General features: G+C 47.6%; 2 protein-coding genes and 1 long non-coding RNA gene across 4 annotated transcripts in view; 2 read left to right on the top strand and 1 right to left on the bottom strand.

The window, feature by feature from the left end:
* The first annotated feature begins 13,843 nt into the window (after window positions 1-13,843).
* LOC148430693 (ankyrin repeat domain-containing protein 13C-A) lies at window positions 13,844-31,654 on the top strand. Its single transcript, XM_088466550.1, has 10 exons — window positions 13,844-13,981; window positions 15,541-15,586; window positions 17,234-17,300; window positions 18,149-18,293; window positions 19,774-19,905; window positions 21,802-21,963; window positions 22,549-22,628; window positions 30,148-30,246; window positions 30,514-30,614; window positions 30,716-31,654. Exons 1-10 carry the CDS (start codon window positions 13,844-13,846, stop codon window positions 30,844-30,846), a joined length of 1,101 nt encoding a protein of 366 aa, XP_088322676.1. The 3' UTR covers window positions 30,847-31,654.
* Window positions 31,655-65,355: 33,701 nt separating this feature from the next.
* The window catches only part of SRSF11 (serine and arginine rich splicing factor 11), a 48,613-nt gene continuing 46,628 nt past the window's right edge, over window positions 65,356-67,340 (bottom strand). For both annotated transcript variants that reach the window (XM_088466546.1, XM_088466544.1), the window contains 2 exons: window positions 66,653-66,791; window positions 65,356-66,573 (listed from right to left, as the gene is read on the bottom strand). In XM_088466546.1, coding sequence (XP_088322672.1) covers window positions 66,367-66,573; window positions 66,653-66,791 — 346 coding nt within the window. In that variant the 3' untranslated portion in view covers window positions 65,356-66,366. The remainder of the gene's footprint in view (window positions 66,574-66,652; window positions 66,792-67,340) is intronic.
* Window positions 66,798-67,340, top strand: part of LOC148430692 (uncharacterized) — a 7,599-nt gene continuing 7,056 nt past the window's right edge. The window contains exon 1 of the long non-coding RNA XR_015877373.1: window positions 66,798-66,840. This is a non-coding gene — a long non-coding RNA (uncharacterized LOC148430692). The remainder of the gene's footprint in view (window positions 66,841-67,340) is intronic.

Below are 67,340 nucleotides of genomic sequence, written 5' to 3'. Positions count from 1 at the left end.
CCGTGCAGTAACCCCATTCCCCCTCAGTACCTGGCTGTGATGATAGTACAGTGACCGTGCAGTAACCCCATTCCCCCTCAGTACCTGGCTGTGATGATAGTACAGTGACCGTGCAGTAACCCCATTCCCCCTCAGTAACTGGCTGTGATGATAGTACAGTGACCGTGCAGTAACCCCATTCCCCCTCAGTAACTGGCTGTGATGATAGTACAGTGACCGTGCAGTATCCCCATTCCCCCTCAGTAACTGGCTGTGATGATAGTACAGTGACCTTGCAGTAACCCCATTCCCCCTCAGTACCTGGCTGTGATGATAGTACAGTGACCGTGCAGTAACCCCATTCCCCCTCAGTAACTGGCTGAGATGATAGTACAGTGACCGTGCAGTAACACCATTCCCCCTCAGTAACTGGCTGTGATGATAGTACAGTGACCGTGCAGTAACCCCATTCCCCCTCAGTACCTAGCTGTGATGATAGTACAGTGACCGTGCAGTAACCCCATTCCCCCTCAGTAACTGGCTGTGATGATAGTACAGTGACCGTGCAGTAACCCCATTCCCCCTCAGTACCTGGCTGTGATGATAGTACAGTGACCGTGCAGTATCCCCATTCCCCCTCAGTAACTGGCTGTGATGATAGTACAGTGACCGTGCAGTAACCCCATTCCCCCTCAGTAACTGGCTGTGATGATAGTACAGTGACCGTGCAGTAACCCCATTCCCCCTCAGTACCTGGCTGTGATGATAGTACAGTGACCGTGCAGTAACCCCATTCCCCCTCAGTACCTGGCTGTGATGATAGTACAGTGACCGTGCAGTAACCCCATTCCCCCTCAGTAACTGGCTGTGATGATAGTACAGTGACCGTGCAGTAACCCCATTCCCCCTCAGTACCTGGCTGTGATGATAGTACAGTGACCGTGCAGTAACCCCATTCCCCCTCAGTAACTGGCTGTGATGATAGTACAGTGACCGTGCAGTAACCCCATTCCCCCTCAGTAACTGGCTGTGATGATAGTACAGTGACCGTGCAGTAACCCCATTCCCCCTCAGTACCTGGCTGTGATGATAGTACAGTGACCGTGCAGTAACCCCATTCCCCCTCAGTAACTGGCTGTGATGATAGTGCAGTAACCCCATTCCCCCTCAGTACCTGGCTGTGATGATAGTACAGTGACCGTGCAGTAACCCCATTCCCCCTCAGTACCTGGCTGTGATGATAGTACAGTGACCGTGTAGTAACCCCATTCCCCCTCAGTAACTGGCTGTGATGATAGTACAGTAACCCCATTCCCCCTCAGTAACTGGCTGTGATGATAGTGCAGTAACCCCATTCCCCCTCAGTACCTGGCTGTGATGATAGTACAGTGACCGTGCAGTAACCCCATTCCCCCTCAGTAACTGGCTGTGATGATAGTGCTGTAACCCCATTCCCCCTCAGTACCTGGCTGTGATGATAGTATAGTGACCGTGCAGTAACCCCATTCCCCCTCAGTACCTGGCTGTGATGATAGTACAGTGACCATGCAGTAACCCCATTCCCCCTCAGTAACTGGCTGTGATGATAGTACAGTGACCATGCAATAACCCCATTCCCCCTCAGTACCTGGCTGTGATGATAGTACAGTGACCGTGCAGTAACCCCATTCCCCCTCAGTACCTGGCTGTGATGATAGTACAGTGACCGTGCAGTAACCCCATTCCCCCTCAGTAACTGGCTGTGATGATAGTGCAGTAACCCCATTCCCCCTCAGTAACTGGCTGTGATGATAGTACAGTAACCCCATTCCCCCTCAGTACCTGGCTGTGATGATAGTACAGTGACCGTGCAGTAACCCCATTCCCCCTCAGTAACTGGCTGTGATGATAGTGCTGTAACCCCATTCCCCCTCAGTACCTGGCTGTGATGATAGTACAGTGACCGTGCAGTAACCCCATTCCCCCTCAGTACCTGGCTGTGATGATAGTACAGTGACCGTGCAGTAACCCCATTCCCCCTCAGTACCTGGCTGTGATGATAGTACAGTGACCGTGCAGTAACCCCATTCCCCCTCAGTAACTGGCTGTGATGATAGTACAGTGACCGTGCAGTAACCCCATTCCCCCTCAGTAACTGGCTGTGATGATAGTACAGTGACCGTGCAGTAACCCCATTCCCCCTCAGTAACTGGCTGTGATGATAGTACAGTGACCGTGCAGTAACCCCATTCCCCCTCAGTAACTGGCTGTGATGATAGTACAGTGACCGTGCAGTAACCCCATTCCCCCTCAGTAACTGGCTGTGATGATAGTACAGTGACCGTGCAGTAACCCCATTCCCCCTCAGTACCTGGCTGTGATGATAGTACAGTGACCGTGCAGTAACCCCATTCCCCCTCAGTACCTGGCTGTGATGATAGTACAGTGACCGTGCAGTAACCCCATTCCCCCTCAGTACCTGGCTGTGATGATAGTACAGTGACCGTGCAGTAACCCCATTCCCCCTCAGTACCTGGCTGTGATGATAGTACAGTGACCGTGCAGTAACCCCATTCCCCCTCAGTACCTGGCTGTGATGATAGTACAGTGACCGTGCAGTAACCCCATTCCCCCTCAGTACCTGGCTGTGATGATAGTACAGTGACCGTGTAGTAACCCCATTCCCCCTCAGTAACTGGCTGTGATGATAGTACAGTAACCCCATTCCCCCTCAGTAACTGGCTGTGATGATAGTGCAGTAACCCCATTCCCCCTCAGTACCTGGCTGTGATGATAGTACAGTGACCGTGCAGTAACCCCATTCCCCCTCAGTAACTGGCTGTGATGATAGTGCAGTAACCCCATTCCCCCTCAGTACCTGGCTGTGATGATAGTACATTGACCGTGCAGTAACCCCATTCCCCCTCAGTAACTGGCTGTGTTGATAGTACAGTGACCGTGCAGTAACCCCATTCCCCCTCAGTACCTGGCTGTGATGATAGTACAGTGACCGTGCAGTAACCCCATTCCCCCTCAGTAACTGGCTGTGATGATAGTACAGTGACCGTGCAGTAACCGCAATCCCCCTCAGTAACTGGCTGTGATGATAGTACAGTGACCGTGCAGTAACCCCATTCCCCCTCAGTAACTGGCTGTGATGATAGTACAGTAACCCCATTCCCCCTCAGTAACTGGCTGTGATGATAGTACAGTGACCGTGCAGTAACCCCATTCCCCCTCAGTAACTGGCTGTGATGATAGTACAGTGACCGTGCAGTAACCCCATTCCCCCTCAGTACCTGGCTGTGATGATAGTACAGTGACCGTGCAGTAACCCCATTCCCCCTCAGTAACTGGCTGTGATGATAGTACAGTGACCTTGCAGTAACCCCATTCCCCCTCAGTAACTGGCTGTGATGATAGTACAGTGACCGTGCAGTAACCCCATTCCCCCTCAGTAACTGGCTGTGATGATAGTACAGTGACCTTGCATTAACCCCATTCCCCCTCAGTACCTGGCTGTGATGATAGTACAGTGACCGTGCAGTAACCCCATTCCCCCTCAGTAACTGGCTGTGATGATAGTACAGTGACCATGCAGTAACCCCATTCCCCCTCAGTAACTGGCTGTGATGATAGTACAGTGACCTTGCAGTAACCCCATTCCCCCTCAGTAACTGGCTGTGATGATAGTACAGTGACCGTGCAGTAACCCCATTCCCCCTCAGTAACTGGCTGTGATGATAGTACAGTGACCTTGCATTAACCCCATTCCCCCTCAGTACCTGGCTGTGATGATAGTACAGTGACCGTGCAGTAACCCCATTCCCCCTCAGTACCTGGCTGTGATGATAGTACAGTGACCTTGCAGTAACCCCATTCCCCCTCAGTAACTGGCTGTGATGATAGTACAGTGACCGTGCAGTAACCCCATTCCCCCTCAGTAACTGGCTGAGATGATAGTACAGTGACCGTGCAGTAACACCATTCCCCCTCAGTAACTGGCTGTGATGATAGTACAGTGACCGTGCAGTAACCCCATTCCCCCTCAGTACCTAGCTGTGATGATAGTACAGTGACCGTGCAGTAACCCCATTCCCCCTCAGTAACTGGCTGTGATGATAGTACAGTGACCGTGCAGTAACCCCATTCCCCCTCAGTACCTGGCTGTGATGATAGTACAGTGACCGTGCAGTATCCCCATTCCCCCTCAGTAACTGGCTGTGATGATAGTACAGTGACCGTGCAGTAACCCCATTCCCCCTCAGTAACTGGCTGTGATGATAGTACAGTGACCGTGCAGTAACCCCATTCCCCCTCAGTACCTGGCTGTGATGATAGTACAGTGACCGTGCAGTAACCCCATTCCCCCTCAGTACCTGGCTGTGATGATAGTACAGTGACCGTGCAGTAACCCCATTCCCCCTCAGTACCTGGCTGTGATGATAGTACAGTGACCGTGCAGTAACCCCATTCCCCCTCAGTAACTGGCTGTGATGATAGTACAGTGACCGTGCAGTAACCCCATTCCCCCTCAGTAACTGGCTGTGATGATAGTACAGTGACCGTGCAGTAACCCCATTCCCCCTCAGTACCTGGCTGTGATGATAGTACAGTGACCGTGCAGTAACCCCATTCCCCCTCAGTAACTGGCTGTGATGATAGTGCAGTAACCCCATTTCCCCTCAGTACCTGGCTGTGATGATAGTACAGTGACCGTGCAGTAACCCCATTCCCCCTCAGTACCTGGCTGTGATGATAGTACAGTGACCGTGTAGTAACCCCATTCCCCCTCAGTAACTGGCTGTGATGATAGTACAGTAACCCCATTCCCCCTCAGTAACTGGCTGTGATGATAGTGCAGTAACCCCATTCCCCCTCAGTACCTGGCTGTGATGATAGTACAGTGACCGTGCAGTAACCCCATTCCCCCTCAGTAACTGGCTGTGATGATAGTGCTGTAACCCCATTCCCCCTCAGTACCTGGCTGTGATGATAGTATAGTGACCGTGCAGTAACCCCATTCCCCCTCAGTACCTGGCTGTGATGATAGTACAGTGACCATGCAGTAACCCCATTCCCCCTCAGTAACTGGCTGTGATGATAGTACAGTGACCATGCAGTAACCCCATTCCCCCTCAGTACCTGGCTGTGATGATAGTACAGTGACCGTGCAGTAACCCCATTCCCCCTCAGTACCTGGCTGTGATGATAGTACAGTGACCGTGCAGTAACCCCATTCCCCCTCAGTAACTGGCTGTGATGATAGTGCAGTAACCCCATTCCCCCTCAGTAACTGGCTGTGATGATAGTACAGTAACCCCATTCCCCCTCAGTACCTGGCTGTGATGATAGTACAGTGACCGTGCAGTAACCCCATTCCCCCTCAGTAACTGGCTGTGATGATAGTGCTGTAACCCCATTCCCCCTCAGTACCTGGCTGTGATGATAGTACAGTGACCGTGCAGTAACCCCATTCCCCCTCAGTACCTGGCTGTGATGATAGTACAGTGACCGTGCAGTAACCCCATTCCCCCTCAGTACCTGGCTGTGATGATAGTACAGTGACCGTGCAGTAACCCCATTCCCCCTCAGTAACTGGCTGTGATGATAGTACAGTGACCGTGCAGTAACCCCATTCCCCCTCAGTAACTGGCTGTGATGATAGTACAGTGACCGTGCAGTAACCCCATTCCCCCTCAGTAACTGGCTGTGATGATAGTACAGTGACCGTGCAGTAACCCCATTCCCCCTCAGTAACTGGCTGTGATGATAGTACAGTGACCGTGCAGTAACCCCATTCCCCCTCAGTAACTGGCTGTGATGATAGTACAGTGACCGTGCAGTAACCCCATTCCCCCTCAGTACCTGGCTGTGATGATAGTACAGTGACCGTGCAGTAACCCCATTCCCCCTCAGTACCTGGCTGTGATGATAGTACAGTGACCGTGCAGTAACCCCATTCCCCCTCAGTAACTGGCTGTGATGATAGTACAGTGACCGTGCAGTAACCCCATTCCCCCTCAGTAACTGGCTGTGATGATAGTACAGTGACCGTGCAGTAACCCCATTCCCCCTCAGTAACTGGCTGAGATGATAGTACAGTGACCGTGCAGTAACCCCATTCCCCCTCAGTACCTTGCTGTGATGATAGTACAGTGACCGTGCAGTAACCCCATTCCCCCTCAGTACCTGGCTGTGATGATAGTACAGTGACCGTGCAGTAACCCCATTCCCCCTCAGTACCTGGCTGTGATGATAGTACAGTGGCCATGTAGTAACCGCAATCCCCCTCAGTAACTGGCTGTGATGATAGTACAGTGACCGTGCAGTAACCCCATTCCCCCTCAGTAACTGGCTGTGATGATAGTACAGTAACCCCATTCCCCCTCAGTAACTGGCTGTGATGATAGTACAGTGACCGTGCAGTAACCCCATTCCCCCTCAGTAACTGGCTGTGATGATAGTACAGTGACCGTGCAGTAACCCCATTCCCCCTCAGTACCTGGCTGTGATGATAGTACAGTGACCGTGCAGTAACCCCATTCCCCCTCAGTACCTGGCTGTGATGATAGTACAGTGACCGTGCAGTAACCCCATTCCCCCTCAGTACCTGGCTGTGATGATAGTACAGTGACCGTGTAGTAACCCCATTCCCCCTCAGTAACTTGCTGTGATGATAGTACAGTAACCCCATTCCCCCTCAGTAACTGGCTGTGATGATAGTACAGTGACCTTGCATTAACCCCATTCCCCCTCAGTACCTGGCTGTGATGATAGTACAGTAACCATGTAGTAACCCCATTCCCCCTCAGTAACTTGCTGTGATGATAGTACAGTAACCCCATTCCCCCTCAGTAACTGGCTGTGATGATAGTACAGTGACCTTGCATTAACCCCATTCCCCCTCAGTACCTGGCTGTGATGATAGTACAGTGACCGTGCAGTAACCCCATTCCCCCTCAGTACCTGGCTGTGATGATAGTACAGTGACCGTGCAGTAACCCCATTCCCCCTCAGTACCTGGCTGTGATGATAGTATAGTGACCGTGCAGTAACCCCATTCCCCCTCAGTAACTGGCTGTGATGATAGTACAGTGACCGTGCAGTAACCCCATTCCCCCTCAGTAACTGGCTGTGATGATAGTACAGTGACCTTGCAGTAACCCCATTCCCCCTCAGTAACTGGCTGTGATGATAGTACAGTGACCGTGCAGTAACCCCATTCCCCCTCAGTACCTGGCTGTGATGATAGTACAGTGACCGTGCAGTAACCCCATTCCCCCTCAGTACCTGGCTGTGATGATAGTACAGTGACCGTGCAGTAAACCCATTCCCCCTCAGTAACTGGCTGTGATGATAGTACAGTGACCGTGCAGTAACCCCATTCCCCCTCAGTAACTGGCTGTGATGATAGTACAGTGACCGTGCAGTAACCCCATTCCCCCTCAGTAACTGGCTGTGATGATAGTACAGTGACCGTGCAGTAACCCCATTCCCCCTCAGTAACTGGCTGTGATGATAGTACAGTGACCGTGCAGTAACCCCATTCCCCCTCAGTAACTGGCTGTGATGATAGTACAGTGACCGTGCAGTAACCCCATTCCCCCTCAGTAACTGGCTGTGATGATAGTACAGTGACCGTGCAGTAACCCCATTCCTCCTCAGTAACTGGCTGTGATGATAGTACAGTGACCGTGCAGTAACCCCATTCCCCCTCAGTAACTGGCTGTGATGATAGTACAGTGACCGTGCAGTAACCCCATTCCCCCTCAGTACCTGGCTTTGATGATAGTACAGTAACCCCATTCCCCCTCAGTAACTGGCTGTGATGATAGTACAGTAACCCCATTCCCCCTCAGTAATTGGCTGTGATGATAGTACAGTGACCATGCAGTAACCTCTGTAAATTCATGTAAGTGCCAGCATAAATAATCTTGTTATTCTCTACTAACACCTAGTATCTGGTGGTCGTTAATGTATTCAAATTTCATTTTAAACCCTCTGTAGTTCAGTAGTCATTTAAAATATTTATTTCTACTTCAGGGTCCATAGGGGGTCCACAGGGTTGACCTTGGGGTATAGGTTGGGAACCAAATCCGGGCACCACGCAGTTAAAGCTTTTAGCTCCCAGGATGCACTTGGGTCCACTCTCCCTATAACCCCGCCCCCCAGCCAGAGGCACCTCAGTTTAAGTTGGTGCCCGGCCGGAGTCGGGTCACCGTTACTGCAGGGGGGCTGCTTAGCAGCCCCTAAGCTTAAAAGAGTTTTATTTTATTATTTTTTTACTACTCTTCAGAGCGGCAGCATCAGACTGTCCAATGGACGTCTGAGCTGCCGCTCCTACACCCCGCCGGCGCTGCGACGCCAGTACAGATCTGGGGATCGCAGCGGGACCCCAGAGTCTGTACTAGCCGGGCTCTGGAGGAATCCCTGGGCTGCTGCCGGATCGACGGGGACAGGTAAGTCGCGTGGTCACCGCTTGCGGTGACCCGCGTGTACATGCAGCCTTATGCCTCCGGTCTCTGGGGACAGACCGGAGGCGCTAGCGGTGGCGGCGGGCTCCCCCTCCATGGAGGCATACCCCGCGTGTCCACAGCCCACCAGGGATTATAGCGGCAGCGGGAGCCGGCATCCCGGGGGGTTAATTGCTAGCCAGGGGAGGAAGCCTTCCCTGTCTAGCGGCTCCTCCCCTCAGCTCAGCGCGCCTTTCAATAATACAGTCTGGCGTCGCTGAGCTGCTTCCTCCGCGGGCCACGCTTCTTCTGAGGTCTCCAGCGGCCATTTTCTCTCTGTGGTGCTGCAGAACTCTTAGGATGTCAGTGAGCCCAGTCCCCCTGCGTACCTGGCCATTTTGGGTGAGTGTACACAGCGCTATAGCCTTCCCAGACACTGAATCTGGGCAGTTGAATGTAGCGACATTGTGCAGTAAATTATATGTCATGCTTATGTATGTATATATATTTTTCTGCATTGTATGTGACTTATGCTAGTGCTGACTGTCTGCTTTTTCTCTCACCTGTCAGTGTATATCTATCCCTTTTCTTTATCTGCCCTAATACAGGTGTACCTGGGGTGGTTCTGAGACCTCACATATATATATTTGTTAATATCTGTGAGGTTTGTCACATACTGTTGCGTGCTGCACGTTGCCATATTTTAGATGGAACTGTGAGTTGCGTACGCTGATAATGGGTTCCTGCAGCTAATCTTAGCGTCAGTCAGGACCGGTATGGCGCTGCTTAATATTTCCGTCAAGATAGTCAGATATATCTGACCAGGAGATTGCACACGATACTGCACCCATTATTGCTATCCTGCAAGTCATAGCCTGCAGGAATTAGTGCGGAGGATTTTAACTCAGAAAGGTTTACGTATGCGGCACCATCTGGTGCCGGGCCCCTTGCACGACCCCCTTAAAGGGCGTTGTTTCTCAGGATCCTCTCCTTTGAGGATCGCCGGGCGGGCCCCATTGTCGTCACTCGCTGGGAGTTACTTCACCATACTGCCCTTTTGAACTCGGGGTATCTCGCAATTTCTTGCAATTTACCCCTGTGTCACAGACTATCGCTCCCTGCCGGGGTTTTTCACAGTACATGAATTACCTCCGATACCACATCGGTCTGTCATTCCCCTTGCAGGGATTACCACAACGGCCACCCTGGTGGATGTCGTTTTATACGAAATACTAATTGGCGTGATATACGCCCTGTGGTTACTGACCAGTGGCTCTGCCGTGAACTGGATGGTATATTCGGCTCTTTCCCTCTCACATGGGGGGGAGCCGATCTCAAGTATTATTATCCCTGCTTTGGGGCTGGTAGCCAGGCTCATTCTGGATATAGAGAATGTCGATCCTGCACCAGTATCATACATCTCCCGTTTTCTGCCCAGCGGGTGGATCTCATAGCGGGAGTCTGGCTGTCCCCAGATACGAGGAGTCACAAAGGCCTCCTGTTTCCCATTCCCTGAGGGTCCTCACAAGTAATGGAAATCCCCTTCTGGGATGGATTTGTATGTTAATCATCGGGTTACGGGCATTAATACGCCTCCCATCCCGGCCTGGACGAATTTTACGGATCCGTAGGTGGTAACTTTGCCTGAAATCAATGTACTCAAGTTTTCAGGGCCTGTTGCCCGTCCTACCATGGCCATCGCATGGTGATGCTTTTGTGACGTTTTTCCCCTCCAACACGTCTGAGGTTCAAATATCTTTTTGCCGCTCACAAAATATGCAGTGGTCATATGTGGGATTACCTCATGGGATGCCGGTCTTCTAACTTTCAGGGTTTCGGCGGCGTCTGTATCCGCCGCAGTACCCTATGGCTGCGTTATGGGAAAGCAGAGGTGCACACTCCTTCCAGGGGGAAGTTCTTGTTTGGTCCTGACCTTGACAAGATCGTTGCATCATTGGCAGTATCACTAATGGGGAGATACCGTCTTTAGCTACTCCCACTACATTCGGACTAACTCTGTTAAGTCTTTTTGTCCTCAGGGTCAGCCTAAAGGCCTGTTTTTTCCTAGGCTGTCGGCCTCCACGGGGGCCACCGTATCCAGTACCGAGCAGTCCTGGACTTCCGGACGACCCTGTTTCTACACCTGAGGATATACCCTCAGCCTGACGGGACAGGTCTACATCTGGGGAATTTCCAGAGTGAGGTACTGATTCTCAACGGCCTCTCATTGCTCATGCAGCCTCCTCACAGGCATTGTTACACGGGCCCTTCTTCAGAACTGATCAGGGCCTTACAATCCCAGAAAGCTATACAGTCTTTGTGGTAAGCAGAGCTATTTCGGCCAACCTCACTATCTCAGTGAGGGACTGGTTGTTCTACTTTCTTTTTGGGGCGGTGACCGACTGGTCCTCCTTTGCCTATACTCTGTCTCAAATCCCTGAATCAGATTCCAACGGTGCCTTGACTCAGGTGGAATCGTCCATGCTCCATCATCCGATGTTTGGAACCTGGGGATTTTATGGTATATCCGAGTATTCAGGATACGTACCTACGGGTACATACAGAGCCCTCTCATCAGCATGGGTTCAGGTTTGCTGTGCCACAGCAACACTTGTAAGTTTCGGGCTCTGCCTTTTGGGGCTGTCCTCAACTCCACCGGGGTTTACCAGCTTTATGGATTTTCTGACAGTTCACCTGTTCAGTGTATCCGAATGCTCCTTTCTCTGGACGGTCTCCTACTTTTAGCAGGATCACCAAGGTACTTTACCGCCAGGTCAGGATAACCGGGGCTTCTTCTCGTCACAGAAAAGTCCTCCCTGCATCCCTCACAGGGTTTTCTTCATCTGGGAGCACTGCTGGATTCTCAGAATCTGAGAATTTTTCTGGCGTAAGACAAGATCTCCACTCTTCAACTTCGAGTGTGCGGATATCTACGCAGTCGACATATGTCATTACTCTTTGTGATGCGCGGTCTACCAGAGTGTCTACCTTTTGGTAGGGTGGAATGTGCTCAGTTCCATTCCAGGCCTTGCCATAATTGACTCCCCTCCAGATGGATCGAGTTTTTTCCATCGGATCGCTGTTCGAACCATGATACTTTCTACGGAGGCGAGTTGGTCTCTGTCCGGGTGGCTATGGCCATCTCGTCCAGGGTGTTCTTTGCTAAAGACAGTGTCTGGTCCGCATTCATTTCGGGGCAGTTGGACGTCTGTCGCTTCTGCCCTGCCACTTAACTTGTTGATACTTTAAGCTGTCTTGGACTTTCACTCTGGCCTAACCCATTTGTCACGGTTAACCTGAATAGGTTCAGTCCGACAGTGTCACAACAGTGGCTTCCATCTAGGCAACACTGGTAGTTGGGTGGCAATGTTAGGAATGTCACCCATTCTGACATAGTCCAAGGGTCTTCTCCTGGCCAACTCTGCGGTGTTTATTCCCGGAGCTCTCCATTGGGAAGCGGGCTTCCTCAGCCGTCACGGCGTGCATCCCGGGGACTAGTCTCTTCTCCAAGAGAGGTTTCAACTCCTGGTGAGCAGAGGGGGCCTCCCTGAGGGGATTGATCCCCATGGCCTTCTGACTCGATCACACATTACCGGTGTTACAGTCCAGCTCTAGGAGTACTGAAGCTACCTTCAGTGACTCTTTGTCAGTGAAGTGGTCCTTCCACTTTGTGTACCTGTGTCCTCCGGTCTCCCTTCTTCCTCGAGGTCTTCGGAAGTTTAATTCGAGACGGAGGGGCTTTCCTTCTGGGGGCTCCAGGTCGTCCCAGACATCACTGGTACTAAGATTTTCGGAGTCTCCTCCTCGATGCTCCGTTCCTACTGCTTCACTATCTGGACCTGTTGTCTCAGGGTCCTTGTTTTTCCCTGGATCTGGATCGCTTGTCTTTAACTGCGCCCCTACTGTGGTCCTCGGGCTTCCCTGGCTCTGTCTTCATTGAGATGTTTAGAGCAGATAGGCCAGACTTTGCTGGGATCTGCCACGGACTGTGGCATACATAATTCTTATGGTATCGTACCTGTCGATACGATCCTCCGGTGTCCAGGATTTCCAGATATTCTGGCATTCCTTCCAGCTGGCTTGGGTTTCACCCTTGGCCTGGCCTTCCTGACAGTGCGGATCTCTACACTGTCGGTATGGTTAAGATATGGAATTGCTCCGCTCTGATATCCAGTTCATCCTTTGGAGTGTTTTCTGGATTATGTCTCCACTTGTCCTCCCTAGGGACTCCTGGGGAGTTAGTAGTGGTTCTTTGTTCCCTCCGGGGACAGTCAATGGAACCGCTGGTTGTGATAGCCATTACATGGTCTATTGTTTAAGCTCTCTCTCTCTCTCTCAGGGTGTTTAAATCAACCAGGAGAGTGTCTGAATGGGGAGCGTTCTCATGTGGCTCCCTCTTCTGGAGGGCATCATGTCAGGGTGTGAGTTGCTCTCGCCCTGTGTTTCTTCTTAAAGTGGTTTTTAGGTTCCATATTATTCTGGAACTTATGGTATGGCCATTCAGTTCCCAGTCCTCTCGGCTGTTGTGGCCTCATGGACTGTGGTCCGGCCTCTTTGGCTTTATGTGATCCGTTCAAGTTCCTTATGGTAAGCGGACTCCTTATTGGTGGTCTGCGGTTTCTGGTTTTAACAGGAAACGATGGCCGGCCTATAATGAAATGTTGACTGGATGGCCTCGTATGTCTTCCTCAGGGGCCTACCCATGGGTGGGCATTTCTGTCGTTGAGGCTTGTTTTTTTCTCGGGCCGTGTAACCCTCGTGGGCGGCTCGTCGTGGCGCCTCGGCTGTTTTGCCTTACTAGGTGTCCACGTGGTCTTCTGTCCATACCTTTTTAAGGTTCTAGGCATTGGTTTCCTTTGCCTCTCAGGATGCTTCCTTTTTGGCGACGGATTCTCCTCTCAGCACAGGAGCGTCCCCACCCTTGGTTGAACTGCTTTGGGACATCCCCAAGGTCAACCCTGTGGACCCCCTATGGACCCTGAAGTAGAAAACAAGAGATATGGTAAGAACTTACCTTTGTTATCTCTGTTTCTACGAAGTCCATAGGGTCCACAGGGCGCCCGCCCTGACGCACCTGGCTTCATATGGGCTGTGTTACTGGTCACCGGCTTCCCGTCTCCTTTTCTGTGAGTATGGTTCTAGAGTGTTCCAGTTTTCTCTCTCTTTTTCTCTCCTCCTCCGGCCTTTGGCTACTTACAATCTGAGGTGCCTCTGGCTGGGGGGCGGGGTTATAGGGAGAGTGGACCCAAGTGCATCCTGGGAGCTAAAAGCTTTAACTGCGTGGTGCCCGGATTTGGTTCCCAACCTATACCCCAAGGTCAACCCTGTGGACCCTATGGACTTCGTAGAAACAGAGATAACAAAGGTAAGTTCTTACCATATCTCTTGTTATTTTAGTTCTATCTAGAAGATCATTACTGTAATTGTTGATGAATTACTATAAAGCTTATCTGGGTGCAGTATTAATCTGTTTTACTTCAGTTACAGCGTTGCTGAGAAAGCTGAAACAACAATCCAGGGAAAGTGTGGAGGAAAAGCGACCTCGTCTTCTAAACGCTTTAAAAGAGGTAACCAAGCGGGCGTACTGCTTGTCCCATATACCTTTTATATAATGCTTAGTACATAGCCAGGAATAATAGTTCTCCCATACTACCAGTAGAATGTCTATAGAGTCTTTATATTTAAGTCTACGCTACTGTAAACTTTAAGTGTAGCTTTAAATGTCTGTCTTCAATGTGTCCCTCAAAGTGCTTCAGTGACGTCAGTGGTTCCTAGTGACTATATAGTCTGAATCATATATATCCGTCCACCCCAAAATATTACTGTCCCCACTATGTGTGTGGATGATGCTTTTGAACCTAGCAAATAATGGTTTGCTTTAGGCCAGTGCATCACAAACGTTCACTGTGCCATTAGCCCCTCAGCTATTATTTACTGCACCCTTAGGCTAAGGAGGAGATTCAGCACGTTGGGAGGTTCTGTCTGAAGATTGCTCACTAACGCCAGTTAGCCAGCAACAAAACATTGTTTTTGCACACACCCTATAGAGGTGCTAGGAAAGCGAGATGGGTTTTCCTCTTGTAATAACCTGCTATGAGGGGTATTGAATTTGGAGCGAAAAGTCCGGACTTTTCGTTCCACATCGGAGGTATGGCAGGGGATAAAGTATCGGGCGCGTACCCGCTTAGCCCTGTATTCAATTCCAGAAGCTGCGTAATCGGGACCCGGCGGAAAGGTAAATATCGAAAAAATCAGGGAATTTTTGGGAAACGTCCCTGGCACCCCCCTAAAGATGTCCAGACATGGGGGATCACTATGAGTACCAATACCCCCCCCCCCCCCCCCCGTTTTTGCCTGCTGAAGGGAGTCAGGGCTTTTAAATAGCCGAGACAGGTGCATAAATGCGGCTTTAGAAGAAGAGGTAAAGAATAGCATTTAAAATATTTTTCTTGGGAGAAAATAACCAGTCCCATCAAATTGGGGTACTTGAAAATGGGTGCAAGCATTTTTTTAAGTCCCTAAAGTAATTTTTTAAAATTCTTAAAAAAATGCACCTGCCGCAGCCACCCGCAATGAAGAAAACACCTGCCGCATACTTGGGAACCCCCCCTGAATTAATATCGCTAGTTTAGAAGTTTGTTCCCCCATATTATTTTTTACACCAAAATGAAAGTACATTTTTTGGAGTGTCCTGAGGACTTTTTCTTTTTTTTTTTTTTTTTTTGACAGATTAATTTTAGAGGACTCTCTTAGGGTGCAGGCTATTTTTTTTATTTTATTTTTTTTAAGCCTGCACCCCTAAACCCCAATTCTGCAGTTTTTTTCACCATGTAAAACACAGTGAAAAGTTATCCCCGTTTTTTAACAGACTCTTCGCACCTACGAGAAGTCTTTGAAATTGAATACGGGGATAATTCAAACAGGCGATAAATTATCACCTAAAACCCGTTTTCGCCACAAATTGAATACGGCCCTATGTCTGCAGGCGGCACCTTGTGCCTTACTGAATCTCCCACCAAAAGTTTCCTGTTTAGATACCCAGCGAATACTTTTTTTGTGCCATGTAACATCCTCTCCATAAACATTTAATACGTTCCTTTCTTCATGTTGTGTGTTTGATTTACAGCTGGGAGATTTTTACCTGGAACTTCACTGGGATTTTCAAAGTTGGGGTAAGTGGTTGCTGGGTTAGGGGTCCTACGCGTCCTGATTTTTCAAGAGCAAAACTACTCCATCCCTGTTTTCCAAGTTTCGGTTTGTAATGAACCTAATCCGTAGAAGTGAGGATAGATTGTTGTCACTGTTGTATATTGGCATTTTAAGGAGGGTCAAAGGTCTGGTTACATGTGTTCCATATATCATTTTTTATTAGCCATTGGTTACATGGGTAAAGTGTGTGGTTAGTCCTATGTACAGCCCACCCCACAGAAACTAAGCTTATTACTCACTATTCCCAGCGAAAAGTCGTCTCCTACAATACTCAACCAAATGTGTTGTAAATAAGGAAAGTCCTGGTAAGAAATAGTGACTGAATGAATAGTAGGAATAAATTAATATGCAGAAATGTATGATTATTGAAATATAATTAAACGATGTATAAATCAGCTTGCCATAAACCACAATGGTTGCACAATGTGTAGCTACAACACAAATCTGGGCTGAGACCGTGAAAGTTTATTTATATGTAAGCTTCCCATATCATCCCTTTAATTCGGGACACACATGAATTACAGATGCTCCTCATTAAACAACCAAGTTCCGTTCCTACGACTGGGGGTCGTATTCAATTAGCGGCGAAAACTGACGTTTTTTTCACCATTGCGCAAAAAACTACCATTTTTCTGCAAAAAAAACCCGGCCAAATTTATTTTGGGGGGAAAACGGCAAACAGGCGAAAATGGTGAAATAAACTGGAGAGAACTTTTCTCATCCCAGACCAGGAGAAAAAAAAAATGCAAAATGTGGGGATTTCTTTCAGAACTGTTTGGACAACCACCCTAATGATAAATTACCGCAATAAAAAAAATTGCGTACTTTGGCGGACAACAGCCACGCAAGTTTTTGGCGCACGGTTGCAGCAGACGTTCGTTTAGTGTTTTTTAAAATAGTTTTTTTAACGACACGAAAATATACTTCCTCTCATTTTAACGTACCCTCAATTTGTGCGGAACAGCAATTTCTTGGGGAAAAAAATAGCTTTGTATCATTTTCAACGATTTTTTTTTTTTTTTCGCCCCAAGATTAGCGCGGTAGTTTTTCGCTGAAGTGCGCAACTTATGAAACTTAATCATTAGGGGGGATGTCCAAGCCAAAAATATTGATTTTGCTTTTTTTTTTCTCCTTGTCTGGGATGGAGAAAATTTTTCTTCAGTTTTTTTTTCCGCCTGTTTAGTGTTTTCAACTGTGTTTTTTTTTTTGACAAAAACGGACCCTGGTCATTAAATTAATTGTTGATAAGCGAGGAGCATCTGACAGGAAGGCGATGCCGGGGTCACTGGGCTGCCTGATCACTGCTGGCCACTGTGATCGGGACTGTTGAAGCCAAGGCTGCCGGGCAGCTGTGCCTGGTGAAGATGCCACCGGGGCTGCCTGATCACAGGTCGTATGAGTGGTCATAAGTCCGAGTGGTTGTTAAACAGGCAGGTGGTTAGGTGAGGGGCGCCTGCACACGGGTTCTATGGCTGGCTGACTTTAGTGTCCTGAATTAAAGGGACAATATGACAAGCCTACGCATATGAATATGAATGTTACAGCAACATACGATGGTGGTTCTGTTTGATCTTTGCTATCAGTCAGTGCTGTGTTCTCTCACCATTTAGTGCCTTTACTATCTCGTATCCTGCCTTCTGATGCATGCAAGATCTATAAACAAGGTATTAATATCAGGTGTGTGTCCATCTCTTCTACCTGGGATTTGCGGGTGTTTTTGGTAAATGAACAATCTTTTTATTCCTTTTAATGTCTGTCTTGCAATGTTTTTATGTTCTCGGTAGAAACCTCTGTACCCTGTATACGACGCAGCCACGTTGTGTACAGAACCCATATTCATGGCATTCCGGTGACCGCCATGACGCAATCCGTGCAGATAGGCGTGTTGTGGGCTGAGCCAATAGGCGATCTGTCCACTCACTAGGAAATTGTGGCAGATGCAATGCATGAATGGGGTGCTGCTGGGCATTCGTCATCTGATGCATTGTATTCTCTTGCATATTTATTTAACTCCCGCAATGACCGGCTGAATCGCCTGCTGTAGGGATGTCGCTGTCCTGTTAAATTTGTACTTTTAGTATCGGGTCAGTATGTAATATATTTACATGCGCTGTAACAATGTGTATATCTATCCTTCTATCTATATATCTGAAGCTCTACCTATAGTTCTCTCTGGCAGATTCAGTTCACGGCAATGCCTGACTGCAAATGTATCGGCCATTTACGGTAGTTCTAATGTCGCAATTTGCGATTGCAGCATATGCTATGTACCGATGTGCTACTTACTTCTCTCTTTCTCTCGTCACCATTTATTTTTATAGTGCAGCAAACACACAACTGGGTACTAACACTAATAAAACAGGAGTGTGGTATCTATATAGTAATCCGCTACAGTCTAACGGGAGCGTCTCTCACCAGCATTGGAATAACGCTTGTACACAGAGAGACACTTTATCTCGCCCGCTGTAGTGGGTGGCCTGTAGCATTGCTGATTATGCTCTATTTATTTTTATTTTTTGTTCCAGGCTTGACACAACTCTCATAGACTTCACAGACATGAAGTGCCAACGAGGGGACCTCAGCTTCATCTTTAATGGCGACGCTGCACCCTCTGAATCATTCGTAGTCTTAGACAATGAGCAGAAAGTTTACCAGAGAATACATCACGAGGTGAGTCCACGGCTGATTGCTAAGATACTCACGGGTTACATCAGCACGCATTAATCTGCTGTAGTATTAGTGCATGCCTGGCTGCAGGTGTAAATTGGGTGACTCGCTGTCAGTGCGGCTGTTCCCGTGTACAGGTGCGTGTGCCCCACTTCTCTGCCATGTCGCTAGCTTTGAGTGGTTTGAAAGGCCTGAGGTTCAGGTCAAAAAATGGCTGCCTCACCTCTGCAGATGACAGGTGTTTCGTATGATTTATTGACAGTGATCATGTGACCGTGAATGAGTTGACCACTTTAGATCACTCCCCTATGTTTGTACTATTGCTCTCATGGCATAGTGAAGTGGGGACAGCAGTATGAGGCTGAAAATTCCCGGTCCCTCTGCTTGCCTGCACCCACCCACAGTGTCTGCTGTGCTACTGATCGGTCAGCAAAGCAGGACCCCCACCAAGCGGCTGCAGAGAATAGCAGCCGCTGGGAAAAAAATAAATTAACCTCACCCCCTTACTGTACCTAGTGTCAAAATGAAAGTCGCAATGTTTCTGATGTTCCGATGGTGGTGTTCCGATGTTTGAAAAAAAAATTATGATTTTTTTTTTTTTTTTACAAATATTACAAAAAACTTTTTTTTATTTTAATAAAATCATTTTGGATAAGTTGAAATAGATTTTCCTTACCTAATTTCCTCATAAGAGAAAACATTTCTGAGCGTTTTTTTTTAGGAAAAAAATCATCAGTTAAGTGGTTAATTATATATATCTATATCTCTGTTTACATCACATCTCTTCTGTGCATGGCCTTAATTAAAACCCCTTACACACTGCCAGCAATAACTCGGCTCGTTTCACATGAACTCGCAGCAACACGGGAGGATATTGCTCAGTGTGAAAGTGCCCTGTTGAAATAACCCAGGTCGAACAACCTGGGCAACGAGTAGGGTTGCACACTGGTGCACTGTGAATAGGTAACCTGGGTCGATGGGCCCCGTTTACAGCATAGGAAGAGCCAGCGCTTGGAGATGATCTCGTGTCCAAGCGTCGGCTCATCACCTGACAGCTGTAATGTCATCAACCCGGTAGTAAGCTGAGTTGGGCCACCAGCCTGAAAGGGATCTCAGCCGTTTTGCACTCTGGATGGGACCTGTGTACAAAATCCCAGGTGTGACCCGGCAATGTGGTGTGAAAGGGGTTTAACAGGTGGAGATCTACGATTGATGAGTCAGGTTTAGAACTAAAAAGCCAGTAAGTGTTCTGAGCAGGGAGTGTTCTGTTTTGCTTTTAGGTAAGTTGATAAGATATTGGTTCATCCTGATTATCTAAAGAGAACTCCACATTATTGTCTGTAGTGTCACTGGCAGCTCTGCATGCACTGTACCCAAATCCCCTCCTGCCTCTTTCCACCCTGTGTAACGTGTGCACCGTATTAAACATGTATTACATGATGACTCCTCTTACAATGTAACATGATCTTTGTCTTCTTTCCAGGAATCTGAAATGGAGACGGAGGAGGAAGTGGATATATTAATGAGTAGTGATATATATTCAGCGACACTGTCTACCAAATCCATCACGTTCACACGTGCCCAGACTGGCTGGCTCTTCAGAGAGGATAAAACGGTATGATGCCTTTCTGTTCCTAATGGTTACAGGCCGCATGTACACTACATAAGGTGTTTCTGCAGCGCTGTCCTCTTTGTAGCATTTAATAAAACACTAATCAAAGGCGTTTGCATTGGCTATCGAATATAGAGTAATAGAATATAGCCCCATTTACGCTTCGAGGGAAACGGGACAGGTGGTTACTGATAGTGTTACACTACACTGTTTGTGATACACTATCTAGATAGTCTCGTTATTACATTACACCCTCTTCATACTTTCCCTTATGCTGTTCTCTCCTGCGTCTGCTCCAGTCCTGATTCCTAACTAGTGACATCCACAGCCCATTCCGGTAACCACACCTGAATGCTCTATCAGTACTGTAATCTGGACATGCATACTTGCTTTAGATAACCCACAATGCCCACACTTGCATACAGAGAGTTAATGTAAATATATACGTCTCAATCAATGAACCAACTCTTTGCTGTATGTTGTTATGTCTTGTGCTTTGTTTGGTTTTATCATTGAGTCAGATCTTACTCTGTTGCTGTGTTACAGTTGCTCGCACTTATGCCAGGCGCTCGCCCGAAAATGCCAGGTGGGTGGCATTAAGAAGTAGCTGGGTGATGGCCTTTCCAATAATGAAACCCTGACCTTCTATTGATTTAAACTCAAGATTATCATTTGATATAATATTTTCTTCTTAGAGGCACAGTTGTCTGCAGCCTTTTTTATAATCAAAGCCTGGAGGATCTGGTCCCCCAGTGAAATTAATTTAGTATGCTTTGATTCATGCCATTCCTTAAACAGGTTCTAATTCGTTTTAAAGTAGAAAATCCTTAGAGCAGCCCAGAAACCCCCCACTTACGTTTTAGAGACACATTTTTTAAGGGCGGCCCAGATATATTGCCCCACTTGCTATCAGGGCACAGATGGCCCCTCTTGCTGATTGGAAACAGATGGCAGCGCTGCCCCACCTGCTATCTGGACTGATAACCAGTCCAAATACTGCTACACAGAAGGCACCCACCAGTAACAAACAGTCGAAACAGAGTGTGGATGCAGGCAGTCCGTGCACCCTTCCTTTTACACTGGGGGAGGGATCCGCACTGCTCTCCGACTGATGCCGCCAAAACTGTGACGCAGGCAATAAATTGTGCTGTGCTGACGTTTCTATATATACGTTTCACAGTGCTGGGCGACGGGAATATTGACTGGCGGACCGCCCGAGAAATGAAGCGTGAAGAGAACACTTGTCTGTCTCTGGACTCTGTGGCTTGCACTTGTGTCTGTCTCTGGACTCTGAGGCTTGCACTTGTGTCGGTCTCTGTTGCGTGGACTTGTCTGTCTCTGGACTCTGTGGCTTGCTCTTGTGTCGGTCTCTGTTGCGTGGACTTGTCTGTCTCTGGACTCTGTGGCTTGCTCTTGTGTCGGTCTCTGTTGCGTGGACTTGTCTGTCTCTGGACTCTGACTTGCTCTTGTGTCGGTCTCTGTTGCGTGGACTTGTCTGTCTCTGGACTCTGTGGCTTGCACTTGTGTCGGTCTCTGTTGCGTGGACTTGTCTGTCTCTGGTTTGTGCACTTAAACAAGTTTGAGCCCACTGTTCCATACACAATGTTTCTGCTGCCTCCATTCCCCTTCAATCATGCTCTTGTCAAAGGCAGCAGCTTCCCCAAGAACCTACTCGCACAGGTGGACAGGTTGCTGCCCTGAAGTAATTGTCCTGCTGTGTACGTTCTGAGTGGATTGGCTACAGGTTGTTGGTACCCTTCCGTTTCAAAGCTTTGGGCACACAATGAAAAATGCTCTGAAAATGAGAGCAGAATTCTCTGGGCTCTGCCGTCAGCTGTTATTGATCTTCTGACTAACGCTGTCTGGAAATAGTGCTAGTGATATTCATTCTCTTCCCAGGAACGTGTCGGGAACTTCTTATCAGACTTCTATTCAGTAAACGGGCTAATACTGGAATCCCGCAAACGGAGAGAACATCTTAGCGAAGAGGACATCCTGCGGAATAAAGCCATCATGGAGAGTTTGAGTAAAGGAGGAAACTTGATGGAACAAAACTTTGAGGTATGTGGCTGTTCTCAGGTCTGTTAGTTCTGTCCCGTGTTAGTCACAGTTTACCCGATCTTTATAAATTCTGGTTCTTTTCCTTACATTTTTTCTTTCCTACCTTTTTTAATGTCTCCTCCCCCCCCCCCCCCCCCCCCCTACTTGTTTGTTCTATTTTTGCTCCTGTCCAGATCCTCTACATCCTCTTACGTCTGTCATAAATTCCCGAACTCCATACATTGCTCTCACTTCTTCCTTTCCCATCAGTCCTTTCCTATAATGTTCTGTTTATCCCTTTCACTCTCTTCCACCTTCGTTTTTTCCTTTCAGCTCTCACACCCTCTCCGTTACTGCTCCTCCAGCCGTTTTTTGTTTAACTCTTTCCCTGAATGGTTCTATTGATAGTTTTACGTTGACTTGGAATACAGTCTTTGCAGAACCGTGACCTATTTTGAAAACTAACAGCAATAGGCCATTTAGGCAGCTCCAGTGGCAAGAATGATTGCAATGATGTTCTTAAAGGGGCTAGAGCAGGCTTGGGTTTAATTGTGGGTAATACAAGCTACAGCTGTGCGAAATGTAAAACTTATGTTTTTATTCCAGCCTGTGCGGAGACAGTCGCTGACGCCGCCTTCTCCCAACACCATTACGTGGGAGGAGTACATGTCCGCGGAGAACGGAAAGTAAGTGTCCTACAACCCTGCCAGGGGGCTCAGATTTTTTTTGTAAGAGATGGAGGTTCTATGGCTAGTAACTAAGGGGGAGTGTGCATTTCATTGGGCAGCCTGCACGCACTGACCGTTTCAGTAAAATTCATATAAATTGTCCTGCACCCCAGGATCAATGACACCAAGTATATAGTCTATTTAGTACATACAATAAACTAGAACACTGACCCTGGCTGGGCAGTTTACCCTTTCACAGGGCTGGATTATGGACGGGCAGATCGCCCAGGGGCTCTCACAATGCGGGAACTGGCCACTTTTGAGAGGAAGACAGCTTTGTCTACGTCTTTTACAGTGAGGGGCCCGGCCGTGGCTGACGGTCGAAGCCCCGTCCCCTCGCTGTCATGGTGGCGCGGTTATATATGCATGCAAAATGCTGTTACTGTGTCAGCGACTGACACTATAACGTAGCATTTTGCATGCAGTTGCACACAGAATATAGGCATTCCGCATATCCTTTTAATCAGCAGAAGCTTGTGTCCTATTCCCATCCCTCCTCGACTCCTCACTGTCTGACCTTGACTTTGCCACCTACTTTATAGCTAAAATTAACTTTATACGTCAGGAAATTGCATACCACCAGACCCTCAGCGCTCCACCCCATCCATCTTACCAACTGACCTCTTTCTCCCTTAAATCTGGAGAGGAAGTCATGGCCGTCGTCTAGTCCTCTCCCCCTTTCACCTCCCCCCTTGACCATATCCGCTCCGACCTCCTCTGCTACCTCTCTCCTGCCTGTTCCCATCTTGCCCACCTCCTCAATCTCTACCTCTCATGAGGCTCTGTTCCATCTGCATTCAAGCATGCACATCTCTCCCCCATTCTTAAAAAAAACTTACCCCTAATCCTAACACACTCTGACCCATCTCTCGCTTCCCTTTTGCCTCGAAACTACTTGAGTGGATTGTCTTCCACCGCCTTACTGCCATTCTATCCACTCCCTGCTTGACCCATTTGAGTCTGGCTTCCGTTCTCTCCACTACACAGAAACTGCCCTCACTAAAGTCAGCAATGACCTCCTTACTGCCAAATCCAATGGCAACTACTCTATAATCATTGTCCTTAACCTCTCTGCTGCATTGACTCTGTGGACCACCCTCTCCTAGTGTAAATCCTTCACTTGCTTGGTCTAAGTGATCTTGCCCTCTCCTGGCTGTCCTACCTCTCTGACCGTTCCTTCTCTGTCTCCTCTCAGGACTCTGTCTACCCCCCCCCCCCCCCCCCCCACACACACACACACACACTATGCACTAACGGTAGGTGTTCCCCAAGATTCTGGTCTTGTAATTCTTCTCCCTCTATGCGTCCTCACTAGCTGAACTCATCAGCCTTTTTGGCTTCCAATATCATCTCTATGATGATGATACTCGGATCTATCTTTCCTCCCCTGACCCCTCTTCCAACGGTCTCTCTGTCTCTTCCTGGATGTCCCAGCGATTTCTTATACTTAATATGTCTAAGACCGAGCTGATCATCTTACCACCCTACCGCATAACCTCACTTCCCACAATTGCATAATCTATTTATTATTTTCTCCTTCAGGGTCCATAGGGCTCCACAGGGAGACATTGAGGTGTAGGTGGGACCTGGAGGACCGGACACCAACAGCAAAGCTTTTCAATCCCAGGCTGCTCGGGTCCTTCCCCCTATACGCCGCCCACAGCCTGAGGGCACTTCAGTTTCGTTGGTGTCCGGCAGGAGATGGACCACCATTATAACAGAGGGTTGCATTAAGCAGCCCAAGCTTTAATTTTATGATTTATTTTTTTACCAACCAGGCGAGCAGCACCAGACTGTCCTCCGGAAGTCTGTGCTGCCGCCACATCAATCCTTTGCAGCGCCATGACACCAAGCCTGTACTACGTACTCCTGGCGTGGGTCCGAGGGGGACTAGCTAGCAGGCTCCCCAGACTGCAGCCCAGAATCCAGGGGACACTGGGGGACCCGCGTCTTAGTGCAGTCTTGCCTCCGGTCTCAGGAGACAGACCGGAGGCGCTGATGTGGACACTGGCTTGCCCACTACTCCACTAGACCATCAGGGCATAACGATACTGGCACAGAAGCATATTATAAAGGCCAGGGGACCCGGTGGTTAACTTCAGCCAGGGGATAAGGCGCTCTCCCTGCAGCCCCTGCCCCCCAGCTCAGGGTGCCTTTCCACTGCGGTTTTGGTGTTACCTGAGCTGCTACTCCCTCACCCCCCCCATACCCTCTGAGACACGCAGCAGCCATTTTAGGCAAGCATGTCTCCAGGAAGTGCTGGGTCCAGTCTTCCTGTGTTACCTCTCCAACGGGCCAGGTTATACAGTGCTATATCCTATCAGCCACTGTGGACTGTGTAGTTGATTTTAGTGCCCATTACAAACATAATGTTTTTTCAGCATTTAAATGTGATTTGTGCTAGCGCTAATCTCTACTTTCTATACTGTCAGTTTATACCTGTCCCTTTTTTCTACTATACCTTGACATACGAAGATATTTGGGGGTTCATTGTACCTCACATCTGCTATATACGTGTGAGGACGATCACAAACAATATTCAATGGTTGCACACTACACTGTGCCATATATAGTGCTGTTGCACACTACATTGTGCCATATTACACACATACTGCAAGGTGTTCATTGCACTGTATCATACTGTGTATTCTATTATTCTTGTGGCTATGGCTGGCGGATGAAAGAATAACTGCGTTCCTGCCCTCTGCATGTATTACAAAGCCGTGGACATCATCCTTTCGCCCTCAAGGCAGAGCCAAGGGTCAGTCCTTTCAATGGCAACAGACATCAGCCAAAGCCTCCAAGCCTAGGGCCAAACATGCCTGGGCTACTAGACGTCCACCTGCCAAGTCTGTGGACAAGCCTGCAGCCTGACGGGGCGGTCCTCTCCCGGTGGGCTCCCAGGTTGGGTGGGAGGCCGACTTCTTCAATTCGCCCAAGTTTGGCATCAAACTACGTCAGATGCCGGAATAAGAGAAGTGGTCTTCCATGGATACACCCTCTCCCTCCTGAGGTGACCCCCCCCACCCCCCCAACAGTTCTTTTGCACAGGACCTCCATAGGACTCAACCAAGGCCCTACTGCGCCAAAAAGCCATTCAGTCCTTACTGAATTCAGAAGTAATAATTCCGGTCCCCTCCTCACAACAGGGCAAGGGCTGCAATTCTACCTTTAGTTCAGAAGCCCAATGTGTCTCATCGGCCTGTCAACCTTAGGTCTCTGAACAAATTTTTCAAGGTGCCCAAGTTTCATATGGAAACCCTCGGTTCTATTATCCTAGCTATGGAGCCTGGAGATTTTATGGTATCCCTAGACATTGAGGACGCTTACCTACATGTACCTATAGCGCCTTCTCATCAACAATATCTTCGGTTTGCTACACTGCAGCAACATTACCAATTGCAAGCTCTGCCGTTTGGCCTCTCAGTGGCCACTTGGGTCTTTACCAAGATCATGGCAGTTATGGCGGCCTCTCCATTATAAACTGTTCAGACTTATCCCGTACTTGGACAATCTCTTGCTGTTGGCAAGCTGCCCAGAGACTTTTCACAGCCACCTGCAGGTAACCATTGTCTTTCTACAAATACGGTTGGCTGATCATTTGGATCTAGGCCTCTGCCTAGCATCTCTGAAAGTGCAGGTCTCTGCTTTGTCTATCTGGTTTCAGCTCAGAATTGCTCCTATACCGGATGTTCACACCTTCATGCAGGGTGTTCTACTAATACAACCTCCCTTTGTCCCTCCTGTGGCTCCATGGGATTTGTCAGTGGTGCTCCAAGCACTTCAGGAACCTCCATTCGAACCCCTGGAATCAGTGGATGTCAAATGGCTCACTGCGAAGACTGTTTCTTCTGCCTATAGTGTATCTGATTTAGGGGCGATTTCATGGCGCCCTCCCCTTTTGATATTTCATCAGGACAGGGCTGTTCTTCGAATACGCCCAGGCTTCCTTCCCAAGGTGGTTTCTCGCTTCCACCTGAATTATGAAATTGTGGTTTCGGCTTTTAATTCACCAGACCTCTCAGCAGGTGAGGCCTCTTTGGATGTGATCTGTGCTCTAAAGATCTAAGTGGACCATACTGCTTCTTTCAGGAAATTGGACTCCCTCTTTGTCCTATATGGATTCCACAAGAAGGGATGGCCCAGCTAACAAACACTCTGGCCAAATGGATTTTCATGACTATCTCACAGGCTTACATACAGATGGGATTTCATGTGCCCACTACAGTCTCTGCTCATTCTACTCGCTCTGTGGGTCCCTTGTGGGCAGCCTGGCGTGGCACCTCAGCTGGACAGCTATCCAAGGGGGCCACCTGGTCTTCTGTCCACACCTTTGTTAGGTTTTCTGCCTTTGATACATTTGCCTCTCAGGATGCTTCCTTTGGGCATAGGGTTCTAACCGCTCAGGAGCGTTCCCGTCCTAGAACAACTGCTTTGGGACATCGCCAATGTCTCTCTGTGGAGCCCTATGGACCCTGAAGAAGAAAAGGAAAGTTATGATAAAACTTACCTTGTTTAACTCTTTCTTCGAAGTCCATAGGTTCCACAGGGCACCCGCCCTGACGCTCCTAGCTTCTATGGGTTTTCTTCTCCTGGTCACTTGTTTCCTTCTCTGTGTGAGAGTGTGATTCCTCAGTGTACCAGTCTTCCTTCTCTCCTATACTGCTCCTGCCTTGGCTTGTTAACAAAACTGAAGTGCCCCCAGGCTGTGGGCGGGGTATAAAGGGAAGGACCGGAGCATCCAGGAATTGAAATGCTTTGCTGTTGGTGTCTGGTTCTCCAGGTCCCACCTACACCCCAATGTCTCCCTGTGGACCCTAGGGATTTCGAAGAAAGCGTTAAAGGTAAGTTTTACCATAACTCTCCTTATCTCCTCTAGCCTCCGAGTGCACTGTCTTGGAGTGATCCTGGATTCCTCCCTCTCCTTCAAACCACACATTCAGTATCTCTTGCAGTCCTGCTGTTTCCATCTCAAAAATATTCCCATCATCAGACCCTTTCTTATCCTGGATGCTACGATGACCCTCATCCACTAACTGTTCATCTCTATATTGACTACTGTAACCTCCTCCTATCTGGTCTCCAACTCCCGCCTCTCTCCACTGCAATCTGTCCTCAATGAAGCTGCTCGGCTCATCTTTCACTCCAAACGTGCTATATTTGCCTCTCCTCTCCTACAAGCCCTACGCTGACTCCCACTCCTTTTCAGAACCCAATTCAATATTCTCGCCCAATCCTCTCCCATTTACATCTGACTTGATCTCCCTTCACACACTTGCCCGCCCACTTCTCTCTGTCAGACTCTCCACCTCTCTACAAACCTTCAAACAGGCTATCAAGACTTGCTACTTCATCAAAGCCTTCCAACTCTCATCCTAATATACTGCTCCATGATCATTCATCATTGACTACCCCATCTGCGTCACCCCTGTCTGTCTGCCCCTCCTTTTAGAATGTAAGCTCTCAAGAGCAGGGCCCTCTTCCATTATGCTTCTCCTTCCCTTCCTTACACTGTCACTTACTCCTAACTCCCAACTGCAGCTAACACTTGGTTGCTGATTATTTAAGTATTATGATTGATAATGCAGTAAATTGTATAAACCTTGTCCTGCATTGTTTGGTACTGTTAATAACTTTTTGTGAGATCTTTTGCTAATGTACTTTGTAAGTAGCTGCTGAACTTTTTTGGTGCCATGTAAATCAAGGATGATAAGTAGTATGGATGTGTTGCTGTTGAGTCTAAACCAGGGGTAGCCAACCTGGTCCTCGAGAGCTACCAGCAGTGCATGTTTTACAGGTCTCCTCGCTGAATCACAAGTGAAATAATTAGCGCCACCTGTGGATCTTTTCAAATGTGTCCGTGAGTAATAACTACACCTGTGCACCTGCTGGGTGACCTGGAAAACGTTAACTGTTGGTAGCTCTTGAGGACTGAGGTTGGCTACTCCTGCTGTAAACATAGGTAGTTGAAACAACACTGGAAGCAAACTATACTGGAATGTATAGTTCTGAAGCAGGAGCATCTATGAAAACACAACTGATACTCAGGCCCTGTAGAAATGCGCTGAGCAGGTTTTTATGGTGGATGACTGATGGGAAAGTCCCTGCATGAGTCTTCAGTGCTGGAGGTTATTGATAACACCTGAGGTGTTATGTCATCTCTAGCCTGAGGCTGAGCCCAGCTGGGTTTTGTTAAAGACTAACTGAGAAGTACAGCAATTAATAACCTGCTGAGTGTTGGAGGAAGCCCTGTGATGTCTAAGACTGCTGGTACTAACACCCCAAGTTCATGCACTATGGTATATGGGGTAGCAGCTAAACACAACACCCTCCCAGGTTGCTTCAGAGACTGCCAGATGTGAGGATAACTGGGTCAGCTTTCCCATGCAAGGCTTTACTTATGGATCGATTAACCACTCGCCTTGTGTGGTTGCACCATTTGTGAACACGGCAGGTTGTGCTTTACCCTGACATGGTTTGTGTTGAGGACCACGTTGCTGCCTTGCACGGCTGAATGTTATCATAGCACTTTTTTTCTAATTCTATGCCCTGAGAAACGAGAAAGTGAAGATGTCTAGTAAGTAAGGACTATTACCATCTGAAATGATATGAAAGTACCCTTGCGTGTATTGCCTGCCTCTAAAAGACGTACCTATTAGCCTTGGAGGACGTCTACTTCTGTTATTGTTTCTAAGGTAACCTCAGTTTAGGCCTTTGACAGTCATCCTTCCCAGCTGATGAGGCAGGCCTCTTTCTAGACTCCGAGACCAGACCTGAGGACAGTGAGGTGCTTGTCCTCTGTTGTACCAGCACTGTAAAAGGGGACCTGCTGACCTTTTTCCCACTGTGTAATTCCATCTTCCAATTTAGCTTTGCATCAGTGATCAGAAAACTACTTTGTGGTGAGGGGACTTTGGTTTTTAGGATTCCTTTGTGGAATTTGACGTTTCCAGAGGAAGGTGGCTCACAGCAACGTGGGCATGAATGCATGTATGGCAAAGTGGGTGCAGCCATGATGTAGAGAGGGTCTCACATGAGAGCTTACAGTCTAGAGGCTAATGCTGGTAGTTTTATATACACATCGTCCAGGTCACAGTATGTGACTCCAGGGGAGTAAGGGATGGTGGGTATAGATAAAATGGACTCCTTGCCTTCTTTTTTAGGCTCTTCACATGTTTTTTCTGTTGAAGTGTACAGTATCTTAGAGAAGCTCCCGCAGATATTAGGACAGGCCGCTTGTGAGGCTCTGGAATTTTTTTTTTTTTCTTTGCACCCAACTACTATCTTGTGTACTACAATGCAACACGTTAGAAAAATATGTTCGCTTTGGGCCTATTAACTTTAAAAGGTACTTCCTAGCGAGACCAGCACAGGCCGTGTAATTCGCCTCTGTTGCCACCTTGTGTCTATATTCTGATTATTTATTTTTTTTGGCACAAGTTGTGGTTTACTGAATTTCTTCATGTCTTTGTTGCAGGGCTCCTCATCTTGGAAGGGAACTTGTCTGCAAAGAGAACAAGAAAACCTTTAAAGCAACAATTGCTGTGAGCCAGGATTTCCCTCTGGGAATTGAGTCGTAAGTGTCCCACTGCATTCACATGTTGGAAAGGTGCCTGTAGCACCGAAGACCTCCCACCCCCTTCCCCAACATGACTCTACAGTCCTGTCTCCCAGAGATGGGGGTTTGAGGCCTGGCTGTTGTAGGAGGACTCGAGTGACTGCAGGTCTGTTGTGATTTTTGCGGTCATTGACCTCCTCCACAATGGTCTGTACCAACTGAGCGTGTATATTCAGCATAACGTCCCTTTAAATCCATATAATAATCCGTCCATTTGCCTTACAGACTGCTGAATGTTCTAGAGGTAATAGCACCTTTCAAGCACTTTAACAAACTCCGAGAATTTGTACAGATGAAGCTTCCCCCGGGGTTTCCTGTAAAACTGGGTACGTCATGTGCAAGATGTGATTCTAGAATCGCTTTTTTTATTTTATTTTTTTTCCCGACTTCTATCCCAACTCCCTCTGCTGTTTTCTTGTGCCCTTAGACATCCCGGTTTTCCCAACAATCACAGCCACTGTAACATTTCAAGAGTTCCGTTACGGAGAATTTGAGGAGTCGATTTTTACGATACCGGATGACTACAAAGAGGACCCAAGTCGTTTTCCTGACTTATAACATGGAAAATCATCTGTGCTCCGTGGTCTGTAGTTGATGTAAGTGGGCCGCATGGGATAGTGGTCCAAGGTCCTTTAAAAGGCAAAAGCATAACTGGTTCTCTGTGGTTCCCCTCTGCAAGTGTAAAGCATGGGGGTGCGGCATAATCTGAGATCCAGGATTGCTGCAAGCTGCATGGTCTGATAAGTCAGCGACCCTATTGGACAAAGTCCTCCCTCACCCTCTGCCCCACCTCCAGGTCTTATGTCTGTTCGGTTTCTCCATTCCTCAGAGCTGACGTTGGGCTCTTCATTGGTGGTAAAGAGCCTTCACACGAAAATACTGTATAAATTCTACCTTACATTTTAGGGTGAATTTTTTTAAATTATCTTTTTGGGTTTTATTTTATTTTTTTTTTCCATCATAAATTATGCACATTGTAATATTTTGTATAGATTCCTGTTTGCTGGATATAAATAGAAGGAATATTCATCTTCATTGGAATTAAACCAATGTCTATTCAATAAATCGCAGAGACCACACGGCCCGGAATGTGCAGACCACAGAATCGCTCTGCATTTTCGCGCAAATTTAATGCGGTGGGCGCGGTTTTTAATGAAATTTATTGTTTTCAGGCTATTTTTTATGTTTTCTATAAAGTAAATGTCTCTTCACAGTAATGTTTTCTTTCTGTTGTATAAGTATCTGTTTTATTTGCAGTTGTTGAATTTCCATGTGTTCAGTGTCTACAAGCTCATTGAATTTTGATAATCAGACACTGGCCTTACCTGGTGCCGGAAGTTATCGGTATAAAATTATTTTTATTTTATTTCTTCGCTGCTTTTCTTTATATTCCGGGAAATATAGTTGTCCGAAATTGAACATTCTTCCTTCTTGTACGACACTGCAGCCGTTGAGTGGAAAATCGTTTTCGCAGTGAAGAAAGATAGCCGTACAGACTATAAGGGGCTTTTTAAAAGTCTGCATAAAGGGATGAAATTTTTATACTCGGCATGGAGTCTGTACCGGACAACAGCGCACCCTCTCTTCTTTTTTTAATACTGCAATATTAGTCCGCACAACCGCTTATCAAGGTCCATTCTAAGATTTTGTACATGCCTAGAGTACAGGGAAAAGGCACTTTTAGAAGAAGAATGGACTACATTTTACTATACGACATTTACTAAACGGTAAACAAATGAGGCCGATCTTTAGTAGACATGTAACGTATCAGCCATGCAATGCACTCTGGGTAATCTGAAGCAGATATTCAGGCTAACGGTCAGGTCTTCCAAATCGCTGCTTCTTACTGAAAGGGAATTAAGTGTCCTCCTCCTCCTATTGAAGAACATACGTTTCCAATCTTCATTATTTAATAGATCTTTTAATGGAAGTTATACACTTCACTCATTTTTTAACTTTTTTTTTTTTTTTAGGTTAACTGGTAAACAAATAATCATTTCTTGCTGGACTCACACCTAGTTCTGGTTTAATTAAACAAAGATCAATCTGTTCTCGCTCGTTTTCGTGTGTTTTTATTCTGAAAACTAAGTTAATTGCGTCTTACAATACTGCTAATAAACTGAACACAAGGTATAGATTATAATACACCACTATCATCCTGTCCGGGAAGACTTAAAATAATTTCAAAGTGACCAAGTTTTTGTTTTTGGGGGGGGGGGGGGGTGTAACACGCACACCAATATTTAGGAGTGTACAGCCTGTGACTTATTGTAATGTGAGTCATGAGCCACAGAAATGATCATATAGCCCAAGGCCGCACAGTGCGCTTCAGGTATGTTACCAGCTCCTAATGACTTAATGTAATCAGTGTTTGAGTATATCATTAGCAGGTGCCCATGAACTTTTAAAAAAAAAAAAAAAAAAACCTGTGCACTCTTCAGTCCTCTACACATTCTGCAAAGCTATGTTATGAATTTTTCTACTTCAGGGTCCATAGGGGGTCCACAGGGTTGACCTTGGGGGGGGTATAGCTGGATCTGGATCCACGGGCACCACGCAGTTAAAGCTTTCACTGCTCCCAGGATGCACTTGGGTCCGTCCTCCTCTATACCCCGCCCCCGAGCCACAGGCACCTCAGTTTTAGTTGGTGCCCGGCCGGAGTCGGGTCACCCTGTTGCAGTGGGGCTGCAGGAGCTAAGCTTTATTTTAAAAGAGACATTTTTTATTTATTTATTTTTTTTACACTATCAGAGCGACAGCATCAGACTGTCCTATAGGACGTCCACGCTGCCGCTCCTTCTCCCCGTTGGCGCCGCGACGCCAGTACAGATCTGGGGATCGTGGCGGGACCCCAGAGTCTGTACTAGCCGGGCTCTGGGGACTCCCTGTGACTGCTGCCGGATCGCCGGGGATCAGGTAAGCCGCGGGTCGCTGCGTGCGGCGGCCCGCGGATACTTAAACATGCAGTCAGAAGCCTCCGGTCTCTGGGGACAGACCGGAGGCGCTAGCAGCGGCGGCGGGCTCCCCCTCTATAGAGGAATACCCCGCTTGTCCGCTAGACCACCAGGGTGACAGGCTGGCCTTCCCTGTCTAGCGGCTCCTCCCCTCAGCTCAGCGCGCCTTTCAACACGCAGTCTGGCGTCGCTGAGCTGCTCTTATCTCTCGGCCATTCCTCTGAGGTCTCCGGCGGCCATCTTTACTGGCACATCGCAGACTCCCAGGCGGTATCAAGTGGACCGGTCCCCCTGTGTACCTCTCCCCTGCTAAAGGACAGTGTCCACAGCGCTATAGCCCTCCCAGACACTGAATCTTGGCGGTTGATTGTAGCGAAAGGTGCAGTGAGTATTAACTTCTCTGCTTTGTATGTGAATATTGCTAGTGCTGCTGTCTGTGACTTATTTCTACTTACTGTCAGCTTATACCTATCCCTTTCCTTCTCCTACGGCCCGCAGGTGTGTGGGGGAAGGGCGTTTTTCTGATATCCTCACTTATATAAATCACGTATTTGTGGGGTCAGTCACATACTGTTGTGTACTACACAGTACCATATCTGGGCTGTTTGTGTTGCATACTGGTGAGTGCGCGGGTGTTAACACCGTAATTCCTCTGGTGATACGTATTTTTTTGTGTATTTACGGTATCATGTCTGATGAGGAGACTGAGCACTCCGTGGCTCCTGTGTTTTTTTCCTGCAGACGCTGTGCTGCTGGAATTGATGGGGAGGATTTATCTCAGGATGGTCTGTGCGGGCGGTGCCAGCTGGTACCGGGCCCCTCTAAACCCCCTGTTTCACAGGACCCTCCTTGGGCAATGTTTTCACAGGTGCTGGCGTCCACTGCGGACCGGTTATCGGACCCTTCTAGGGCGTTGCCCCAGCCCACCATCCCCCGTTCCCCGGGTATTCCGCAAATATTGCAGTCTCCCCCCCGGGGCCCAGACTGTGGGTCCTTATTCGGGACTGCCTGTGTATGTCCAGTCTCCTCCTGTGACGAAGCAGTCTGTGGTGCCTTTTCAGAGTTTTCCCTCAGACTGCTCCTCCACCTTGGGTGGATGTTATCTCCAGCTCTGTACAGTCTGGCGGCCTCATCCTCGGCGTTTTAGTCGATGTTGCAGAGTGATGTGCCACCAAGGGCATCCAAACGTCCTGTCGTGAGTTCACTGGCTGCGCAGTTGTCGGACTCGGAAGTGTCCTCAGATGACGGAGAGGTCCATGAGGACTCTGACTGATGCCATGGGGCAGGAGGTGGAGGCTAAGTCCTCCATTAATGTTCCAGCATTAGTTAGGGCGGTGCGGGCTATCCTCCATATAGAGGATGAAGCGCCGGCTCCTAGGTCGAAGTTTCCTAATTTTAGAAAAGCCAAGGTAACTTCGAATGTGTTTCCCTTGTCTGATCAATTAACTGGTCATATGGCGGCGGCCTGTCAATTACCCAGTAAGAGGTTCCTTCCTCAGAAGAGGTTGGCGTCAAATTATCCTTTTCCTGAAGCTCATTGCAGGAAATGGGAGACTCCGCCGGCGGTGGATTCCCACGTCACCCGCTTGATCAAAAGAGCAACGCTGCCATTGCCGTCTATCTCCTCTTTAAAGGATCCCACGGACAGGAAGGTGGAGACTTGTTTGAAGTCCATTTACTCTCTTTCTGGGGCGGTGGCTCGCCCGTCCATGGCTATCTCCTGGGTGGCTAAAGCCATTGAGAACTGGGCCAATGCCTTGGGGGATACCTTTACTGACGATGCTCCGGATATCCAGAGAGCGTTAGTGGGACAGATGAGGGATGCGGCTTCCTATGTTGGGGAAGCGTCTTTGGATGCCTGCCTGCTAACTTCTAGGGTTTCGGCTGCAGCTGTGTCTGCTCGGTGGTCCCTGTGGCTGAGATCCTGGAGGGCTGATGCAGACTCAAAAAAGGGTCTGGAGGCCTTGCCTTTTAATGGAGAATTGCTATTTGGTCCAGATTTGGACAAAATAGTTGATACCTTGGCTAAGTCCAAGTCGGCTTTCCTTCCTTCGGCCTCTGCGCCGGCTAAAGTGAGAAGCTCTGCTTTTCTGTCCTTTCGGGTTCAGGGTAAGGCCAAGGGTCAGTCCTTCCCGAGACATTCAGCGACCAAGGCCGTGCCCAAGAAGCAGGCATGGAGTGCTCAGCGCCCTTCTTCCAAGCAGGAGGATAAACCTGCTGCCTGATGGGACGGGCCTCTCTCTGGGGGACCCCAGAGTGGGAGGCCGACTTCTCCAATTCGCCCAGTGTTGGCACAATACCACCACGGATGCCTGGGTTCGAGAAGTAGTCTCTCAGGGGTACGCCCTGTCTTTTCGGTTCAGGCCGCCCCACCTGTTCTTCTGCACGAGTCCTTCTCTGGACAAGACCAAAGCTGTCCAGATTCAGGTAGCTATAGAATCCTTGCTACAAGCAGGGGTCATTGTTCCCGTTCCGTAGTCTCTGCGCGGGACGGGGTACTATTCTACTCTGTTTCTGGTGCAGAAACCCAATGGTTCTCATCGCCCTATCCTGAATTTGAAGTCTCTGAACAGATACCTCAGAGTTCTCAGGTTCAGGATGGAAACGTTACGTTCCATCATTCTGGCGATGGAACCCAGGGATTACATGGTCTCCCTCGATATCCAGGACGCCTATCTCCATGTGCCCATAGCACCGGCACATCAGCGGTATCTGAGGTTTGCTATCCTGAACCATCACTACCAGTTTCGGGCGTTGGCTTTCAGCCTTTCCACGGCTCCGAGGGTGTTCACCAAGGTGATGGCAGTTATGGCTGCCCACCTTCGGGGTCAGGGTATATGGCTGCTGCTGTACCTGGATGATCTTCTGCTGGCAAGCTCCCCGGAGGTGCTTCTTCGACATCTCCACCTGACCATTGCTCGTCTTCAAGCACACGGGTGGTTGATAAATTGGAAGACGTCATCTCTGATCCCATCCCAACGGATGGTCCATCTGGGAGCACTTCTGGATTCTTGTCAACAAAGGATTTTCTTGACTCCGGAAAAGGTGTCTTCCCTTCAACTGAGGATACACAGTTTGCCTGAGCAGTGGCAGGGTGTCTGTCCATTCGGCGATGAGAGTCCTGGGGTCCATGGTGTCGGCATTTGACATGGTGGAGTTTGCCCAGTTCCACTCTGAAAGAAGCTGCCCCTGCAGGGGCCTGGAATGGAACGGGTTATCTCACCGGATCCGTTCTCAGATGCTAGTCTTGTCCCCGGATGTGCGCCGGTCTCTGTCGTGGTGGCTTCAGTCTGCTCATCTCATCCAGGGTCGCCCCTTTTGGATCCCGGACTGGGTTCTGCTCACGACAGATGCCAGTCTCCGGGGTTGGGGGGCAGTGACCGGCTCGTTGTCTCTTCAGGGCCGTTGGTCGGCGGAGGAAGCCGTCCTTCCCATAAACGTTCTAGAGCTGCGGGCAGTGTACCGTGCTCTACTGTAGTCAGGCACCGTTCTTCACGGAAGAGCAGTTCAGGTGCAATCGGACAATGCTATCACAGTGGCGTACATAAATCAGCAGGGAGGGACTCGCAGTCGAGCTGCGATGTCGGAGGTGTCTCAGATCCTGACTTGGGCGAAGTGCAACCTTCCGGCAATCTCGGCAGTCTTCATCCCGGGAGTCCTCAATTGGGAGGCGGACTTCCTCAGCCGTCACGAAGTGCATCCCAGGGAATGGTCGCTTCACCCAGAGGTGTTTCAACTTCTCGTGGACAAATGGGGACTGCCGGAGTTGGACCTGATGGCCTCCCGTCACAACTGCAAGTTGCCCGTGTACGGCTCAAGGACAAGAGATGCAGGCGCAAGCCTAGTGGACGCGCTGTCTGTGAAACGGTCGTTTCACCTAGCGTACCTGTTCCCTCCGATCTCCCTGCTACCTCGGGTACTCAGAAAAATCAAACAGGACGGGGGCACGTTTCTGCTGGTGGCTCCAGCATGGCCCAGACGTCCTTGGTACTCCGATCTCAGGAGCTTGTCCATCGATGTGCCGTACCTTCTACCTCAGCGTCGGGACCTGCTGTCTCAGGTGCCCTGCCTTTACCCGGATCTGGGTCGGCTGTCTTTGACGGCGTGGCTCTTGAGACAGCCATCTTAAGGTCCCGGGGTTTTTCTAACTCTGTCATCAGTACCGTGCTGAGGGCGCGTAAACCTTCCTCTGCACGGATTTACCACAGAGTGTGGCACACTTACTTTCAGTGGTGTGAGTCCAGAAACTTTGATCCTTAGGTGTTCAGGGTTTCTAGGATTTTGGCATTTCTGCAGTCAGGTCTTGACCTGGGCTTACGTCTTGCTTCCCTGAAGGTTCATGTATCGGCTCTGTATGGTTTCAACATCGGATCGCTACACTGCCTGATGTTCACACCTTTTTGCAGGGTGTTCTTAGAATTCAACCTCCCTTTGTACCTCCAGTGGCTCCATGGGACTTGGTGGTTCTTCGGGTCCTGCAGGGACCTCCCTTTCAGCCTCTTGAGTCCGTTGACCTCAAGTGGTTAACACTGAAAACTGACCCTCCTGGCCGAAACAATTGCCAGGAGAAAATCAGAGTTGGGGGCACTTTCCTGTAGTCCCCCCTTCCTAATTTTTCACCAGGACAGGGCTGTGCTTTGTACTTGTCCTGAGTTTTTGCCTAAAGTAGTCTCTAAGTTCCACATCAATCAGGAACTGGTGGTGCCAGCTTTTCAGTCCCCTGATCTTACAGCTAGTGAGGCTTCGTTGGACATTGTCCGTGCTCTTAGAGTTTATGTTGATCGGATGGCTTCTGTAAGAAAGTCCGATTCTTTGTTTGTCCTCTTTGGTTTTCATAAGAGGGGTTGGCCTGCCAACAAACAAACGGCCCATTGGCTTTGTTCTGTTATTAGGGAGGCTTATATACAGGAACGTTTACCTGTTCCAGCCTCTGTTAAGGCTCATTCCACTCGTTCTGTGGGTCCCTCTTGGGCTGGTAGACGTGGTGCCTCTGCTGTTCAGCTGTGTAAGGCGGCCACTTGGTCTTCAATTCAGACGTTTTTGAGGTTTTATGCGTTTGATACCTTTGCCTCTCAGGATGCATCCTTTGGCCGCCGGGTACTCCTTTCAGCACAGGAGTGTCCCCGCCCTTAGTTGAACTGCTTTGGGACATACCCAAGGTCAACCCTGTGGACCCTGAAGTAGAAAACAAGAGATATCGTAAGAACTTACCTTTTGTTATCTCTGTTTCTACGAAGTCCACAGGGCGCCCGCCCTGACGCACCTGGCTTCTAAAGGGCTGTGCTACTGGTCACCGGTTTTCCGTCTCCCTTTTCTGTGAGTATGGTTTCTTGTGTGTTCCAGTCTTCCTTCTCTCTGTTTAGTCTCCTCCGGCCTTGGCTGCTTACCAACTGAGGTGCCTGTGGCTCGGGGGCGGCGTATAGAGGAGGACGGACCCAAGTGCATCCTGGGAGCAGTGAAAGCTTTAACTGCGAGGTGCCCGTGGATCCAGATCAAGCTATACTCCCAACCCAAGGTCCTGCAGTTCAAAAAGTCCATTTAATCTTTATTGCGCTCAGGAGTCATTATTCTGGTCCCCTCACAGTGAGGGAAGGTCTATTATTCTATCCTAGTTCAGAAGCCAAATGGGTCTCATTGGCCTATCCTCAACCTCAAGTCTCTGAACAAGTTTATCTGGGTGCCCAGGTTTTGTATGGAAACCCTCTGCTCTATTATCCTGGCTATGGAACCTGGGGACTTTATGGTGTCTCTAGACATTCAGGAAGCTTACCTACATCTACCTATAGCGCCTTCTTATCAACAATATTCCGGTTTGCTATACTAAAGAAACATTACCAATTTTAGGCTCTGGCTTTTGACCTTTCAACTGCTCCTCGGGTCTTTACCAAGATCATGTCAATTATGGCAGTCTATTTTCATCATCAAGGGATCAGACTGCTCCCATACATAGTTCTCTAGCTGTTGGCCAGCTCCCCAGAAGTTCGTCACTGCCATCTACAGGTAACCATTGCCTTTCTACAAACGCAGGGTTAGCTCATCAACTGGAAAAAAGTCTTCCTTGACACCTTCTCAAAGAATGGTACATCTGGGAGCTCTCCTAGACTCAAGTTCAGAGACCCTTCCGAACAGCAGACAAAATCTCAGTATTACAGCACTGGGTGCGCAGACTACTACACAGTCACCGAGTGTCAATTAATGCTGCAATGCATGGTGGCATTCGCTCAGTTTCACTCCAGGCTCCTACAACACCTGATCCTCTCCAGGTGGAACGGGCTTCCCCATCTGCTCAGATCCCAGATCATGGGCCCCTCCCTGGTAGTTCGCCTGGCCCTAGCCTGTTGGCTACAGACATCCCTCTTAGACCAGGGACGCCCCTTTTGGATCCTGGCATGGGCACTTCACCATGGATGCAAGCCTCCGAGGGTGGGGCGCAGTGACTGGCCAGTACTCCTCCCAAGGCCACTGGATCCAAGCCGAGGCAGTCTTACCAATCAACGTCCTAGAACTCCGAACAGAGCTCTAACGCTGGCTCAGGATTATCTTCAGGGCAGGCTAGTACAAGCAGTCTGCCTACGCCACGGCAGTGGCCTACCTCAATCACCAAGAAGGCACTCGAAGTTGGACAGCAATGGCAGAAGTGTCCCGCATTCTCAAATGGGACGAACGCCATCTCCGCAGTGTTCATACCAGGAATTCTCAATTGGGAAGCTGATTTCCTCAGCTGCCACTATGTGCATGCAGGCGAGGGTTAGAAGTCTTTCAGCTTCTGGTGTACAGATGGGGGCTACCGGATGTGGATCTCATAGCCTCAAGACACAACCATAAACTTCCAGTGTACGGAGCCAGGACAAGGAACCCCAACACGTCCTTCGTGGACGCATTATCTGTGAGGTGGACTGTCCATTTGGTGTACCTCTTCCTTCCACTATCCATTCTTCCTCGGGCTCAGCAGAAATTCAAACAGTAAGGGGGCACGGTCCTGTTGATAGCTCCGGTTTGGCCCAGAAGCCATTGGTACTCCAATCTTCAAAGTCTCTCCATAGATGTTACTCTTCAACTTCCTCTTTGACCAGACCTATTGTCTCAGGGTCCCTGTCTACATCCGGACCTGGCCGTCTGTCTTTAACGGCTGCATACCTCCTAAGGGCTAATTTTCTAGCTCTGGTCCAGACCATGCTCAGAGCACTAAAACTGGCCTCTATCAGAATTTAGCGCCGAATATGGCATACAGTACATAATTTCAGTGGTGTGCTCCTAGTAACTATGTCCCTCCAGTTTTTAAGGTTTCTAGAATACTTGCCTTTGTTCAGGCTGGATTGGATCTTGGAGTCCGCCTAACATCTCTGAAAGTGCAGGTCTCTGCTCTGTCCATGTGGTTCCAGCCCAGAATTGCTCCTCTACCAGATGTTCCACCTTCCTACAAGGTGTTCTACATAAACAACCTCCCTTTGTCCCTCCTGTGGCTCCATGGGATTTGTCATTGGTTCTCCATGCACTTCAGGAACCTACATTTGAATCAGTGGATGTCAGGTGGCTCACTGCGAGGACTGTTTCTTGTGGCTATAGCATCTGCTCATAGGATATCTAATTTTAGGGGTGCTTTCATGTTGCCCCCCATCTTTTTAATCTTTCATCAGGACAGGGCTGTTCTTCGAATGCGCCTGGGCTTCCTTCCCAAGGTGGTTTCTTGTTTCCACCTTAGTCTGGAACCACCAGTTCCTCGTTATCAATTACCACACCTCTCGGCAAGGGAGGCTTCTTTGGATGTGGTCCATGCTCGGAACTAATACGATCCACATCGATCTTCAATCAGGAATCCAACTCCTTCAGTTTATATGGATTCCATAAGAAGGGATTGCCAGCTAACAGTGATGCGTAGCCCATCTGGCCAGAGTTTATCTCACAGGCTTACAAGCAGATGGGCCTTCCTGTGCTGGATACAGTATCTACTAATTTGACTCGCTCAGTGGGTCCCTTGTGGGCAGCCTGGCCTGGCATCTCTGCTGAACAGCTATTCAAGGTGGCCACGTGGTCTTCTGTCCACCCCTTTCTTAGGTTTTATGCCTTTTGATACATTTGCCTCTCGTGATGCTTCCTTCAGGCACAAGGTTCTCTCAGCTCAGAAGCGTCCCCACCCTTGAACAATTGCTTTGGGACATCCCCATTGTCTCCCCTGTGGAGCCCTATGGACCCTGAAAAAGAACAAATATGGTAAAACTTACAACTCCTCTTTTAACTCTCTTTGAAGTCCATAGGGTTCACAGGGCCCCCACTCTGACGCACCTGGGTTCTATGGGTTTCTTCTCTTGAATCACACTCTCACAGAGAAGGAAACAAGTGACCATCAGTGAACCAAATCTTCCTTCTCTTCTGCTCCTGCTTTGGGCTAGTTAACAACACTGAGTTTCCCTCAGACTGTGGGTGGGTTATAGGGGGAAGGAATGGAGCATCCTTGGATTTAAAATCTTTGCTGTTGGTGTCCTGTCCCCCAATTCCCACCCACACAGCATTGTTTCCCCTGTGGACCCTATGGACTTCGAAGAAAAAGTTAACAAAGGTAAGTTTTACCATAACTTTCCTTTCTATTCAATTTGATCTGTAAGGCTTTGTCATTGGGGGATAGTGATATTGAGACATTCTGACATACAAAATTAATGTTAAATTAGTGTATCCTGTTATCTGTAAGGTTTAAATTCCCAACAAAGCATTCGCTTATAGATTCTTCACAGTTGGCCATGCTCCATATCTAACTAAAAACAACCATCCAGCGCTAATATGACAAAATTTAAATATATAAACTCAAATTACCTGTGTGTTGTATAAAGCAGCAGAGATAAAAAAAAATGTGCTAGTGGTAACAGTTACACACCTGTGAATCGGGTGTGTTGGACAGACAAAATATGTGGAGGAACCCTTGCGCTAATTAATATGCATAACAGGTTGATATGGATGAACTGACAATCACCACATTGCTATAATTATTTATAAATCTTTACTTATAACAAAATATAATATAACAATATCAAATTGACCGGTCAATATACAATGTAAAATACACCATATTATAGTGATACAATTCTTAGATACACGATCACAAAAATGTATTGCTGAGAGAGGTGAATCCAAGACATAAAAAAAAGAAACATATAATATGCAATAGATGTCTTATATTAAATGTCTCTCATAGATAGTCTCAATATAAGAGATAAAAAACAAAAAGCAAAAATCAATCATCCAGTTCAGAGGGAAAATATTGGAATGTTTCACACTAAACGTGTGATCTCGCTGCAATACTCTCACCAAACCGCTGAGCCTATGTAATATCAGACAGCTGGTTACATATTATTAGGAATCCTGGGAGGCATCTAATGTACAGCTCCGTTTAAGTAGATGAAATAATGTCTATTTCCAGGCAAGTAAAGCCAGGTAATTGCCGGAGGAGGCTGCGTCCACGGAGAGACAGTGTATGAGCGGCTCTCCTCATGGTGCAGTAAAGGTGCTTCAGCTGCGTCTTAATCCCAGCCTCTACTCAGACTGCCAGCAAACATCCTCCGGGGTTGCTGAAATCCACGTCCCAGCTGCTGAATACCACCAGTGTGTTTAAATGAGTCCCAATGTGTCCTGGAAGGATAACGCTGACCGCTTTCGCTCCACAATGTTGGGGCTTTATCAAAGAGTGACTAGATGCTGCCTGATAGCCCTTTATATATGTGTCCAATTGGTCATTTTGGTATATCAATCAATAAGATGTTTGACACCTGTTGGAATTCACCTCCCTCAGCAATCAGTAAAAATCCTCATAAACTGTGTGTTCAAGCCACACAAAAAGTAACATATTAACTGATTATAAAATTTATATATATATATATATATATATACATACACACAGATGCATATAAATATATCTGTATTAAATGTACCATATCCAAGAACGCAAAAATTATAGTTAAATACCCTATCAAACTTATCTGAACAAATATAGTAGCATTCATTAAAAACATAATTTAATTTAAATAAACTCATCTCTTGAGAATAACGTGTGTCTAGAACCCATGAACTAGTGCATCGCAGTAGCTCTAACCACTACACTATCTCTCCCATCCTGTTTCATCCATATTATCATTCCATATTACCTTATATAAACAAGTCAATTCAAATACGATGAAACTCATGTAAGGAAGTGGGATAGAATCCACTAAAATAATGTCTTAATCCTCCCATGCAAAAATGTTGCTCAATAATCGGTACATTATGTATTTTAAAGGTGATGTGTCTAGAACCCATGAACTTGTGTATCACAGTCAGTAGCTCTAACCACTACTCTATCCCTCTCATCCATTACTATCTGTTTTTCAGTCTATAGTATCTTATGTGAACAAATCTATAACATTCAAATGTGATGGAACCCATGTAAGGAAAAGGGATAAATTCCATTGTAATACTGTCCTAATCTTCCCATGCAAAAATGTTGTTCAATTTTCGGCATACTTGGGGGCATATCCAATTACCCGCGGGACCTCTCCCGCAAGTAATTGAGGCTTGAAAGTCCCGCGGCACGGGGTTAAGCTATGCAATAAAATAGCTTTTTCCCCGAGCCGTTAAATCTGCTGTTGCGCGGGAAAACACTGTTTCCGTGAGCAACGTGAAACAGTGTGTTATTGCCTCTAGCGCGAGGCCGGTTTCACACAGATTTTACCTCGCACCTACATAAGGTGCGAGGTAAAGCCCGACAGCGGGGACTTGAGCGCGGGGTCTCGGACACCAGCGCGTGCATTCCCCGCTAATTGAATTCCGACAAGCGCGATAATTAGCCGCGGGGTTTAGTTAGATATGCCTCTAAATGTTGCCTTAGATAGTCACTAAAACAACCAATAAATATCCTAATATGTACATGGTAAAGATATCTCTGTTCTAAAGATGCAATTACATATGAGAACGACCATGAATATATGTATTTCTATAACAAACAAACAAAAAAAAACCTATAAGGAAAACCTGCCATCATATTATTATTAAGCAAATGACTCAAACTCTATATTGTCATTTAATCCAGATGGGAACATAGGGCCTGATTCAGACCCACTCGCAAGCGGCTGTCCGCTCGCAAGTGGGTCGATGTTGTGCACTGCTTTCGCACGACGGCGGGAGCTCCGTCGTGCGCATGCGCCAGACGCGACGAGCGAAGGACTTTGCTTCGCTTCTTGTGTCTGATCAAAGGGGGTGTGCTGTCGATGTTGATTGACAGCACACCCCCTTTGGTGGGCGTGCCGGGGGCGTGCCTCCCTGACGGGGGCGTTCCCAAGGGAACGCCTACCGTCAGAAGCCGGCCCACTGACATCACTAGTGATAGAGCCAAAATCACTCCGGGCCTTGCGGTTGAAAAACTCAACCGCAGGCTCCGGCTCGCAGTGGCGATGGTCAAGACCATCGCGGCCATCAACCTGCACGCTCGTATAGGCTGTGGGTGGTGACCCACAGCTATACGAGCGTCCAGGAGGACGCTCCATAATTATGGAGGACGGCCCTCATTCAGAGCTTACGGCTCTGAATGAGGGCCATAGTTCCCAAACTAAATATCCACCATGCTTCTTTCGCACAAAGATGTCTAAAGTGGTCTCCACTTCTAGAAGTGTTAGCCACATGTTGTAATCACACTACTACCAACCCGCTCGGATCACTGTTGTGCTCGATGGAAAAATGCTGAGAAACACTGTGTTTACTATAGCTTCTCTTGATGTTGTGTCTGTGTTCTCTAAATCTAGTTTTTAATGAGCAGGTGGTTCTGCCCACATACTGCAAGCCACAAGGGCATTGCAATAGATAAACACAATATGTTGTATCACAGTTGATGAACCCTCGAATTGGATATTTCTCTCTATTACTGTGTGATATAACCTCCATAGTTTTATTTGAGATATAAGTGCATGTCAAACATCCGGTTTTCCCACATCTATAGCATCCTAATATAGGGACAGATAACAACATAGCATTTTTACCCGTGTTCTCCTTAGTGTTATTTGAGATTTTCTTAAGCATACTTGGTGCCAAAATAGTTTTTAAGTTGCTATTTTTCTTAAACACTACCCTAAGTTGGGGTACAATGGCTAATTGTAATATAGGATCCTATTGAAGAATCTTAGAATTTTCTCTTAGAATTTTTTTAATATTGACGGATTGGTTGTTAAATTTAGAGATAAAGTTCATCTGGGTAACTCCCATTTTATCATAATGTCTATCGATTGTAGGTTTAGTTTTCATTTTAATTAGTTCCATTCTTTCAGTTCTCTCAACCATCATATATGCTGCCTTTAATAGAGATTTAGGATAACCTCTTATGGAGAAATCATCAAGCATATCTTTAGCCTGTATTTTAAAATCTTCCATAGAGAAACAATTTCTCCGCAATCTACCAAATTGGCTGTAGGGGACATTTTGTAACCAGGGTTTATAATGACCACTAGAGAAGTGTAAAAAATTATTGGTATCTACTGGTTTCTTATCATTTTTTGTATTAACATTACCTCCCTCGGAGGAGATACTTAGATCCAGGTAATTCACCATAGTGTGACTAAAAGTGTGTCTCAACTTAAGATTATAATCATTATTATTTAAATGTGAAATAAATTGATGTGCCAAAAATTCATCCCCATCCCAAATAATAATTAAATCTATGTAACGGCCATAGTACACTAGGTTTGCGCCAAATGGGCCTGTCCACACAAATTCCTCCTCAAACTGACCCATGTATAAGTTGGCAAAACTCGGCGCAAACGTAGTGCCCATGGCCGTCCCCATGGCCGTCTGTATAAAAAATTCACCTTCAAATATAAAATAATTGTGCTCTAAAATAAATGTGATGGTCGTGGTTAGAAATTGTTTAAGTCCCCCTGAAATTTCTACATCCCTATTCGAAAAGCTCTCAACAGCTTTAGTCCCTTTATCATGTGGTATATGTGTGTGTACAAGGCCTGTACATCAAGGGATATAAAAGCATATCCCTGTTTCCAATATAAATCCTTAAGTACATTTAATAAATGAGTGGTATCACGAATATATGATTTTAGGGAGATAACATATTTCTGTACAAAATAATCAATAAATTGTGAAAGATTTGCTGTGAGGGACCCAATATCAGAAATAATAGGACGACCCAAGGGTGCTGTGAGGGATTTGTGAATATTTGGTATATGATAAAATAAAGGAATAACTGGAAAATCTACTACTAAAAAATTAAATTCATCCTTCGATATAATTCTTCCTCCGAGGGCATCTTTCAGTAGATGTTTCAGCTGTAAAGAAAATTCCATTGTGGGATCTCCTTTTAGTTTTCTATAAAAGGTGGTATCATATAGTTGAAGATATGCTTCTTGTAAATACATTTCTCTAGTGAGCAAAACCACCCCTCCACCCTTATCAGCATTTTTAATATAAGACACCTATTGCATATTATATGTTTTTTTTTTAATGTTTTGGATTCACCTCTCTCAGCAATACATTTTCTACTTCAGGGTCCATAAGGGGTCCACAGGGTTGACCTTGGGGTATAGCTGGATCTGGATCCATGGGCACCACGCAGTTAAAGCTTTGCTGCTCCCCATCTGGACGTCTATGCTGCAGCTCCAACAGCCCCGCTGGCGCTGCGACGCCGGTACTGATCCGGGGATTGCAGCGGGACCTCGGAGTCAGTACTAGCGTGGCTCCGGGACCACCCAAGGACTGCTGCCGGACTGAAGGGGCCAGGTAAGCCGCGTGCAGCGCTGACAGCGCTGCACGCGGGGAAAATGCAGTCTTCATGCCGCCGGTCTCTGGGGACAGACCGGCGGCGCTAGTAGCGGCGGCGGGCTCCCCCTCTTCAGGAATACCCCGCGTGTCCGCTGGCCCCTGGGGTGTAAGTACCGGCGGGGAACCGGCTTCCCCGGGGGTTTAGTACTAGCAGGGGAGGCAGCCTTCCCTGCTTCAGCGCTCCTCCCCTCAGCCCAGCGCGCCTTCTCTCATGTGTGCTGGCGTCGCTGGGCTGTTATCTCCTGGCCACTCCTCAGAGCTCTCCGGCGGCCATCTTCCTCAGGCAGCATCGCAGAGCTCCCAGGCAGGCTTCCAGTGGACCAGTCCCCCTGCGTACCTCTCCCCCTGCAAAGGACAGTGTTCGCAGCGCTATAGCCCTCCCAGACACTGAATCTGGGAGGTTGATTGTAGCGGAAGGTGCAGTGAGTATAACTTCTCTGCATGGTATGTGACTTTTTGCTAGTGCTGCTGTCCGTGCTTATTTTCTACTTACTGTCAGCTTTTTACCTATCCCTTTCCTTCTCCTACGGCCCGCAGGTGCGTGGGGGAGGGGTGTTCTTTCTGTGTACCTCACTTATATAAATCTACGTATTTGTGAGGTCCGTCACATACTGCGGTGTGCTCCTCAGTACCATATTGTGGGCTGTTTGGGTTGCATACTTGGGAGTGCGTGGGTGTTATACGCCTTACCTCGTTTCGGTGAGACACTTTTTGCAAAAAAGTTTGTCATGTCTGATGAGGGGAATGAGCGCTCCGAGGCTCCTGTGTTGTTTTCCTGCCGACGCTGTTCGGCAGGGGTTGACGGGGCAGATTTGTCTCAGGACGGTCTGTGCGGGCGGTGCCAGTTGGTACCTGGACCCTCTAAACCCCCGGTGGCGCAGGATCCTCTGTGGGCAATGTTTACGCAAGTGCTGGCGTCAATCACGGACCGACTTGCGGTCCCGACTGCGGCCCCTTCTAGGGCGTTGCCCCAGCCCACCATGCCCCGTTCCCCGGGTGTGACTCGTCTGGTGCAGTCTCCTCCCGGGTCTCAGACTGTGGGTCCTTATGCGGGTTTGCCGGTATACGTGCAAACCCCCACGGTGCCGCAGCAGTCGATGGTACCTTTTCAGGGGTATCCTCAGGCAGTACCCCCGCCTTGGGTGGACGTCCTCTCCAGCTCTGTTCAGAGTCTGGCGGCTTCATGATCCTCTTTTCAACATATGTTGCACAGTGATTTGCCCCCACGGGCGTCCAAGCGTTCCGTTCCGGCTTCACTGGCGGCTCAGTTCACGGACACAGACGTGTCTTCGGATGACGGGGAGATCCATGAAGACTCTGACTCGGATGCCGGGGCCCAGGAGATGGAGGCTAAGTCTTCCATTAATGTGCCGGCATTGGTTAGGGCGGTGCGGGCCATCCTTCCCATTGAGGAGGATGTGCCCGCCCCCAGGTCAAAATACCCAAATTTTAAAAAGGCCAAGGTAGCTTAGACGGTTTTTCCCCTGTCCGATCAATTGACGGATCATATGGCAGGGGCCTGGCAGTTGCCCAGCAAGAGGTTCCAACCGCAGAAGCGGTTGGCTTCGAACTATCCATTTCCGGAGGCTCATTGCAGGAAGTGGGAAACTCCTCCAGCGGTGGATTCCCACGTTACCCGCTTAATTAAAAGCGCTACGCTGCCTTTGCCGTCGATCTCCTCCCTGAAGGATCCCACGGACAGGAAGGTGGAGACTTGTTTGAAGTCTATCTACTCTCTCTCGGGGGCAGTGGCCCGTCCGTCCATGGCCATCTCTTGGGTGGCTAAGGCCATCGAGAGCTGGGCCAATGCTTTGGAGGATACCTTTCCGGAAGATGCTCCGGAGATCCAGAGAGCGTTGATAGGTCAAATGAGGGATGCGGCTTCCTACATTGGGGAAGCATCGTTAGACGCAAGCCTGCTAACCTCTCGGGTGTCGGCTGCAGCTGTGTCAGCGCGTCGGTCCTTGTGGCTGAGGTCTTGGAGAGCTGACGCTGACTCTAAAAAGGGACTGGAGGCCTTACCTTTTAATGGGGAGTTGCTTTTTGGTCCAGACTTGGACAAAATTGTGGACACTCTGGCTAAATCTAAATCAGCCTTCCTCCCTTCGGCTTCTGCTCCTACCAAGGTACGGAGCTCTGCTTTTCGGTCCTTTCGGGTTCAGGGCAAGGCAAAAGGTCAGTCCTTCCCGAGGCAGTCGACGACCAAGGCCGCTTCTAAGCCCAAGAAGCAGCCCTGGAGTGCCAGACGCCCTTCTTCCAAGCAGGAAGATAAACCTTCTGCCTGATGGGACGGGCCTCCCTCTGGGGGACCCCAGAGTGGGAGGCCGACTTCTTCTATTTGCCCAGTGCTGGCACAATACCACCACGGATGCCTGGGTTCGAGAAGTGGTCTCCCAGGGGTACGCCCTGTCTTTTCGGCACAGACCGCCCCACAAGTTTTTCTGCACGAGTCCTTCTCAGGATACGACCAAGTCTTTACAGATTCAGGAAGCTATAGAGTCCTTGCTGACAGCAGGGGTCATTGTTCCCGTTCCTCAATTACAACGAGGGACGGGGTTCTATTCTTCTCTGTTTCTGGTGTGGAAACCCAATGGTTCTCATCGCCCTATCCTCAACTTGAAGTCTCTGAACAAATTCCTCAGAGTTCCCAAGTTCAGGATGGAAACGTTACGTTCCATCATTCTGGCGATGGAACCGGGGGATTACATGGTGTCCCTGGATATCCAGGACGTCTACCTCCATGTTCCGATAGCACCTTCGCACCAGCGGTATCTGAGGTTCGCTATCCTTCAACACCATTACCAGTTCCGGGCGCTACCCTTTGGTCTCTCCACGGCACCGAGGGTGTTCACAAAGATTATGGCGGTCATGGCCGCATGTACGGCTACTACCGTATCTGGACGACCTCCTGTTGCTGGCGAGTTCCCCGGAGGTACTGCTTCATCATCTCCACTTGACGGTCGCTTGCCTGCAAGCGCACGGGTGGCTGATAAATTGGAAAAAGTCCTCCCCGATTCCATCTCAGCGGATGGTTCATTTGGGAGCCCTGCTGGATTCTCGTCAGCAAAGGATCTTCCTGACCCCGGAGAAGGTCTCCTCCCTGCAGCTGAGGATACACAGTTGCCTGAGCAGTTGCTGCCTGTCGGTCCATTTGGCTATGAGGGTTTTGGGCTCCATGGTGTCAACATTCGACATGGTGGAATTTGCCCAGTTCCATTCCCGGCCTCTGCAGGGGCTGATTCTATCGGAATGGAACGGGTTACCTCACCGGATCCGCTCTCAGTTGCTGGTGTTGTCCCCGGAGGTTCGGCAGTCTTTGGCTTGGTGGCTTCAGACAGCTCATCTGGTCGAGGGGCGCCCCTTTTGGATCCCGGACTGGGTCCTGCTCACAACGAATGCCAGTCTTCGGGGTTGGGGGGCAGTGACCGGCTCGTTGTCACTTCAGGGTCGTTGGTCTGCGGAGGAAGCTCTTCTTCCCATCAACATTCTGGAACTGCGAGCGGTTTATCGGGCCCTGCAGTCGTCCGGTCCCGCTCTTTACGGACGGGCGGTTCAGGTGCAGTCCGACAACGCCACCACGGTGGCGTATATCAACCACCAAGGAGGAACTCGAAGTCGGGCAGCAATGTTGGAGGTGTCTCGCATCCTTGCTTGGGCGGAGTGTCACATTCCAGCGATCTCGGCAGTCTTCATTCCCGGAGTCCTCAATTGGGAGGCGGACTTCCTCAGCCATCACGACGTGCATCCCAGGGAATGGTCGCTTCACCCAGAGGTGTTTCAGCTACTCGTGGACAGGTGGGGGCTGCCGGAGCTGGACTTGATGGCCTCCCGTCACAATCACAAGTTGCCCGTTTACGGGTCAAGGACAAGAGACGCAGGCGCCAGTCTGGTAGACGCGCTGTCGGTGAAATGGACGTTTCACCTGGCGTATCTGTTTCCTCCGATATCCTTACTTCCTCGGGTTCTGCGGAAATTCAAGCAGGACGGCGGCACGCTCGTGCTGGTTGCTCCGGCATGGCCCAGACGTCCTTGGTACTCCGATCTAAGGTGTCTCTCCATCGACGCTCCGTACCTTCTTCCTCAGCGTCGGGACCTGTTGTCTCAAGGGCCCTGCCTTTACCCGGATCTGGGTCGGCTGTCTTTGACGGCGTGGCTCTTGAGACAGCCGTCTTGAGGTCTAGGGGTTTCTCCAGTTCAGTCATTGGTACCATGCTTAGGGCACGCAAGCCTGCCTCCGCACAGATTTACCACAGGGTGTGGCGCACTTTCAGTGGTGTGAATCCAGAAACTATGATCCTCGGGTGTTCCGGGTTTCCAGAATCTTGGAGTTCGTTCAATCAGGTTTGGACCTCGGCTTACGCCTGGCCTCTCTGAAGGTTCATGTGTCTGCTTTGTCCGTGTGGTTTCAGCGACGGATTGCTACACTACCGGATGTTAACACCTTTTTCCAGGGTGTTCTCAGGATACAGCCTCCCTTCGTGCCTCCTGTGGCTCCTTGAGACTTGGCGGTGGTGCTACGGGTCTTGCAGGGTCATCCTTTTGAGCCTCTTGAGGTGGTGGACCTCAAGTGGCTGACGTTCAAGACCGTTTTTCTCCTAGCAATTGCTTCTGCCAGGAGGGTGTCAGAGTTGGGGGCGCTTTCCTGTCACCCCCCTTTTCTGATTTTTCATCAGGACAGAGCGGTGCTCCGCACTCATCCTGAGTTTTTGCCCAAAGTGGTCTCGAAGTTCCACATTAATCAGGAACTTGTTGTGCCAGCTTTTCAGTCGCCTGATCTTTCAGCTGGTGAGGCTTCCTTAGATGTAGTCCGGGCACTTAGAATCTATGTGGATCGGACTGCTTCGGTTAGGAAGTCGGATTCTTTGTTTGTCCTCTTCGGTTTTCACAAGAGGGGTTGGCCTGCCAACAAGCAAACGTTAGCCCGTTGGCTTCGTTCCGTTATTTGTGAGGCTTATGCACAGGAGGGTTTACCTGTGCCAGCCTCTGTTAAGGCTCATTCCACTCGTTCTGTGGGTCCCTCTTGGGCTGCTAGACGTGGCGCCTCCGCTGTTCAGCTGTGTAAGGCGGCCACTTGGTCTTCAATTCAAACGTTTTTGAGGTTCTATGCGTTTGACACCTTCGCCTCTCAGGATGCATCCTTTGGGCGCCGGGTACTCCTTTCAGCACAGGAGCGTCCCCGCCCTTAGTTGAACTGCTTTGGGACATCCCCAAGGTCAACCCTGTGGACCCTGAAGTAGAAAACAAGAGATATGGTAAGAACTTACCTTTGTTATCTGTTTCTACGAAGTCCATAGGGTCCACAGGGCGCCCGCCCTGACGCACCTGGCTTCAAATGGGCTGTGTGGCTGGTCACCGGTTTTCCATTTCCCATTTCTGTGAGTATGGTTTCTTGTGTGTTCCAGTCTTCCTTCTCTCTGCTTAGTCTCCTCCTCCGGCCTTAGCTGCTTACCAACTGAGGTGCCTGTGGCCGGGGGCGGGGTATAGAGGAGGACGGACCCAAGTGCATCCTGGGAGCAGCAAAGCTTTAACTGCGTGGTGCCCATGGATCCAGATCCAGCTATACCCCAAGGTCAACCCTGTGGACCCTATGGACTTCGTAGAAACAGAGATAACAAAGGTAAGTTCTTACCATATCTCTTGTTTTTGTGCTAGTGTATCTAAGAATTGTATCACTATAATATGGTGACTTTTACATTGTATATTACCGGTCAATTTGATATTGTTATATTATATTTTGTTATAAGTAAAGATTTATAAATAATTATAGCAATGTGGTGTTTGTCAGTTCATCCATATCAACCCTTATGCATATTAATTAGCGCAGGGGTTCCTCCACATATTTTGCATGCTCCACATCTGTATTCAAAGGATTTTTGAAAGACCAGGTTTCCTAGTGCTACATTTTAAATCAATATGTAAAAATATCCTACAAAATTGTCTATGTTGAAACTGAAAAGAGAGGGCAGATGTGGCTCTGAAATGTGTGTATCCACTTGACAAACTAAAGGCCAGTAAGAATGTGACCACTCAAGGCTGTGTGTACGCTTGTTCATGGGTTCTAGACACGTCACCTGAGACTACTGACCTTTTCAGGACATTTATTTGAAGCTAATAAATTCCTTTCAAGAGATGCCTGCATCCGTTTGTATTCTGTGACTACAGAACAGCGCAAAACACTTTCATTTCCAGCTGTCTTGAAGTTAAGCTCATTGTCTCCTAGCTCAATTCCTCTGCCTGCTAATTAGTGCCGCATCAGTCCATAGGGAGTGGTCTGTAGGGAATGATCTGGCACCAACAAGGAAGTGCTGCAGCAGATTGTCCACACATACCCAAAAATACAACCATCAGTATAACCAGTTCCTATGGACAGTACCAACAGGTACGAACACAATTATTTTGTCCACCCTCCAACCAAGTGCCCAGTGGTGTTGCCAGCCAGACACCATTCTCTGCTATTCCTGCAAGTTAACAGAGACCATTAAAGCCTCACCTGAAGAAACATGATGGCTATGCAAAAACCAGATACCCAAAGATGCAATCCTAAGCACCCCAAGACTTGTGCCTTTATTACAAGTCCATCAAGGTATGTCTGAGATTTTTTTTTCGGCTGAGGTGATGCCTGGTTAGGCTTAGGTCATGGGATCTATTCTGTGTGATTAATTGCCAGGCAGAGGTAAGTGACTACCCCTCTTTGTGCTCAGCCAGTTTCTGATCCTCATCTTCTGGAAGTAGCAAGTGCCTCCTAAGAGCCCTTAACAATGAGGGCACTTTTCTTTAAAAAAAAATTAACATGGTCTACAGGGCAGGTTCTATGAACATCTGGCTCAGCCTTGAATTCAGTTCTTGAGTGACAAAGATTCAGTGGGCTCCTCTCATGAGACATGTGAAGTCTTGTAGCAGGAATGAAAAGACCTGTGTGGATGGGTGGAGGATTTAAGTTGATGGTGATTTGCCAGACCATTCAAATTTAGTAGGAGGTGCTTCCCTTTTGTCTATTTAAGTTGAAGAAACCTGTAATGACCATTTTTTTTTTTTTTTTTTTTTTTAGTACTTGGCAGATCTTTTTAAGTGAAGCCTGGCTAAACCTGCCAAAGTTTAAGGTTTCTCTAAAGGTGCCCATCCACTAGACCAGTGGTTCTCAAACTCGGTCCTCAGGACCCCAAACAGTTCACTTTTGCCGGTCACCCAGCAGGTGTAATCATTGCTCAATGACACAGTTTAAAAGGCCCACAAGTGGAGCTAATTTCACTTGATTCAGTGTGGAGACATGGAAAACATGCACTGTTTGGGGTCCTGAGGAACGAGTTTGAGAACCTGTGCACTAGATGATTAAGTTGAACAATAACAATCATTTGCAAAAATGTCTAAAACGAACAGCGATGCCGGTGCCTGCTGGTCATTTAGACATCTATCATCGTGCAAACATGCTGGACAACCTGATGATAACGTCTGGTTGAGCATGTTTGCCGATGATTCATGAGCCTGCACTGAACGACTGCTCATTCGGTGCAGGCTCATCACAGACTGACAAACGACTGCACGATTACAGTGTTGTAATCGTGCAGTCGTTTTCATGTCTGCTAGTGGATGGGCACCTTAAGTTTCAAGTTTTCTTAACCCTTTGCGAATGCTGAAATTCTATCAAAAGTTAATGCGCCCATCACCAGATTGTCACCATGGTTTTACCTACTGTCAATTCTGCTGGATTCTGCTTTTTCAAGGGCTGCTGTTTGGCCATGGCCTAGACCAACAAGGTTTTGTAATCGTTGATGCAACATTTAGCAATTGGTATCCAGTCTGATGTTGATTTTGCAGATCTCCTCATGTTGGTGGATGACATTAGGAAGGCCTCTGTATATGTCAGTAATACATTGGTCCGAAATAGATCTCACACTAGACAGACAGCTCTGCCATCTGTCTGTTTAGGCTAGTCAGTCTACTTTGGTGGCTTCACTCACCCAACTTGTCTGAAGGATGGTAATTCTCAGAGAGACTGGACTTAAGTCATGACAGATACCAATCTCTAGGGCTGGGGAATGGTAACTCTAGACCTCCAGTTCCAGGGCATCAGGTTCAGGGTGGAGTCTTCCCATCTATGTGATGGAGCTCTGGGCAGTCTTGGATGCTCTGTCCCAGATTGAGGAAGTTCTCAGAGGTAGACTCAATCACATTTAGTCAGGTGTTGGAACTGCTGTGGCATTTATCAAGTGGCAAGTTGTAACCAGAAGTTGGCTTAGTGCTGAGAATAGCTCAATCGTGAAATGTCAAGAACGGCTACCTACAGGAAAGAGCTTCCAGTTCAGAAACACATTTTGCCGACAAAACTGCTAGTAGAAAAGTCAATCTAAAACTGTGAGGACTAATGGACATATTGGGCAAATAAGGAGCTTGTATGTACAAGACCACATTAATAATGTCAACAAGCACTATGGGGACCCCAGAACACACGTGCTAGGAGATCAACAATGCTACTTAAAGTATTTTATCAAAGAATTTGTGGTTATGAGCGCTAGTTAATCTAAATTAACTTTATACTGGTGGCACCTGTAAAGAAAATTATTATGTTAGTAAACAATGTTTATAGCTCCTTTTTGAGGATTTAGTTTGTAAGGTGAAGTCCGGTTTTAAGTGTATTAATGCCGTTTGCTGTAAACTCTGAAACTGTCACCTACCTTTCCCTCCGATGGGCAGTCTCTGCGGGACAGGTAGTGAGCCGTTTGGCTACTCCCACACTGCCTCCCATAATGGGATACCCAGAGCAGTTCCAGCCTGCTATGTTTTTTCCCCCCTATACATCCTTCCTGGATGGATGTTTGAGCCATACTCTGACTTGAGTGGGCATAGTTAGCAGCTGCATTTTAACAAAAGTTGCAGGCGAACAGACTGGCAGCCACTAAAGCGGACAATATTTTATCAGTCTGCTCAGCATGTAGATTCAGACACATCATTGGAGGAGTCGGATGTGCTGGGTTTTTCTCCAGGGTCTATCTCAGGAGAGGAGGACCATCCTTCTATAGTGGTGAAGGCAATCAAATCAAACCTAAATATTCAGCATGATGAACCAGCTCCTAGACCAAAGGCTACAGCGTTTAAGCACCAGAAGGTGGTAAAAGATGAGTTTCCTAAATTTGAGCAGCTCACTGAACTTAGGGAAGAAGCATGGAGTAATCCAGATAAACTGTTCTATGTTACAAAAAGATTAGCATCCTTGTATCCTTTCCCACCTACTGAATGTAGTAAGTGGGAAGTCCCTCCTACTGTGGATGCTTATGTCACACATTTTGTCAGGAGTGCTACGTTGCCTATACCGTCAACATCTTCACATAAAGATCATACAGATAGAAAACTTGAAAAATGTCTTAAATCAGTGTTTTCATTGTCTGGAGCTGTTACTCGGCCAGCTATGGCTGCGGCTTTGATATCCAAGGCTGTTGAAGAATGGACTGGGGCATTGGAAGATATGCTACCACGGAACAGCTGACATATCTCTGATATACGGGAAGCGGCCTCCTATTTATCCAAGAAGGCTCTGGAATCCTTACCTTTTTATGGAAACATACTTTTTGGAGTAGAATTGGATAAGATAGTGGCTACTCTGTTAGCCTCAAAATCTGCAGGTCTGCCATCAACAGCTACATAAAAGTCTAGGCAGTCTTTTCGGTTCATTTGCCCTCAGGGAAGAGCAAAAGGACAGCCTTCTTCCAAACCGTCTAGTTCTTGCAGGACCACCAAGCAGCAAACTAAGAGGTCCTGGCCATTCAGATGGCCAGCCTCTAAGCCAGACAACAAACCCTCTGCCTGATGGGGCGGGCCTCCTCCTGGTGGATCCCAGGGAGGGAGGCCAACTTCTTCAATTTGTGGACTACTGGCCCGAAACAACAACAGATGCCTGGGTCCAAGAAGTGGTCTCGCAGGGGTATGCCCTCACTTTCCGAAGGCATCCTCCCCAGAATTTTTTTTGCACAACTCCCCCATCAGATTCTATCAAGGCCTTGGCCCTCCAGGAGGCCATTTTTCCCCTGCTGCAGGAAGGGGTGATAATCACGGTTTCTGTGGTTCAAAAAGGAAGGGGTTATTATTCCAATCTATTTTTGGTTCAGAAACCAAATGGGTCTCATCGCCCTATTCTAAATCTGAAAATCCTCAACAAGTTTATCAGTGTACCTAAATACTGTATGGAGACCCTTCGGTCCATTTATTTTGGCGATGGAACCTGCGTATTGCATGTGCCTATTACGCCATCCCACCAACAGTTTCTACGGTTTGTTGTACTTCAACAACATTACTAATTTCAGGCACTTCCCTTTGGTCTATCAACGGCCCCCGGGTCTTCACCAAAATAATGGTGATTATGATGGCCTACCTCAGGAGTCAGGAACTCAGAATACTGCCATACCTGGATGACCTGATATTGGCACAGTCTCCAGCTATTCTACAACTCAAACTCCAACTGACCATTGCCTGCCTACAAACGCACGACTGGATCATCAATTGGAATAAATCATCTTTCTCCGATATAGCAGATGATATATTTGGGGGCACTTCTGGATTCTCAGGCACAAAAGGGTGTTTCTGCCAGAGGACAAGATTTCGGCCCTATTGTTGCGAGTACTCAAATTGCTCCGCAAGCTAAGGGTATCCATTCTATCAGCAATGCAGGTCCTGGAGTCTTTGGTATCCACCTTCGACATGGTGGAATATGCTGAGTTCCACTTCAGGCCTCTGCAAAAACGGATTCTCTCCTAGTGGAACGGGCAGTATCATCTAATAAGGTCCCAGAGGATCCTTCTCACTCTGGAGCTCTCTCTCTCATGGTGGCTACAAAAAGGCTCATCTGGACACGGGTCACCCATTCTGGATTCCAAATTGGGTGCTTCTCACCACGGACGCCAGTCTCCGTGGATAAGGGGCTTTGAAAGGTCATCCTACCTTTCAGAGAAGATGGACAAATCAGGAAAGTCACCTGCCCATAAACATCCTGGAACTTCGCATAGTATACAAAGCGCTCATCCTGGCACAGGATCTACTCCAAGGCAGGCCGGTCCAGATCCAGTCCAACAACGCAACCACAGTAGCCTATCTCACTCATCATGGAGGCACGCGAAGTCAGGCAGCCATGAGGGAAGTGACAAACATTCTGATCTGGGCATAACATCATCTGCCGGTTATCTCTGAAATATTCATCCCAGGTGTCCTCAACTGGGAAGCGGACTTCCTAAGTCGTCAGGATATACACGTCAGAGAGTGGGGTCTCTACCCGAGTGTTTTTCAACTCCTGGTGAACAAATGGGGCCTACTAGACGTAGACTTCATGGCCTCACATCTCAACCACAAGGTCCCCAAGTACGGGTCCAGGACCAGAGATCCCTCAATTGCCGTTGTGGACACGCTGGCAGTGAGATGGGACTTTAAACTGGCCTCTCTCTTTCCTCCAATTTCCCTCGTCCCAAGGGTTCTCAGGAAATTCAAGCAGGAATGCGGCACAATAATACTAGTAGCTCCTGCTTGGCCCAGTCGCCATTGGTTCACCGACATACGGAATCTATCCATATACAGTCCATTTCTTCTTCCTCTATGGTTGGATCTGTTAGAGCAGGGTCCCTGCCTGCATCCAGACTTACCTCGTCTGTCTTTGACGGCGTGGCTCTTGAGTCTTCCATCTTAAGAGCCAAAGGTTTCTCCAGCTCTGTCATTCAGACGATGCTTAGGGCACGAAAGCCTTCCACTGCCTGCATCTATTACAGAGTTTGGTATTCTTTTGGACAATGGTGTTCCCACAGAAACTATCACCCTAAAGCTGGGCTCCACTATACAATTTTCTGTCAGATATCTGTCCAATCTGGCTGGTTGGAATGGAAACCTGGTAATGTATGGGAGCAAATAACAGTCGAACATATGGTTTTAAACAATGAAAAAAGGACAAAAAAATTGTTCATATTGGTTAAATTTGTGTGTTTTAACCAATTTGTCTGAACCACCATTTTAGGCTATTTTCCAGTGTTTGTGAGCAAATGGACGATTGTCATTTGCTCCCATACATTACCAGGTTTTCATTCCAACCAGATATCTGACAGAAAATTGTATAATGGATGCCCTGTTTAAGGTTTTTAGGGTTTCCCGGATACTTGCTTTTCTCCAGGCTGGGTTAGACCTCGTTCTCCGCCTGGCCACCCTGAGAGTACAGGTTTCTGCACTGTCAGTTTAACATCCAGCAGAGAAGCAATCCTTCGCTGGGACCAGATTTTTCTTTTTTCAGGGTGTTCTCTGAGTTCAGCCACCCTTTGTCCCACTGGTGGCACTGTGGGATGTCTTTGGTTCTCAAGGGGCTACAGCAGGGATGGGGAACCTCAGCCCCGGGGGCCGTATCAGGCCCCCAAAACCATTTGAACTGGCCCTCTGAGCTTTTTTTCTGCTAGCCTCATCTGGCTAGCAGGTTGCCTAGAATGGAACCCTGTAGCCAGAATCTATGCAGCAGTGCCGCCTGGAGCACTCTTAGGACACTTCCGACTGTGACACAGCTGCCTTTACAGCTCCCCGGAGCATCCTCAGGATGATCCGGGCACTGCTGTATTCACTGGCGATTGTGGCCTAGCCCCCATGTGATTTTACAAGAAGGGGGCATGGCCTGCACCAGGCCCACGAATAATGTTATATCAAATTGGCCCTTGGCAGAAAAAAGGCTCCCCCATTTGAACCTCTGGATTTTAAGTGGTTGACAGCAAAGACTTTTTTCTCTCGCTATCTCTTCTGCACGCAGAGTCTAAGATTTGGCAGTGCTCTCTTGTCCCTCCCCCTTTTTGATATTTCACCAGGATAGAGCTTAGGGTTACCTTCCTAAGGTAGTGTCCCATTTTCATGTGAATGAAGAGATTTTGGTTCCAGCTTTCCAGTCTTCAGACCTTTCTGCAGGTGAAGCCTCCGTAGATGTGTTTCCTGCTCTCCATATCTATGTGGATCATACAAACTCTTTAGAAAATCAGACACTCTGTGTTATATGATTTTCACAAACGAGGCTGGCCAGTTAAACTCTGGCTCGATGGTTGCGTATGACGTATCTCTCAGGCTTACACACAGGCTGATCTCCCTGTTCCAAACCCGGCAACCGCACATTCTATTTGGTCCGTGGGGCCTCTGCTGAACAATTGTGCAAGGCAGCCACATGGTGTTTTGTCCACCTTTCTTAGGTTCTACGCCTTTGACACTTTTGCCTCTCAGAATGCTTCCTTTGGACGGCAGGTTTTCCTTTCTGCTCAGGAGCTTCCCCACACTTAGGGGAACTGCTTTAGGACATCACTGTGGATCCCTATGGACCCTGAAGAAAATAAGTTATGGTAGACTTACCTTTTAACTTTTTCTTCAATGTCCATAGGGTCCACAGGGCACCCACCCTGACACACCTGGCTGCATTGGGTAATTTTTCTTTCAGTCATGGATTCCCTCATCTTGTGTGAGTGTGTCTGGTGGACATTGTTCTTCCTTCTCCTGCCTTGGGCTTGTTTACAAAACTGAATGCCTGTGGCCAGGGGTGGGGTATATGTGGAGGACCTGAGGCATCCTTAGAGCTGAAAGCTTAACTGCTTGGTGCCTGGATCACTCCAACTCCATTTCCCCATTGTATCCCTGTGGATCTCGAAGAAAAAGAGTTAACAAAGGTAAGTCTACCATAACTCTTTTTCCTTGCAGATGCCTGTACCTTCAGGAAGTTGTCATAATCCCCCATTAAGGTCATACTTTAGAAAAGACAATAAATGGGTCAGTTTAAGGCAAAACATAGTTTAACAGTAAGGGCTTCTCTAAGTGATGTAAGTCCTTCAAATAAGGAGAGAATTCTGGAATACAGTGGTTTCCTAGCTTTTAACATTGTATGACAGATTCAGACACTTCTTTAGGATTGCAGAGTCAAGGGCTGTAAATTCTGTTGCTGTATGGAGTCTTGACTGAGAAACTTTGGCCACAGTGGAGGGGCCTCAGATATGGAGGGAAAGGTCCACGTTCCAAGACTTCCTTGGCCAATCTGGAACCGGTTTGCTTTCTTTAACACACTATCACTGACAACAGAGGAAACAGATACAGTAAATCCATTTTTAATCCCTAGGAATTACCAAGGCATCTAGGAGATACGCCATGGGGTCCTTGGCAGAATTACTTTACTTTGACGTTCATACAAGACACCAACATGTCTACCTGAGGTTGACCTGATCTGTTCACCAACTGTAGGAAGAAATCTGGGTGGACAGACCATTCTCCTGGATGAAGTGCCTGGTAATTTTTCTAAATAACAAATCTCTCAAGATCTACACGGAGTATTGATTTGGGCCTATCCTGGAACATATTTTGGGAATTATATCTTCAGTCGGTATTATAACTATGTATGCCCTGGCTCACAAATGTATTGCCTCAGGATCAATATAAATATCATCAATTTCTTGCAGTATACAGCATTAAAGCCTTTTGTGCTTCAGACATTCACCTAACTCCCCAAATTATATGTCAAAGGTGGCATATTACTGCTCAACAGGATATATGAAATAACTGTTTTTATTCTTGCCAAAGTAGGTCTTCAAGCACTAGCAAGTAAGAAGTGAGGTTTCTCTCTAACAGAGCAAACTGCATTAAACTTGATTTGATTTCACAGCAGCTTAAATGACTGCAGTCTAGTTTTGTGACCTATATTAGACTCATCTGGGCAGTGTGCATTAAAAAAAAAAAAAGCTTCAGTTGGACAATGGGATGGAAAGGTCATACTTTATACAGAGCTAGTTGAAATAATGAATTATGAATGGACCTAGATCAGGGATTCTCAGTTCCAGTCTTCAAGTACCACAAACAGGTCAGGTTTTGTGGATTTCTTCAATTATGCGCAGGTGGTTGCTGGACCAGTATTTATCCCACCTGCTTCCACAGACCCACATCCTCAAAACATGACCGGTTGGGGCAACTTTAGGTTGAGAATCACTGCATATTTTGTATACTTCTGCTAAGGTGCATATTATTTTGTATATGCCGTTGCAGTAACTATTTTTCATTTTGCACTGCCTTTCATACAAAAGTAGCCCCCCAGTTTAAAGCCGCATATAGTACGGTGTGGGTTTTGTCACATCAGGGTACAGTCGTTCCTCACAGGCCACTTTTAGTGCCCTTTGCTGGAATTGTCACACAGACCCTAAAGCTGGCCATACACCAGACCAACTTTTATCCAACCATTGAACTAGTCGGTTGGTTGGACTGAAAATCTGGTTATGTATGGGAGGAAATGACAATCAACAATTTGTTCCAAACACCAGAAAACAGGCTCAAATGGTTGTTCAGACATGTTGGTTAAATCAGTTTGATAAAAACATCTTTTCTAAATGATAGTTTGTCCATTTTTGGAGGTTTGGGAGCAAATTATTGATTGTCATTTGCTCCCCATACATTACCAGATTTTTATTCCAACCAACTAGTTGGATGAAAGTTGGACTAGGGTGTGGCCAGCTTAAGTCTGCCCAGAATATTTTTCCAAAGAGGTCTCTGAAGGTGGCACCAATGCATAAATCCTCTTCTGCACATCACAGGTGCTGCTCAGAATTTCTGGTTTCTGTGATACAGGCTCGGCCACAATGCTGCAAGTTGGGCTCGCAGTAGCAAAGACCCAACACGAGCTTCCACTTTGTCCCTGAACAGGCCTGATCTTGCCAAACACTTAACTGTGTCTAGAAGTTCCCTCACTTACAAATACTGCGGGTGTATTGCTTCTGGTGTGTGCTCCTCAGCCATTTCCCAATGAACCTTCCAGAAGGACTTCTCAGAGTTGACACAGGGTCTAGTTCAAATGCCGGACCCTCTAGTTCTCTACTCTGGGTGCGAGTATAATTCAGAAAACTCCTCCCAGGCAGAGGACAATGTAATCAGGACTTGGATTTAGAGCCTTCCTCTTCCAGGGGAGCATCACACTAGTCTGATTAACATTGAGGCCTCAATAGCTACTGTGAAATCCACGTGGTTACTTTAGGACAAGGATACTCCTCCACAGGACATGTCCTTTGTTAAGCTTAAGAGGGAAGTGACCGCCGCTTTCCTTCTTTAGCGCAGTTGGATTTTATGGCGAAACCCCCCCCAAATGATCACCAAGGAGGAACCTGATCTTCAGGACAGCGTGGATTTTGGTTTGTCACATAGTATTAACTATGTAGGCTGAGGGGAACTCATCCAGAGCTACCCTTATCAAAGGTTCCTCTGTCTCCAAGTCCCTTTTTATATTGTTTATGGTTTTACAGTTGCGTGGGAGGGTTTGAAAGATGGGTCTCTATACCACACTGGCCTTGTGTTGCTGTGTAGCCAGGACAATCAAAGCACCTTGCTGTATAGTCAGCCGTTACTGTATACCCTGTCAGATTGTTTTTCCTAAAGACTGTCTGACTTCAGCATCTTTAGATAACTACATGATATCCATTTAGAATATCTATATTCTCCTGAAACCACCCTGGTGGTACATTACAGTATGTGTTCTCCTCATGAAGGCTACGTTTGTAGTTTGAGACTTTTACTAGAATTTGTCTGTAGTGTTGTGTGTGACAAGACTTCGGTTACTGTAGGTAAGGTAAAGCTATACATTAGTCACTACCACGACTTAAGCTACTAATTTTAATTCTTCTGGTGTGCCATTTGCTGATGTCTGCATTTAATGGCATTACTGTTAGTCTTTTATTCTCAGAGGTGAATTTACACAGTTCAAATCCACATTTCTCCTATAATGTAACCCCTTGCAGATATCCGTTGTATTGCATTATGGTTAATTGCCCAACGTGCATATATCCACACAGCCACTACTGTAATTTCACTAAAACCTGAACTGTTGGGGAGCCTTGAGGGCCGCATTTAGGAATCTCAGTGTTAGATAATGGTTTATAATGCTAACTTAGAGGTTAGTATTTTAAGTGTGACCTTGAATGTATTGTCATGCAGAATCACAGCGTTATGGCTGAAGTACTCTTGTACAGATATATCTACCCTAAGTACATTTTCTATACATTAAAGTCAGTAAAGGTTTAGGCACCTCTAAGGGAGGGTTGGGGGAGGGCAATAATAGCCTACTTACCTCCACTGTCGGGATCTTCACCCATCGGGACTGCTGGCATTGGGATTTCAACCACCAGCCTCACGTCCGGCAGTCATACATACAGATTCCGTTTCTAGGACTTAGTCTACCAGCCTGTCTTTTCCAAGACAGTCCCTTGGGCCCTAACTGCATGCACATATCCAGGCTGGTCCTTGGCAAGATGCTGTTGATCTTTTGACATGATGGGTTTTCCCAATTCCACTCAAGGTCGCTTCTTCCTACTTGGAGCCAGTCTAGACTTCACTTTCTGTTGCTATTTCTTCAGCAGGTAGAGGTTCAGAACTTAAGGCCATGCCTCATAGGTTCCCATTCCCAAATTCCTCAACAGTGCAGTCTGCCTTTTCTTGTTACTGTGGTGTCCAGAGGTGGGCCAGCAGGAACCTCAATTGTCCTTACAGTCTTGAAATGTTGTGTGGGCTCTACAGACCTGCACTGATAGGACCTGGTGTTAACGAGCAAGGTTGGACTGCTTCAAAAACAAGCCTTAGCTACTTGAATTTAGGCGGTCATCCACCAGACTGTCACCTTAGTAAACCTGCCTGTTTTAAACCCCGTGACGGCCCTCTCGACCAGGTCGGTGGAACCATCTTGGTGGAGCTCCTTTTGTATGACAGCACTGTATCTCAGCATACACCTTTATTGTTTTCTCTTGGTTTGGCACCTTCTCCTCCGAGCTGCTAGCTCTTGGCAAAAAGTCCTACGTACAGCACAGGAGTGTTCCCTCCTTGGTGGACAGCTTTGGGACATCCCGTAGTCTCCAGAGTCCCCCATGGTTGAAAAAGAATGGGATTTTGGTTCATACCTGAAAAACCCTTTTCTCTAGATTCCTTGAGGAACACTGGACCCTTACTTATACCCAGCTTTGACTTGGAGGTGTTCTGGGTTGCAACATTCCAGGCCAGCTTCCATTTAGTGGAAGTATTGTGTGTGCCTGGTTCTCCTCTTCATCCTTTGGGCTAGTCTAGGTATAGGGGATAAGGAGCCTGTGCTGTCAGAACTTAACTCTTAGTGCCCCGACTCCTCCAGCACTAGCTCACCAGGGTGCCCCCATGTCTTACTTGGGTTTGCTTCCTGTTTTTATTTATCATTTTCTACAAAGTCTCAAATATTTTGCTCCGTAAAATCACAAGTGCAAGCAGCATGCGATACCACCATTGCCAACGCAAAGGAAGATGCAGGAGTGAAAGGGTAGTAGAAAACAAACACTGGTTGAATAAAATGTGCATCAAGCAATTGTGTTTATAGATTTTATTATCAAAGTTTTTTGTAAAACAAAAATTTCAGGAACTGTACATCGAGATGGCACAGATTAGAACCTACGTTTGTTTAATTAACAAAACCGAAGCTTTGAAAATTTTCGAAACTAATGCACCAACTACTCTGCTTATAACAGGATGGACTCACTATCAGATTACTACTGCACCAATAGTGAACACAAAAATGTTAAAGATCTGACCAGAATAAAAAAAAAAAAAAAAAAAAGCTAGGAACATGGGAAACTCTCAAATGCATACAAAATACCCAATTAAAAATGCACCGAGACCTTTTACAACAAAAAAAATATTCAAGTGAACATTCAGACGAGAGTGTAAAAACACCTTATGCAACTGGATAAACCCCCTTTTTTTTATTCATACTATCGAATATATTCTGAAGATCACAAAACAAAAACAGCGGAGCAAAATGTTGAAGGATCATCACAGCTTTAAAAAAAAAAAAAGTTAGTACATTATTACTGTAGTCTCAAAGCATTAACAAAACCCACAAAATATTAATCTGCATGGCTAGCAATCTACCTACGTTAGGAGGATGCGTTTTTTAAATGTTTTTTTTCCCAATTTACCGCACAGAATACAATTAGTGATGTTCCGGTGGTTACTGTGAACGTGTATTTGGTGTATTATTTCCGGTATAATTATTGCAGCAATGACTCCGTTTAGCACACAAGGAAACTGGGCAACTAAATAGCAAAAATTCTACAACCCATGCGAGGTGTCAGACGCATGCAACAAATTCATTAAGTTGCGTCACACTATAGAGAACTGGGGTATTTTTTCTTTACCACAAAAGACTGGTTATTCACTTCAAAGCTTTAGACAAACCCTCCAAGTACAGAGCTAATGACTTTTACATTCACCAATAGCTCAGTATTGCATACAACAAAATTAGAACATTTTAAATAGAAAATGAAAATAAAAATCACATAGGAAGGACCAACTGGTCTCCGGGCGTTTACTGGTGACCTCAGTCGCTCATATCCATGTCTTCCTCGTGGTGGTCGTCCCCATTCACTTTGGAGTCCTTAACTGAATCTCCGCTGCCTCTCTCAGCTGCTACCGCCGCCGGCTCGCTCTCTGGTGGGGGGCTGGCCTCGGTCACCATGTATTCTTCTCTCTTCTCTTTCTCGCTATCGTAACCCTGCTCCTCTTCATCGTAATCCCGTGTAACTTGCTGTGGAAGAAAAGCCAGGTTGAGCGTGCCAGCCAGAGACAAGTGACCACTCGGAGGTAACCTCACAAAGTACGCTTACCTTCACGTCCTTCTCGCTTTCCGATCTGCGCTCTCGCTCCTTCTCTTTGTCTTTGCTTTTCTTCTTTTTGCTGGAAGATCTCTCTCGCTCATCCCTGTTCTTTTCTCGGTCTTTATCCTTCTTCTTTTCTTTTTTATGCCTAGGATTCAAACACATCAGCCGGTCAGAAGCCATTGGAGACATGTAAGGTATAATAAAAGAGAAACCTGCCACACCTAACCTAATCTAACCCATAATATTTCCCTTATATCCTTTAGGAACACTGTTGCTTGGGGGAGAGAGAGGCTCAGAGAGTAGGGAGATACTGCAGTCTGCTCATAGAATTTAGGGGCTTACCCACAGGGAGATGCAGGAAGAAAGCCAGACAGGGCTGCTTTATCTGACAAACCCAGGGTAGGCACAAGTTGGCACAAGGCGTCTTCCAGGACTGAGACCATGACTGTGCCAGTAAAGAGCTCTCAAGACATCCAGCACCATAACAGAACCACCACTGAAAGTCGACATAGGCACAAAGCCTGGCAAAATCAGTGCAGGACCTGGTAAAGGCATGTTTGTTTACTGTCTGCCTCTACAGCACTTAAGGGCCAGAGTAGTACAGTGGTCCACAGTTCAGGGAGGAATTGGGCTTTACATTTTCTTCTCAGTAAGGTGGTAAGAGGCTGATGATATGGATTTGGAGGAGCCCTCA

This window comes from Taudactylus pleione, unplaced genomic scaffold (assembly GCF_031769625.1).
Source record: "Taudactylus pleione unplaced genomic scaffold, aTauple2 ptg003505l, whole genome shotgun sequence".
Taxonomy (NCBI): Eukaryota; Metazoa; Chordata; class Amphibia; order Anura; family Myobatrachidae; genus Taudactylus; species Taudactylus pleione.
The sequence above is the reverse complement of the archived record's forward strand: the minus strand, read 5'-3'. Positions and strand labels throughout refer to the sequence as shown.

What these genes read in the sequence shown, in the direction of transcription:
- LOC148430693 (XM_088466550.1), top strand. Translation starts at nt 13,844, where the DNA reads ATGAATTACTATAAAGCTTATCTGGGTGCAGTATTAATCTGTTTTACT. An exon ending in AAACAAGGTATTAATATCAG is followed by an intron (nt 17,301 to 18,148) that starts GTGTGTGTCCAT and finishes TTTTTGTTCCAG; the next exon opens with GCTTGACACAACTCTCATAG. An exon ending in ATGTCCGCGGAGAACGGAAA is followed by an intron (nt 22,629 to 30,147) that starts GTAAGTGTCCTA and finishes TCTTTGTTGCAG; the next exon opens with GGCTCCTCATCTTGGAAGGG.